The following is a 70527-nucleotide window of genomic DNA, read 5'->3' as shown; positions in this document are numbered from 1 at the left end:
GATCTGTAGCCCTTCACATGTAGGTCATTAAACTCAGGCTGGCATGGTGATGTGCCAAGTCTTTTAATAGCTGTTCACTTGTCTCTCAGGGATCTGTTTTATGAATAATTATATAATTTTCAGAATAAACAATTTTTATAAATAGATAACTTTCAGAATTATATGATTTTTTTCAGAACTAACTTTGGCATTCTTGGGTTTTTTTTAAATTAAGTTACTTTTAAAAATCCCACATATTTAATAGTGGAGTCAGTAAGTTTTTTGACAAAGCCATTTAATTTCATAGTCAGGGTGCAAATTTTGAAAGATTCTAGTGTCAATCCAAAGCAAGTGCTAAAAAGTACCAGAAAAAGAAAAAAATGAGCAATTCAAACAGATCGAAGCATATAAAAAGTATAGGAAGGTAAAATCATGATATGAAATAATCTTATTTTCAATGATTTGTGAAATTCATGTGTTAGACACTTATTTAGTTCCTTATTTTTTGTCTTGGTACTCTTAATAAAAAGATAATTAAATCATGATTGGTATCCTTAAGGAAATCCTAGTCTAGTGGGAGAACCAGCAGAAAACAAATACCATATGACATAATATACTTGAGATGCTTGTACACGGAAAGGAGCAACTAAATGCTCCTGGGGGCAGGAGACATAGTTTCTGAAGTTGAATAACTTTGCTTCATCTTGGAAAGTAAGTAGGAGCGTTCCAGATATGAAGAAGAGAAAGGCATTTAAAATATTGGCAACAGTGAAAGCAAAGTCATGTCATAGTTTGTTGGTTCATGACTGAAAGTTTTGAGTAGAATGAGGGAGGAAGAGACAATAGCCCTAAGGATTTTTATAATTTGGACAACTGTAGGAAAGTAATTGTGTTGACTGGCTCTTTTAGAGCAGGGGTCCCCAAATTTTTTACAGAGGGGGCCAGTTCACTGTCCCTCAGACTGTTGGAGGGCCAGACTATAATAAAAACCATGAACAAATCCCTATGCACACTGCACATATCTTATTTTAAAGTAAAGAAACAAAACGGGAACAAATAAAATATTTAAAATAAAGAACAAGTACATTTAAATCAACAAACTGACCAGTATTTCAATGGGAACTATAGGCCTGCTTTTGACTAATGAGATGGTCAATGTCTGATTCCATATTTGTTCCTGCTAGCTGTAACAAGTGATGCATCAGTTAGTCTAGGTCTAGTTGGAGATTTCAGATGTTTCATTCTGGAAAAAGTCTGTTCACAGACATAAGTGCTGCCAAAGATGGTTGCCATTTTGAGTGCATGGTTCCTGAGATTAGGATATGTCTCAGAGGGGAGAGATGCATAGAAATTAGGCAAGCTGCTTGACTTGAATGCGTCTTTCAGAGAGTCACACTTCTGCAGTTCAGCCAGTTCCATTTGGTAAATTGTATCCACATTTTCAATGTCAATGTAAAATGGGTTATGGAAAAGCTGTATGTCCTGTTCATGGAGATGAAGCTCTTTAAATCTGAATTGGAACTCCTTTTGCTACTTTTCCAGTGAATCCACACGTGTTTCTTTTGGGAATGCAATCAAGGGTTTTTCCGCTAACAGATTTTGAGTTAAGGGGAGATGGCAGAAATTTTCCTCAACTTGTTTAACACGGAGGCCTAATTCTACTTCAAATGCTTTCACATGTGATTGCATATCACAGATGAGCTTCCCTTTTCTTTGAAGTTGCACGTTGAAACTGTTGAGTAGCTCTGTTACATTTGTCAGAAAGACGAGGTACCATTTCCATTCTGCATCATTGAGCTCTGGTACTTCTTTGTTTTTTGAAAGCATAAAAGCTGTAATCTGTGGAAGTAAGTCATAGAATTGTCTCAAAACACTCCCTCGACTCAGCCAATGGATTTCTGTGTGGTACAGAACATCTTCATAGGCAACATTTAGCTCAGACAGAAATTCCTGAAATTGTCTGTGGTTTAGTTCATTAACTCTAATAAAGTTAACACAAGATACCACAATTTTCATAACAGAGTCCCACTTCAGTGGTTTATTACATAGCGCTTGTTGGTGGATGAGGCAGTGTCTGGCTATTGGATGAGAATGGTTACATTTGTCCATCTCTTGGTTAATGTGAGCAATTACTCCTTTTTTAGACCCCACCATGTCAGGAGCACCTTCAGTTGTCACACTGGCTAGCTTAGCCCAGTCCAGCTCCAAATCCTTCACAGTTTGGGAAACCTTTTCAGAGATATCCTCTCTTGTAGTTCCTTTGATGCTTTGCAGTGCAGCAAGCTCTTCTGTGACTTCGAAATTGTCATTTGTCCCACGAATAAAAATTATAAGTTGTGCAGAGTCACGAACATCTTTGCTCTCGTCGAGTGCCAAGGAAAAATAGGAAAGTTTTCTTGCAGAGTTTTGCAAATGCTGATGCAAATTGTGTCCCATTTCTTCAATCCTTGGTGTAATTGTAGATCCTGAAAGACTAACTGTACTAAATAACACATCTCTTTGGCAGCAGAAAGAAGGCACTCTTTAACAAATTCTCCCTCCACGAGTGGTCTGCCAGTGCACGCTATTAGCTTGGCAACTTGAAAACATGCCACCTTGCCCAGCACCGCCTCCAGTGCTGTATTCAGGGATGGTGGTGATCAGCCTGTGTATACAGCGTCCTGGACACCTGCAGCAGCAGTGGTGGGCCTCTTCTGTGGGAAGTCCACTGCTGCATGTCTCCTCTATCCTCTCACTGACCACCAATGAAAGAGGTGCCCCTTCTGGAAGTGTGGTGGGGGTGGATAAATGGCCTCAGGGGGTCGCATGCGGCCTGCAGGCCGTAGTTTGGGGACCCCTGCTTTAGAGAATAGTGGGAGAAAAATAAGTTTTGAAAAAAAAAAGTTTGTATTTGAATATGTGGATTCTGGTGAGTTTGCAGGCCATCTAAGTAGAAAACAGATTTAGAAATAATTACATACTTGGTAGTTTAAGCCAACATAAGAAATTGAAATCAAAGAGATGTTGTCCATTGTTACAAGTCTATAATGGTTATGAGGACCTGAAAGTAACAAAAGGAAAAGGCTGTCTGGGAGAACAGTGTCACACATGAGAGCACATATTCTATTTAATCAGGGTACAAGTTCCCAGTAGGAATGTGGGTTTATTGACATCAGATCTCAATTTTTTAAGAGCAGATAGAAATCTAAATTTTTATGTAAAACCTGGATTTTAAGTGTTGTCAACTATATATATATTTTTAATACTGAGGAGGCTAAACAAAACATGTCTGAAACAGATTCAGACAATTGGCAGCCAGTTAAATGGAACCGTAGATTGTAGAGTGAGAAGGGGACTACAGACAGAAGTCGAATTTTGGTACACAAAACCATAGTAATAAACAGTTATGAGATCCTCCAAATGTTTGGCCTGAAAACATTGGGCAATCATCACATATATCATTATTTTAAGCCTAATTCTGATATTTCATTAAGTTTGAGAGTATAGCAAGTTGGAGTGGGGGGAGGTATGGGAATATAGAGCAACATTTGTGAATACAGTCCGCCCTCTGGATCTGAATTACACATTCTCAGATTCAACCAAGGATATAGAAAATAATTCTTCTAAAAGTCACATTGTTGCTGACCTGTACTACAGGGTGGGGCAAAAGTAGGTTTACAGCTGTGAGTATGTGACATAGCTTATTTTGTGTTTTTTTTTTATTATTGTTTTTTTCATATAAACATTTGTAAACCTACTTTTGGGCCACCCTGTATGTATATAGGCCTATGATGGTTATGCTGTGTTGAACATATACACAGTTTTTTTCTTGTGGTCATTCCCTAACAATACAGTATAATAACTATTTACACAGTGTTTACATTATGTTAGGTATAAGTATTCTGGGTGAGACTTAAAGTATATGGGAGGATGTGCATAGGTTAATATGCAAATAATACATTTTATATAAGGAAGTTGAGTACCCTTGGATTTTGGTATCTATGGCATTCTGGAACCAAGCCCCTGTGGATACCAAGGGACAACTATAAATTTCCAACTAGGAAAACCAAATGTAAACTAATTTTTAAAGTTGACTGGAAAAGTATCTGAAAACACAATCAACCTATCATTTATAATCATTTCAAATTGCATTTTGATTGACTTCACAAATATAGTAAAAGTTTAAACTGTCTCTTAATTCTTTATTCACTGACCCCCTCCACATCCGGCTCTCAAGTAATTTATGAATATTGAAGACTCTGAAAGGTGACTATGGAGGCAGTGTAGTCTGAATCTTCTCATAAAAACAGGTGTAGCATCTAAGATAGAAAAATTACACTAATGACAACATGCTCAGATCATAACTACTATATAACTAAGTGAAAATTCTTATAAAGCTCAAGATATGAGTGGGTGGGAACAATCCACCAACTTAATATTAACATCCATATAGAAGAAAATAGTGGGAAAACAACATAGGGTATGAAACCTTTGAGAATGGAAGGACCCCAAAATTACCAATAGGTATTCACTTAAAAAGTGAAGGAGATCATGTGAAATCAGCAAAACTGGCACACTGTCATTTCAAGGAGAATACAAAGGGATGAGCAGAAAGATCTGAATGTGGAGTGGGAAAGTTGAACTCTGAAAACTTAAACCTGAGTTTTCTTCTTGCACAAAGCCCAACACTAAGGAAAAACTTTTGGGAGAAGAATTCTGATTGATTTGGATAGGGACAATAGAGGAAAAAATAAAACAGGTCCTGATAAACGTGGGAGAGAAGAGGAGGAGATAGCTCATAAATAACAAGAAAACACCAGGAAAGGAAGCTTTAGAACCATGAGGTCAGAAAAGCTACTCACTCACCCACTTAAAAGTACAGAATAATTTGTTTAGCCTTAAAATATTCCACAAAAAAGGATCAGAGTTGAGTCCTATTAAAAGTTATAATAAAAGTGAATATGAAGCAAGGACAAAAGAAAAATACAGCCCAATATATCAAAACAAGTTGAGAGAAATGTTTTAAATGAACAACCTAAAACTGAAAATACAAAGTGATTGGAGAAAATATTTGAAGAGGAGTGACAGAACTCAGAAAAGAATATGTAATATAAAAAGTGCACAGATATTTTCAACATCATACTAGAAGTCCTAACTAATGCAATAAGACAAGAAATGAAATAAAAATAAGTAAAACTGTTCTTGAATGACATTGTCTTTAAAAAAAAACAACCATCCAAATCAACCACAAAAACCCTGTGGAACTAATAAGTGATTATAGGAAGGTCACAGGATACAAAGTTAACATACAAAAGTCAGTTGATTTCCTAGCTCAATGAACAATTGGAACTTGCAATTAAAAAAATTAGAATCCAAAATAGATATGCTTAGGTATAAATCTAACGAAACATATACAGGATATATATGAGGGAAATGACAAAACTGATAACAGAAATATCTAAATAAATGTGGAGATATTCTGTGTTCACAGATTGGAAAACTTGTAGAAATAGCATACTTTGTGCCCAGTTCTTGATTTATAATACCAAGGAACCAGAACTCCTTGGAGAAATGACACAAAAATACACAAGATGAAACGAGTATCTTGTAGTGGTAGAAATTAAGGAAATGCTTTAATACACACACACACACACACACACACACACACACACACGATGGGATATGTCAAAGGAACACAGGAGCCAACTGAAAGAACTCCCAATGGCCAAAATTGTAACAATTGTAGAAACATTAAATAAAATAGTGTTGAATTATAACCCAAAATATAAAATATTCATAAATTCATACTGATACAAATGATAATTAAGTAGGGAGAAGAGACAAATATCTTACACAGGGGAATTTCAAATGATTTATATAGATAATTCACTCTCTAGGAAGAAGATAACTCCCTAATCCTTAATATTAGCTATACATAGTACTTCTTTCCAAAGAGAATAGTATTTTTTTTTAAGTGAAAATAAGTAACTTTACAGTGTAGAAGCCTAACAGCACTGCTCAGGAAGGTGATCAAGGTCAACATCAATAGTAATAAATCATGTTGATAGCATTTTACCTTTGACAGGATGTGATGAAAATGGCATCTCTGTGGTCTTCCTCCCCCAAATCTATAAGCCTTGTCAAACCATGAGAAAAACATACCACAGACTCCAATAGAAGAGCATCCTACAAATAACTCTCACAAACAAGTGGCACTTAAGGATACATGACGACTAAATGTAGTATTGTATTCTAGATGGGGTCTTCCAGGGAAAAAAGCATTTGATAAGAACTAAGGAAATCTAAAGTATGGATTTTAGTTAATATATCGATATTGGTTTCTTAATATTAATGAATCTATTACACTAATGTAAGATTTTAATAGGTGTAACTGGATACAGGCTACATGGGAAATGTCTTTATAAATAAAATTCTGATCAAAATTTAAATTTTGTTTTCTTTACAAAGCAAAAGAAAAAGGGAGCCTCTTACGTCTACTGTAAGAGCCATCAGTTCTCTCCTTTAAATGCTAGAAATTCAGTTTTGTGTGGCTAAAGATAATATAAAGTTAGATTCCTCTTAGGATGACTGTATTTGACCCATAACATATTTTTGACCACTGTCTGTTTTGGAGAATCTTAAATTCCAAATGTTTCAAACCTAGGTCTCAAATTTACTTTTGTTAAGGAAAGACATTTAGTGAGTATTTAGTTGCTAAAATAGAATTCTTAAACCGTACCTTTCAAATAGTATATATACAGTAAAGATTATGTATTATAGGATTGTACACCTGAAACCTATATAATTTTATTAATATCAGCCCAATAAAATTCAATTAGAAAAGAAAATAGTATATTTTATAACTTTGCCATAGTAAAAAAGATTTCATCATATAAGAATATTCTTAAATATTTTTTGTGGGATTTCTTAAAAAGGCTAATTCCTTCATTGAACTGAAACTAAGAGTTTATTGAGACTACTTAAGGATACCTTGAAGTACCCCTCTACAATTTTATTGATTCCTTCTAGGAATAGTAAAGTGTTCTGATGCTATAAAGGCTTTTTTATTTCTGTATTGCTATTGTACATCCTGACTTACTATATCTATATCTAGTTGAGTAATGCATTTTCTTCCACCTTTAGTGGGGTGAAATTTATTTATCTTCTAATCAAGGAAAATGAGTTAACTCCTAGCAACCTCTGATACTTAACCAGAAACATAGCTGTACTTTGGAATTAGTCATCCATCTTTATTTCTTAGTCTCTTATTTATCACTCAAAATAGTAATATAGCAGTATTCCACAGTGTCATGTACTACCAGTGGAATTATATTGTAATAGCATTGTTTTAAATTTTGTTATTTGATATTGATGTGGCTAGCACAAGTCAGTACTTTCTCCTGTTATTTTAGCTGGCCACATCTAGCCACAATAATCAAGTGCTCTGTACACCCCTATACAAAATTGTGATGGAATTATTAAAGTACAGTTCCAATGAATAATTCTATTTAATCCATAAGAAATCAATTTTTCCATTTTCTATCTCTGATATTTTTTAAGTAAAGGAGAATATTGTGTCTGGATTTCAAGGTTTGTTTTTCTATATTTCTTAAATCATTTTACTAAATTAATCTGAGCCTCATTTTTCTAATATGTAAAGTGGTTGTTATAATATAAAGAAAATAAAGTGCTTATTATAGTGTATACTATAGAGTAATCCCTAGATGGCAGCGCTTGTTATTTTTATTCTGTGCTGTGCTTCTGTATTGCTTAACATGCCATGTAAAATAGCTTAGGTGTTTTGGAAGGTATCTCTCACATATTATACAATGTTTGCTCTGCTTGATCAACAAAGTAACAAAGGAGAATGCCTCTTCTCTGGTATACAATATTCATGGAATATGGAAAGTGGCATTTTTATTTCACCTCTAGTGTAATAATCTTAAGTCTTTCAAATGTCTTTGTAAATAGAAAAAGTTACAAGAAAAATATAAAAGAATGATGTTATTTATCACCAACAGAAGCAGCCTTATTTGAACAATGTATGTTGAAATGACTAATACAGTGACTTATAGGAGCTTTCTAGTGGAAAGCAAATTCTCAAGTGAAACAGTATTTATTAGGCAATAGTGATATGCTTTTTATTGGTTGGACTCTGGTACCCGACAACAAATGGTACTTTACCCGAAGAGACACGTATTATGCACCACTTTGTCTAACTACAGACAGTAAAGGTCTATGGAATTGCGAGCCCCAATGGAAGTACAAAAGACAGTTCTCATAAAATCACACGAGAGTCAAACTGGTCCTTAATTTAAATAAATAAGGATGCAAAGTTTAAGTGATTATAAAGACTTCATATCCCTATGAATGAAATTCAGAAATTGTTGAAACATATAGCAATCTATTCAAATATAACACAATAAAGAAATTTTTTATTACCTTGTATTTATCATATAATACCTACTGTTCATAAAAAAACCTTACTTTTCTTCAACAAAGGTATTTTTCCAAGAATGGCCTTGTCTCTTTACCCAGGAAAATATTTATAACTTTAATAATCACAACCAAACAGTTTATTTTTGATAGGTAATTTAGCCATAATTTCCATTCAAAATGTAAGGCAACAAATGAAATTCTAATCTCAATAGATGATAAAGATGAACAATTTTCAACTTTCAGTTTTTTTATATAAACTTTGTAGATTTAAAATTTTATATTTCATTGTGTTACCCTATCAAGTTGGCTTTTACCTGGGTTGTCTAAATTAAATTTAAGAGTAGGATGCTAAGAAAGTGTTTTGATAAAGACAAAGATACATTTAAGAACCTATTTTATAATTAAACATGGCCTTAAGTATTTTCAAGCTCATTCAAAGAGCTTTCCACCAGTACTTTATTCCTCCTCCTTTGTCAAAACCACTGCACATGCCACCCAAACTACCTCATGTTAGCAGGTTTTGTTCACATCAAGTCTCTCTTGTGGGAGTTTCCAAGGATAAAAGGTGGTTCAGTTAATATGGCCTTAGCCATACTAGGGTATTTGCTTTGATTCTGGAAATGTTTTCTAATTTTCTGTAGCAAAAGTGAGAAGGACTGGAATTCCCCTCTGAATCTCTTCCTAGAAATGGGATTTAGAAAGCACGAGCAACTCCATCCAGCTAGTTTGGGGACTCAGAAAATTAAATGTTTCTTGTCATAGATATAGCTGGAGTCCTACTATGATATATATACTCAATTGGCCTGCTAGCATGTTAATAATAGACAATGCTGATTTACTACAGCCCTGTATAGTTTCACACATAAGGAGAATTATCTAGGTTTCAGAAATGAAAGCTTTATTTACTCTAACATTATTTTGAAGTGTTTGATGGTGATACAATTTTAAATTTTTAACTTTAAGCCCTAAAATTCAGAGTGATTTCTTCTAATAGCATGTGCATACATGGTATAAAAATTCAAAGATGAGCATACAAATCATAATAAAATTCAATTAAGTTTATCTGAGTTTCAGAATCTTCACTACCTTCCCACATAAGGTGGTAAAACATGAAGACAGACATTTAATATTATAAGCATGATGATTATTATTGAGCAGAAAAATATCATCACCAGTTTTTCTCAAGTATCCCTAAGTACTTCTAATTTACAAGAAGGTAGACTCGTTCAGTTCTGCTCTCAAAAGTGAAAATTTTCTTGATTTTTCTTACTAAGTAAAAAAAAATTAAAGAGTGAAAGACTGAAAACTACAGCCCACCTATGTTTAATCATTAACAGTGAGCTCTTTGGTGAACTTAGGTCCTGATTTTGGAGTTTGGAATCTGACCTTTCCCCAAAGATAAACATTATCATTGCAGGGTCTAAGGAGGGACATTGCCTTACTGCCATCAGAAGAGTCCACTTCTTAGTGACTCGGCTGGGTACTGCATGCATCAGGGGGTGACTAGTCAATATGATTCTTCTTGCAGTGCTTTTTCTCTGCTTTATTTCCTCATATTCAGCTTCTGTTAAAGGTAAGTTTGTGTTGCCTTTTGCTAAACTTCAATTTTAGTCATTGAAGGGAAAAGGTGTGTGTGTGTATTTAAGTGCAAATAGTGAAAGAGTTTCTAACTAAACCCTCTTCAAAACCATTAAATATAGAATGTTTGTGAAGGCATGACAGGATTAGAATGAAAACCAAGTTCAAGTTCCTCCATACATTAAGAAAATAGGTTCGTTCTCATTTCAGTTCCTCAGATTAGTGTGCTTCTTGCTTTAATTTCTCATTCATGGTTGATTATTAAAAGGGAGAAAAAAGACGCCAGCTGTTGTTACCTGCTGCTGTTGGCTACTCACTGAATGGAGCTTCTTCATTTGAATTGTAAAACAGATTTAAAAAATATTCTTAAATTTCTTTCTAGTTGCTTAGCAATGTGACATCAAGAAGAATCAGAACCAATGAAAAAGCATTTGATTTGCCAAAGAATTATGAATGAAATGGTAAAACATGTATTTAATTTAATTACTTTTTAGAAGTGATAGAATTATCATAATTGATAAATTACAGAAAATCTACATGATATAGGTTTTAAAAAGGAGGACTATTATCTTTGGAAAAATAGTGTTGCTAGTTATCATTTGTGTTTTAATTTAAATTGACTCTTAAAAACACCTATGAATTGAGACCTTTGAGAGAAAAAAACATTTTGTGAGTAGTGGTTTCAAAAAGATGTAAAAAAAATGTATTAATATGGAGTCTTGTTTTAAACCATCTAGTTCATACACTCTTCAGACTGTACCTGTAAAATCACAGTTTGAGTCTCTAGAGAGGGTGTGGCACACTCTCAAAGCTAATCCAACACATGACTTAGCATAATATGGTCCAGTTTTATAAAACAGTTCATTTGTAAACTTCTAAATCATTTTTAGGATATCTGTGGCTCTTGATGATAAAATGAAGTTTTTCTTAAGATTTCTTGGATAAAAATTTTCACATGAGGAAAAGACAATCTTTCTTATTGGAATAATAAATGTTTGGCTAAATTTAAGCTATTTCACATACGCAAATGACACTTTATGTTTTTGAGCTAAAGACATGTTTTTCACCAGTTTCTAAAATGCTTGGTATTTAAAGACACAGTCCTGAAAGAAAAAGAAATTTGAGAAAAATAAAAAAAATTGTAAATTATATCTAACTGAGAATTATTATATAGAGAGCTTACTCTAGTATCTGTCAAATACACTATGGTATATTTGAAATATGAGGGATTTTTATAACATAATATCAAACCTAATACCATGATTATTTAAAAAAAATAATTGAGATATAGAAGTTATTGAATGTTTTTCTCTTTCCCCACCGTATAAATAACTTTAACTTTATAAAAAATTGGCTAACTTGATATTTTCAAATACATACAAGCAACAATAACACAATTTTAGAAGATTACAGATAGCTAGAGTTTCTTGTGTACAAATTTAGTGATAAATCCAGATTTGTAGAAGCTGAAGATTATGAAACTTAAGGGCCATCTTTAAGAAAAAATTACAAAAATATTCTTTGTGGGTGTTACTGAAAAACAGATATGGCATGTGTACACATTGCTAGGGTTCCCTTGAAATGGGCCTGGGCAAGTGATAGTTCCAAAGCTTAAGTGTCATTAGCTTCATGCTACAAGCTGCTTATGCCAAATATCATAAATAAATAATTCAGGACTTAACAGCTCTCTCTCTGTCTAGATGTGATAACCTTTTGTATTATAGTACCATGATTTAATAAATAAATTTCTTGATTTCTGGAATTATTGGCATTTAGCAAACAAACTACTTGTGAAGAGTATTCTTTGAAATTAGGCCATTATAAATTTTGGGGATCCTATGCATCACTCAAGACTCATCTCTATTTTAATTGTCAATGCAGCCTGACCTGTGGTGGGGCAGTAGGTAAAGTGTCGACTTGGAACACTGACGTCGCCGGTTCAAAACACCAGGCTTACCTGGTCAAGGCACATATGGCAGTTGATGCTTGCTGCTCCTCCCCTCTTCTTTCTGTCTCTCCTCTCTAAAATCAATAAATAAAATTTTAAAATGTTTAAAAATTTGTTAATGCAATTGTTTAGCAAATCTTCAGATGTCGGTGGATTTTAGTGCAGGTTCACTATGAAGATAGTGGAGAAGGGGATTCAGATCAGCCTGGAAGAGGGTCTATTTAGAAATGATACGTTGAGTGTGAACATTCTGAAAACAGGTTTTCCCTGTGTTTTTTTAAATCATATTCTAATTGTGGATCTAATTGTGCTTTTTTGTTCTTTTGAAATGTAGTTTTCTTTTAATTTTAGAGAGAGAGGAAAGGAGAGAGAGAAACCTCAATTTGCTGTTCCACTTTTTTATGCATTCATTGGTTGATTCTTGTATACTCCCTAACAAACCTGCACCTTGGCCTATTCGTACAACACTCTAACCAACTGAGTCACCTGACCAGGGCTTCAGGTTTCCTTTACAGTAATTTTACTTTCAATAACACACACATAAACTTTCTATTTACTCTCATCACCTCTAAACCTGAACTGTTTCTTCACTTACAGTCTTTCTCTCACGTTGTTGTCTTATCCATTATTTTTAATTCATTCACATTAACCATCTTTCATGTTCTCCTCTTATCCTTTATCCTGCTCTCACTTCTAGGCTTACAGTTGTCTGTTGGAGACCTAAATCTCATGATTCATCATCCTTATTACTAATGCATGTCTCTTCAAACCTCACCTTTAGTTCATTTCTACTTTGTCTTCTTGCTTAAGTCAATTAACTGTGCTGTTGTATCCATCTAAGTTTTATAAGTATTTTAAGATATTTCCTAAAAAGTTTGAAACTAAGTTTTTTTGCTTTTAAGTCACTTAAACATTTTAGATGCACTAGAAGGGGCACATTGAGGAGGTGCTGATTCTTCTTTTTCTGGTTTTATCTAACATCGGCTTCAAAAAATGCCATTCTTCATACTGTAAAAAGCAACACCCTTTAAGAAAGAAATTAAGGTAACAATATAAATAGAATATGCCCCCATCACTCAGTGTTGCCAGATCTTTGAACAAATAAACAGAAACATTTATCAAAAGGGAAAGGATAACAGGCAGAACAGTACAGCACAATTCACTTATTTGAGCCATTTTAGGCTTTGACTCCTGTTGAAAGATGCAGGGAAAAGTCCTAGGAGAACAAGGCTTATCCTTTCCTGTGCTTTATCACTTCTAAGTCATAGTCAAAAAGTCATCTATTATATGTTGTCTCTTTTCACATTCTATTAACCAGTCAAGTAACAGTAAGAAAAATAAAAGGTCAATGTGATAGTTTGGAAAGTTTCAGAATTTAAAGAAAGCTTACCTTTCTACTACTTTTCATAGGTCCTTTAATCAGAAGACCTTCATGTAGTCCACAAAACTTGGATTTCAGTAAATTTCAATGTCAAGTTCTGCATTATATCCGCTATGATGAGTTGAACAGAGTCAGCTTGTTTCAGTTGTCATGTAATGCTTATCTTTCAGAATTACTGTGAGGATTAGATAAGAAAACATGTATTTCTTTAATCCTTATGTGGAACTCCATAGATGTCATTAAAATAAGGCCTCTGACCAAAATATCTTTCCTGGTCATAAAGCCAATATTTGAACCTGCAGCAGTATCCCTGGTTAAAATGTAAAAGAGATGGAGGTAGGGGATGGTAGAAGGAGTCACAGACTTCATCTCCTTTCAGGCTTGTCCTGGCCTTTTCTGCCTTCTGGTATCATAGTTGAGGTTCTTCCCGACTTGCTGCTTGGGCACAGTCTGTTTTGGGGTCTATAGATGTGGATAGCCACTTCCACACTACCTTCTCCTGGCTTTTCCAGATTCCTAATTCTTGTTTCCTTACCCCTTGTCTTTGACGGTTTCTCAGATCATATAACTTTACCATGCATCTATTCAGAATCAAATTCTAAGCCCATGCAAAGGCTCTCCGGGTCTCCTTGCTGCCTTTGGATACCTATTGACCTCACCTCCTCCTGATGTCTTTCAGTTACTCAATTCCCGCCTCTTGGCCTCCCTGCTATTCCTCATTACACCCACATCAACTCTCCTCAGGGCCTTTGAACTTGCTATTCAAAGGAGAGGATGGGGAGGTAGGAGTGTAGGGATGCCCTTCCCACAGATATCCATGTAGCTAGCCTAAAGCCTTTGCCTTGAATAATACCTTCTCACAAAAGTCTTTCTCTTAGCATCTCCATTCCCTTTTCTGTTTCATTTTTCTTTATATACTTACATTATTTATAAACATATAAGCTTATTGCCTCTGTCCTCCTCATAAATTTCATGAAGGTTAACATTTTGTTTTCTTGTTAATTGGCATAGCCCCAGAGGCTAGAAAGATGCCCACCACCCAGTGGGTGCTCGAACATCCTTGTTGAATGAATGAATGACTAAATTCCTAGCTCATTCCCTAGAAATAGAAAAGAGTTCAACCTGAAAGTTTAGATGTGCATAGTATAGGTAAGAACACGCTTTCTAAAGCCAGATGGCCTAGGTTCACAGCCTGACACCGTCACTATCTGTGTAATCTTGTATAAAATGTGTACTCTCTGTGCCCCTGGGTTTTCTTATCTATGAAATGAGATTAATAATAGCTACCCCATTAGGTTTTTTTTTTTTTTACTTTTTTTAATTTTTTTTTATTTTTATTTATTCATTTTTATTTATTTTTTTTTTCTTTTTTTTTTTTTTCATTTTTCTGAAGCTGGAAACAGGGAGAGACAGTCAGACAGACTCCCGCATGCGCCCGACCGGGATCCTCCCGGCACGCCCACCAGGGGCGACGCTCTGCCCACCAGGGGGCGATGCTCTGCCCATCCTGGGCGTCGCCATGTTGCGACCAGAGCCACTCTAGCGCCTGGGGCAGAGGCCACAGAGCCATCCCCAGCGCCCGGGCCATCTTTGCTCCAATGGAGCCCTGGCTGCGGGAGGGGAAGAGAGAGACAGAGAGGGAAAGCGCGGCGGAGGGGTGGAGAAGCAAATGGGCGCTTCTCCTGTGTGCCCTGGCCGGGAATCGAACCCCGGTCCTCCGCACGCTAGGCCGACGCTCTACCGCTGAGCCAACCGGCCAGGGCCTTTATTCATTTTTAGAGAGGAGAGAGAGACAGAGAGGGAGAGAGAGGAGAGAGAGATAGAGAGAGAGAAGGGGGGAGGAGCTGGAAGCATCAACTCCCATATGTGCCTTGACCAGGCAAGCCCAGGGTTTTGAACCGGCAACCTCAGCATTTCCAGATCGACGCTTTATCCACTGCGCCACCACAGGTCAGGCCCCATTAGGTTTTTGAGGATTAAATATATAAATGTATATAATGCACTTAGTTTATTGGAGACCATGTATTTTGACCATTTTCCCCTCTGCACAGTGGGCACTGTAGTAGGTGATAGTGTCAGTGGATGATAAAGACTTCAGAGATTTTCTCAAGTTTTTGACTTTGCAGAGTAATTTTACTTTTTCTCTCAGCTGCCTCACTTCCAGCCTAGTCATCTCAACCTCCTTTCCTGTTTCTTCCATCATATGCATATTTCCTGAGCAGGGAAAAGTTATAGCTGCCTGTTATAGTTAACTAGGCTATGCAACCTCATTAGCATGGAGGAAAAATATATACGGAAATCTTTCTGACTACCTCCTAAAAGCTATAGATAGAAAACACACACACACACACACACACACACACACACACACGTACGTTTGTAAGACTACTATAAACTTTAAGTTCTCTCTAGGAAAGACTTGATCCTACTCTTTACATTTGTGGAGGCTCAAAATAAACTGAATTTATGAGTGTGTGATCTCCATACATCAATTTGGGGGGGCTCACAGTATTAACTTATATATATACTATTTGACATTAAATTGTCCCTGTCAAAGCCTTTGAGAAGATTTTATGAAGTGAAACATTATTTTATTCAAAAACAGCTACTTTAAACTTGCATATGTATAACCTTAAGTGTACCTTTATACTAAAAGTTTACTAATTAAATTAACAGAGTAAATTGCATTGGAGGGATATTCTTTAAATATTCAAAATATCCAATTTAAGGAACTGTCTTCTGACCCTTAAAATTACTTTGGTAAGGATCCATTGCATTTAATCACAAATGATTTTTATTAATTTTATAAAGCATTCCCAGGGCTGAACCTCTACTTGAAATCATATTTATTATAGGTTAGTAAAGCTGAGATGGGAGGGATAAATTACATGTATATAATTTAAAGCAATGTGGTGATGTTTCTTTAACAATATTCTTTTGTTCAACTAGAGCAATATTTAGATAATCTGATTATTTATTAGAGATATAAAGTAAGGTTTATGAAATGAAAGTTTATTTGTTCTTTTTGTTGTTGTTCAAGCCAATAATTTTCACAAATGGAGAAGCAGAACAATCTTTCATTTAGCAAATATTCACTAAGCTCCCACTGGGTACCCGTCATTAATGCTAAATGAAACTGCATTAATGTCAAGATAGCACAGTCTGGCCTGATGGGTGCCTTACAGCTAAGACTTGACTTGTGTTGCTCTCTTTGTGCAGGTCACACAACCGGTCTCTCTTTAAATAATGACCGACTATATAAACTCACATACTCCACTGAAGTTTTTATTAACCAGGCAAAAGGAAAAGTCCAAGACAGTGTGGGTTACCGAATTTCATCCAATGTGGATGTCGTCTTACTGTGGAGAAATCCTGATGGTGATGATGACCAACTGATCCAAATCACGGTGAGCATTTTCTGTCAGAGAGATACAAACATTAGAAATCAGCGAAGTCCTTGAGCAGTATACCATTTGGTAGCACTTGTTTTGTGTTCTTGGTTGTATATCCATTTAGTTTGTTTTCTATCACTATAACATGTCTATCTACAGTTTTGAAGTTTTTCCTAATCAAAAGTGATCTGAATCTTTCTGAATTGTTGAAGTAAGAAAAAAAAATACTGGTGAGTAACTGGAGTTCGATGTCTAGTTCAATATGTCATGATAATAGACATATTAAGCTAGAATCCATTTGAAATGTTCTGGAAGACAGGGATCTAGCTAGACTCCATGTCATGTGTAAAAATATTGAGACTGCTGTATCTGAGAGGAGATAAATTGGACCTCCCAATTTTCCTGAGTTCATTGATATGGCAGGTGGAATCACCAGTGAAGGAGTAAACTTATTCTGTATTATTTCTAAGAAAAAAAAACAGTACTGCTCTGCAAGGCAGTGTTTGCTCAGTTATAATGCTTTAGATTTATGGGTGAGGAAGGAGATCAAGTTACTTGGTCTCTAGGGTTTCTCCAAGTATTAAATGTGGTGATTTCATGTTTGCTTTTCAGGGATCTAAAAGCAATAGGTCTCTGTAGTAAAGTCAGTTACTCTTTCCTATATGAATGTGAAACAGGTACAGAAAACAAAACTTGCTTCATTGTAACTGATAAGTAGTTGTTGTTATGCTTTATAATGACGTGTCATTGTAATGTATTTATCAAGTGATATTTGCTTCTTTGGATGTCTCTAAATAGCTATTGTGCCTTCCAAGTTGGATCAAAACTTCATCATCCACCTCCCTGAGCCATTTCTCAATACAACAGAATTCTGCAGAAAATATTATATATCTCTTTTACATACATTATACTTTTCATCTTTAATTTTGTGTATACAGATGATGTACAAAGGGGCAGAACCCCTTCCAAACAAATGGTACAGAAAGTGAAGAAATTGAGCAGTTAGCAATAGCTCAAAATAAACAAGTGACAGTGACATAAAAGAGCCATCAACTAGGCATAATTATAAGCCTGAAGTCCCAGGTTTCTTTAAATATCAGTATTTTTACCTAATTCAAAAACCAAATTACTAAATACATTCTCCATACTTTTAAAGTTAATGTCTAGGTCCTCTGAATCATGAATTAAAAAAACAACAGAAGAAATCATGGGCAACCCTGTATACTGTTTTACCACTTTAATTTCTAAAAGAATCTGATGAAAACAAATATAGACAATGTTCTCATAGGTTTCTTTCCATGATTCCAGATAAAAGATGTAAATGTTGAAAATGTGAATCCGAAGAGGGGAGACAAGAGCATTTTCAAAGGAAAAAATCCATCCAAAATCATAAGAAAAGAAAATTTGGAAGCATTACAAAGACCTGTGCTCCTTCATCTAGTTCATGGAAAGGTAACGGTGATGTTGGGAGAGGGGCAGCTTGCTCATCTTTTTTTCTCCAAGTTCATATTTCCTTCCCTTCAGTAGATATTATTCGTAGGTGATCACGGTGTCACTACTTTTATAGTGAATGAATTTTTTCGAAAACAAATAAACAGATTGCAAATTAAATGTTTCAGGAGTAAATCAAGGCATTGAACTCATTTATATTTTCTAGTCATTTGTGTTCCCTATTTTATGAAAATTTTAATAGTAGAATCAAGTATTTGTTTATTGATGAGACTATTAACAGGTACATTCTTTTTTTTTCTTTTTTTTTGTATTTTCCCAAAGTTAGAAGCAGGGAGGCAGTCAGACTCCCGCATGTGCCCAACTGGGATCCACCCAGCATGCCCACCAGGGGGTGATGCTCTGCCCATCTAGGGTGTTGCTCCATTGCAGCTGGAGCTATTCTAGCACCTGAAGCAGAGGCCATGGAGCAGTCCTCAGTGTCCGGGCCAGCCTTGCTCCAGTGGAGCCTTGGCTGTGGGAGGGGAAGAGAGAGACAGAGAGAAAGGGTAGAGGGAAGGGTGGAGAAACAGATGGGCACCTCTCCTGTGTGCCCTGACTGGGAATGGAACCCAGGACTTCCACATGCCAGGCTGACGCTCTACTGCTGAGCCAACCAGCCAGGGCAAAGGATGCATTCTTTATTAAAGTAAGAAGGATTAGGAAGATACTGTAACACAAAAGTTCATTACAGATGATTTAATAAATTCAGGAAAGTAGACAAATTATGAGAAGAAATTATGTAACTTAGGTAAAGTGATATTAACTTAAAAGAATATCAGTATCTGACTAAAGTACAAATTTGAAGCTTTTGAAAGAATATGGCATTTTAAGGTAAAGTTGACTTTTTAAGAAAGCATTTAAAGATTATTTTAAAAATATAACCTTGAAAAGAATTTTATACATAAAATAGTGAATGAGCACTATAATACCTATTTGAAAATTTGCTTAGAAAATTCTATAAGTGTGCATTACTTGTGGTCGGATTCTAATGTATTAAAAGTCTTTTCTTTTTTTATTAATTTTAATTTATTATGTTAACATGGATTCAAGTGTCCCACTCAATATAACACCTTCACCCCCCGTGTCCCCCATTACATTATATATATATAGTGTATATATATAGTATGTATATATCGTATGTATATATAGCATGTGTATATATAGTATGTATATATAGAATATACATATTATGTATATATAGTATGTATATATAATATATATATACATTATGTATATATTGTTTCACTAATCCCTTCACCTTCTCTGATCCCCTTTCCTCATCCCTTTCCCTCTGACAGCTGTCCCTGTGCTCCCTGTGACCCTGCCTTTGCCTCTATTCTATTCCTCAGTTTACTTTGTTCATTAGATTCCACATATAAGTGAGATCATATGATATTTGTCTTTCTCTGCCTGGGTTATTTCACTTAGCATAATGATCTCCAGGTCCATCCATGCTATCACAAAGGGTAAGATTTCCTTCTTTTTCATGGCCATGTAGTATTCCATTGTGTAAACGTACCACAGCTTTTTAATGCACTTGTTCACTGATGGACACTTGGGCTATTTCCAGATCTTGGCTATTGTAAACAATGTTGCAATAAACATGGGGTTTTGGGGCTTGGGAGCAATTGTGATCAATGAATTATTACATATGTGGGTTTATAAAAAGTATAGATAGTATATTGATATGCTTAAAATGCATTAATAAAGATGAAAGCTCAATTTTAGGAACTGAAATAGAAAAATAGAAAAGGACTTTTATGGTTAAAACTACACATCTCTAAAATTTCTCTAGATTCAAAATAAAGATGAAAACCAATACTTTCAAATATAAATTTTAGACATGCAGTATATTTCTAATCATGGTGCATGTTTTTATATAAACTACTAAAAAGGGACTCCAAGAAGGATTATTCATTTCCTACAACCAAATATGAATCAGCATCTCAAGAATGCTTCTCTTCCTTCTCCACTTGTTAAAACACTTATCAGGATTCAGGTTTTGCTCAGGGACCATTTAATTTTTTTTTTATTTAGAAAATTAAATTTAATGGGGTGACATTAATCAATAAGTATATATAAGTTTCAGGTGAACATTTCTATAGACTTTGAACTGTTGATTGTGTTGTGTGCCCATCACCCAAAGTCAAATGATTGTCCATCACTGTATAGGTGTCCCTTTTTACTCCCTCTCCTCCACCTTTTCCCCTCTGATAACCACTTCACTTTTATCTATGTCCATGAGTCTCATTCTTTTATGAAGTTCACCTGCTTCTAGCCAGCTGGAAATAATGAATCCTCTTAGAACACAATGCTCTTAGCTCTTTGTAGCTCACTCATGGCCTTTATCACTTTTGGTCATTTGTGTTTCTTGTTAGATTATGGGTTTCAGTAGAGAAAATTTCTGTTCTTTATATTCCAGTCCTTCCCTTACCTTCATGCCCCTGCACTCCCTTCTTCCCCAAAGCACTCAGAACCATGCCTTGCACTGACTGACTTGGTGTACTCGTAACCCTTTCCCCACAACCTCTCAAACCCCTTTCTCCCTGGGCTTATTCCTATAAAGGCATTTATCACAACGTATTGTAATCCTTTGTTTCCTTGTCTGCCATCCACATTCAAAGTAGGCTTCTAGTGGGCAGCAATTATGACTGTCACTATGTATTCAGCACTTTGCTCTTAGTGGGAATGCAATACATGCTTGTAAACTGAAGGAATGAACAAGTAAGGTTATATGGGGCTAAAAGGAGTTGAACTTTAAAAACAGCTTTGTTTCTTGTTTGCTAAATAATAGCTAAAAGTACTGAGCACTCAAAGCCTTCACTGTCTGAGGCAGTGCATGAATTACAATACAGGTGCTAGGAAATAGGTACTGTTTTTTTGTGTTCTTGTAACAGATGAGGAAACCAAAATTAAGAGAAGAAATTTGCCTACGGTCACATAACTAGCAAGGGGTGAAAATGATATTTAAAACAGAGGGTCTATTTTAGAATCTATACTGGAAATCACTATGTTATACTATCTCTAGCTGGAAAGCATTTGGGAAAACATTGCCTCTTTTGTTGACTTGTAGCATTCTTATTTCATTCTTTACCATATCTATCAACTCACTTGATTTTCACATACCACAACTTTGTTAACAACATGGAATATTGTCATTTCCTTCTCTGGCCTTCCAGTGTGGCACAGCACTTGAGCCCATAAAATATTAATTGCGTTTATAGTCTTAATGACAACCAATCATTTTATAGTCCCTTGGATAGCAGTTGAGTACAAAGTCTTTTGTTACACATACAAAAGGACTCGGTGTCCTCACTGTTCAAAGGCTGGACTGGAGCTGCCACATCATTATTTCAATGACTCCACTGTGTCAATTCTATAGTAGCTATGACTTGTGATGATTTACTGTAGCCACAGGTTAAAGTGCATTGTGCTATCTTTCAATGATATGATAAAGTACTTACAGAAAAAAAAATGACCCTGGAGACTAAGAAACTATGTGAAATTTTCAGCCACATCACTGTCAGAAAGATCATTATTTAAACTCTCACTTCAACTTTCTATAAGAGAAATGGTAAAAGGGGAAGACTGAACTATTGATTGAGAGTTTTCTTTAAGAGTATTTTTTACCCCAGCCTCAAATTAAATTTTACTTCCTGAAATATCTGTGATTTCAAGGATGCGTATTAGCATGCATTTTTTGTCTTTCCTGAGCCCCTTGTTTTAAGCTTTCATATATATATTGTAAAAGAGACCCTATTAAAATACTTGGATACATAGTTAATGCACATCTTTTCTTCATGCCCAGTCATCTCTCCTACCTAAGTGCTTAAGCATGACTCTAGTTTTGTCTACAAATCATAAGTGAAGTTAGAAACATGATAGTTTTCTGGTTAAGTTGATTAACACTGACAAGCAGAAGATGCCTCAAGTTACAGCATGGATTCTTTCTTGGCCTGAAATGCTAATCCAGTGAACTGAATAATTACTGAATTTTCATTTCTGGTGTTGGCTGTCAGTATTTATTAAATTAATCACATAGCTGTTGAGTTGGCCCCTTATTTTGTGTTGTTTCTAGTCATTGATTTGCTCTCTGAATCTGGCAGTGTGGCCTCTGTACACACACTGAGCCTGCAAGAGAAAGGTGACACCTTGATAATCTAATTCATGTATTTCTTCATTTGTTCTGTCCTATTAAGCTTCATCTTAGACACATATCAAAGATTTGTTTAGAGACATAACTCTAGCTAAGTAAAATAAATAAATAAGTAAAATGACTAATCTCTGTTTGGTATCCTTTTTAAAAAAATTTTTTGGCCTGACCTGTGGTGGTGCAGTGGATAAAGCGTTGACCTGGAAATGCTGAGGTTGCCGGTTCGAAACCCTGGGCTTGCCTGGTCAAGGCACATATGGGAGTTGATGCTTCCTGCTCCTCCCCCTTCTCTCTCTCTGTCTCCTCTCTCTCTCTCTCTCCTTTCTAAAATGAATAAATAAAATAAAAATTAATTAAAAAATTTTTTTTGGCTAAATAGCTACTTAATGAAATTTTGCTTTCTCTTATTCTTAAAGAATATGTAAATTAAGAGCATGTACAGAAGCACTTTCTCCCTAAGGAAAGAATATGAATAATCCCTACTGAGTCCAAAGGAAAACTGACCCTTGAAACTTGTCAGGAAGAGACACCTCTCCTTCCCCTTAATGCAACTCCCTCTTTCTATGTTCGGTTTTCTCAGGTTAAGGGTTAAAGGCTTAGTTTGTCACTAGGTTGTGCCACTGCCACTCTCAGAAGCTCAGGGACTGAATTTAGATAAGAGCCCTGTGCTCTCAAATGTTAAAAGCTCAGTTCAGAACTGAATGAAGAAATAAGTTTTATGACCTGAATGTAATAAAACTTACTGAGTTCCTCTTGTGAAATAATAAATTTAAGATTACTGCTGTGATAGCCACGTGGCTCAAACTGCAAAGTTCTGACTCCATTACTATTTTTTAATTATCAAAAACCTGCTTAAGTCTTACGTTTGACATTTAGGGAATATGAATACCAGTGCTGTCTGTTTGGACCACAGTGAACTGCACTAAAAGTACAGAATTTGGGGCCAAAATGTAGCAGTTATACAAGCAAACAGAGAGACTTGACCACTGTTCTGGTTCTAGGAAAATAATAAAAACTAATAGAAAGAATGAAATAAATTCTCTTTATGTCTCACAGTTTATATCATTTAGCCTTCTAGGAAAATTAAAAAGTCTCCAACACCATTCTATTAGGGACCTAGTAGTCAAGATCAAATCTTGATCCATAAACGTGGGCCAGTAACAGAAGAGCACTTAACTTAATGCATAGTCCGGAAATTAAATCTGAAAACTGAGTTTCCTGAAATTGTAGGTCAAACTTTATAAATAATTCAGGCACATTTTGTAGCCGAGGAGGAAAGTGAGGTTACTGATGATAAGTAAAAGTATCTTTTCCACTTAATGGCTACTTCTGCTTTCTAAAGTATTGAAGAACGAGGCCTAAAATGGCATGGACCATAGGCATGTGAACAGTGCCACCCAGTGAGCCCTTCTGACTGCGTCTGGGCTCAAGTGGCTCAGTTATGAAAGAACCTATAATAATCATGATATCTGGAGATAACATACTCCAAAATATTTGGGGGGAAAATTACATTGTAATTCCCCAAAAGAAAAAAGACCCAGTTTACAATATAGAACATCAGGAACTCAGCCTTGGATCTGAGAAATTGTCAGTGATTTGTTGAGAATATGATACCGTAGATTTTCAGACATGGAGGTCCCTATTCCACTTCCTTTTTAACTTGGACAACCACAATTTCAACATTTATAAGTTTGTCCAGTGTAATAATTAAAATTGATTAAGAGTTAGATAAACAGCTTAGTAAGTCAGACACTAGGCAAGTATATGTAGACAATAAAAATAAATATTTGAGGCACTTTTTTGGGTAATTTAAGCAAAATATACTCTTCTTCTAAGTTATGAGTTTTCATGTAGGTTGAATTGTTCAAATTGGTATTAATCGAATTCATTGTATAATTAATGAACTTTCTGTTTTACTTGAGAAGTCATGATTGGCTTTAAAAAAATAGGAAGACATTCAGGATATTTCTGGTGGAAGTTCTCAGCTATAATTACCATAGACCTTGGGAATTTTTATAGAGAAGCTATATTCATCCTTCAGTTTTAAACTAGGTTAAGTATTTAGAGTTAATACAGGGTGAAAAGTGATAGACTGGTTTCCAGAAAATTATCTTCTTATTTTTATTCTTGTTTCTTAAACCTGAGCTAAATATTCAAAATGGTATGAGATATTGTTATCACCCCTGTGCCTGCAATATCGGGATGAAACAAGGCTAAGTAAGATAAGGCATTCACTTTTGCAGCCAAATCACAGTCACTCCTCTCATTCCAACCTCTTTTTTCCTGCCTTTTAAAGGGAAACCCAAAGCAATGCCTGAGCAGGCCTTCCAATAATAGCAATCTCAGCCTGAAATCTTCCAACCATTCTGTTTTTGCTCATACCAAAGGCCAACATGCATGCTGTGGAGGGCCAGAGTCACCCCGGTGGCATTTTGTTAATGGGCATTAAGACTATGGGCCCTTATCTTAACCCTGGTGGCTGTGCTATCTCAGTAGTCTGAAAAGTGCTGCTTGCCGTTCTACTTCTTTGCTGTTATTTTTAAACCTTGGTCAGTTTTTGTTTCAAGCAGTTACAGATGGAGAACGTGTTGACATGTTCAAAGAGATTGTTCCTGATTTCTCTGTGGGCAGTCCTGTTTTCACAGAATCCCAGCCTATATCACACTCTCTGTCCTTGCCTATGCTGCCCATCATGTTCAGAGCCTTAATTTTCAGTCTTCTGCAATTTCATATTCTGATGGTCTGGTCTCTTAGAAATTTACATAGCTTCTTTTCAGGACCAAAGAAACCCCAGCAACAGATCTCTTTCTCTCAGAATTGGGAAGCATAAATATCTGAACTTTTCCTGCCACTTATTTGACCACATTTGATAAATAATGCGTTTATGCTTCATTAATATTTGTCTTTTCCCCCCTAGGTTAAAAACTACTACTCATATGAAAATGACCCAGTGGCCATAGAAAATCTCAAGAGAGGCCTGGCTAGCCTATTTCAGATGCAGTTAAGTTCTGGAACCATCAATGAGGTACTTACTAATATTATTAAAAATCTGCAATCTTATTTGTCAATAGAGTTACCTAAATTGTTCATATGGATTTCTGTTTGTAGAAACTCAGTGAAAAAAAAAGTTACTATTATGGTAATACTCAGAAAAAGTGAGGTAGGTGGTCAAGTCTTATTTACATATGAAACAAATTATCATTTACATCAATATGTACTCAAATGCAGGGTAAAGGGAATTCCACTCAGTTACCCTGAAAAGACTTGCAGAATGACCAGAAAACAGAACCAGAAAACCTTGGGGAGCATTCCAGTGGTATCACTTTGTATCACTATCCCATGAGGAGCTTATTAAAAATACAGATTCCCAGGATTCACTACAGAGATTCTGATTCAATAGATTAAGGAGGACCCAAGCATCCTATTTTAACAATTTTCTCAGATAATTTAAATGCATTGTCAGTTTGGGGACCCACTGATCTATATCAATCCCCTTCGTTTTACAGACAAAGTGACTGAGGTGAAACTAAAGAAATTAAGTGGCCTGGAGTCAAAGGCAGAGCTGAGTCCAAGTTTGCTAGTCTGAATTCAAACCACCTATGAGTGAGTGAGAAAACCTGATGGCTAAGCTGGGCTGAGGGCATGTCAGTTTGCTAGAATGGAGGCTGGGTGTGGTGTTGGCAGAGGCCCACTGAGAGGCCGAGAGAAGCTAAACAGTCTGTATTGGGATACCTTTGCCTGCATTCAATTTGTAGATGTGACTTATAATGAGTTGAATTAAGCCAACAGAATTTTAAAGATTTTCAATTATATTCAGCTAGTCAAAGGGCACACACACACACTCAAAAACACACAGCGTACATAAAGCGTTAAAAGTCAACTCCTAATAATGCATTTAGCAGAAGTTTTGATTTTGACCAGGCCACTTATCCAATTCTTATTAGACATTAGGGAGAAGTAGGGAATCTATTATTATTCCATGGAAATTAAGAAGGTACTTCTAGTAAGACTCAACCAAAGAGGATGGAAAAGAATATGCATGCTATAGGAAACATTGAGTTCCTTCTGTTTTCCTATTTTGACAGCCTGGACAAAAAGACATCCACCTCAGGACACCCGTTTTTAAGCCAGTTACCACTGGAATTCAAATGGTCCATGTGAGAACCCTAAACACTATAGTTTTATTTTTATTTTTAGGTAGATATCTCTGGGGATTGTAAAGTGACCTACCAGGCTCAACAAGACAAAGTAATCAAAATTAAGGCTTTGGATTCATGCAAAATAGAAAGATCTGGATTTACAACCCCAAATCAGGTATGATTGACATCACTTTGTTTGAAGCATTTGAATCATTACATTTTGTAAAGTTGAGTTTAAAATAATAGAAGGATATGGTAATGGTATCATTTGGGAACACTTATAATTTTTAGCTTAGGGTATGATTTCACAAATTATGAAATATATAATTTTATTTTAATGTTATAGGTTTGAGTGATGGGGGAGGATATGAAGGGTAAGCTCCTTTGAAGATTAAAAGAAATTTTGGTATTTGACTTAATTCAAAGATGAAAAGCTGATTACATGTTACAACTACAAATATTTACCTATTTAGGTCTTGGGTGTCTCTTCAAAAGCCACATCTGTCACTACCTATAAGATAGAAGACAGCTTTGTTATAGCTGTGCTTGCAGAAGAGGTACATGCTTTTGGGCTGAATTTTCTACACTCCATTGCAGGCAAAATAATATCAAAGTAAGACAATGCTGAAATTTTAAATTTCTTTATTCCTCTTCTATATAATATTATACTTGGTTTTTAAATATATAGAGTGCTTCTTAATTTACACTGTGAGCTCCGTGAAAACAGTAATTATATCTTGCACATCTTTTATTTTTTACATTATCTACAATAATTATTGTATGTATTAATATTTTAAAATAGATTTTCATTTAAAAAATAAATTGTTTATTTAATAGAATTTAAATTTTAAAAAGGCAATCTGACTTATTCTAGTTTATTTTCTAATTTCTCTGTCAAATGTTCTTAATGCTAGGATTAAAAAGGGGATGGCATTTGCATTTCTCTCCTTGAGATTTTTTTTTTGTTACTGTTGTTAAGAAGCACATAAAAAATTTCAAAATAATGTGATGTGACAAAATTTTTTTATGTGATTACTTACATATTTGAGTTTGTTATTTTAATTTGAGAAAAGTTCTCTGGTTAGAATAGATCTCACATTTTTAAGAAATAGAATTTCAAATCTAAGAGTATATGTCATTTTCAGATTTTAATTTAGAAGAAAATTACGTATTTTAGCATTAAATGTATTTATCTTATGCTGTTGTTTTGCAAATGTTTCTTCTAAAGTAGCTGTCATGTCAGAGATGAATGGATGCAAAAAATTAGGAGAAGTGCCTCAAATTCTTGAAATTTTATTGAAGTCTCATCTGGAGTAGCATTTTATATTCTAATATTGTTTTCATATATTTTCATGTAAATTAATATTTTAAATTACTTCTCAGGTCTATCAGGTTTCCACTGATCTATAACAAATGACTCCAAATTTAGTGGTATAAAAAGCAACATTCATGTTATTATTCTCTATCATATGTCTGGCTGTTGTCTTGGCCCACTAGGCATGCCTTGCTCGATGTCTGTTAGGCAGTTGCAGACAGTCACTGACCAGAGCTGGTTCAAAGCAGCTCCCTCACCTCTCTGTTATCTGGGTTATAAAGACACAAATTACTGAGGCTCCTCATGCATTTCTCTTTACCATCATGTGGCTTCTCAACATGCCAGTTTCAGGTAGCCTGACTTCTCACATGGCAAGTAAGTCTACAAAGGTGCATGTGCTGCTACACGCCAGATGAAAGCTGAATTCCTTTGTGACTTAGCCTTAGCAGTCACGTAGTGCCACCATCGTCTATTAGTTGGAACAGTCACAGACCCTGCCTAGGCTCAAAGAGAGGAATGTACACTCTACTTCTTGATAAGAGAGAGAGACAAGTTTCTAAAAGAGAATATTAGACAAAAATATTGATGCCGTTTTTGGAAAATAAAGATTTTCTAGTTGTCTTTGTTAATGAGTGACATATGGTTATATTGAAGATATTATTTTGAGAAAGCTGGGCTAAATACAAAAGAGGTAATATTACATATCTTGTTCAGCATCCGTGTGAATTTTCTTCCCTGTGTTCTCTTGTCATTATATTTTGAAATTCTAGCCTTAGATTTTCAATCTTGAAATAAAATTGTTGCTCCAGAAATATTTTATTATAATAATCTTGAGTTTCTGTGAATGCTGAAGACATTGCAATTTGAAAGGCATGGCCTTACACAACTTGAATGAATTAGTATCCTGTTTGATTAAAAATAAAAATGGCAACCAGTAGCTTGTACACTCAAAAGAATGCTGCTAATGTGGTATTTACCTCCCCTGGTGATACAGGCAGAAGTTAGAGCTGAAGACGACTGACGCCGGCCCGAGACTGATGTCTGGGAAGCAAGTAGCAGCCGTGATTAAAGCAGTTGACTCTAAGTACAAGGCCCTTCCCATCGTGGGGCAGGTCTTCCAGAGTGAGTGTAAAGGATGCCCTTCTGTAAGTGTGAATAAGTGTGTGTGCAGCCACATATGGGAATAATCATGGCTTAAAATTCTATTTTCTTTCATCTCTAGTGGAACTTTCAACTAATTTTGTGAAGAGAGGTTGTAAAGAAGTACCAGCCACCATTGAGTTATAATGACAGTAACCTAATAATATGCATCTGAGATGATGCATAATACAATAATAATTAATAAGTACTTACATTTACTCATCTCAAATAAAAAATGTTAGGACTTAAGGACAGATTCTTAAAAGTAACACCTAGAATTCCAGGGTTATAATGGCCTAATGAAGTTAGGGGAAAGCATACCATATCAAGAGTGTGGACAGGGGTCTGACTTCTGAAAATTCTTCCACTTGGTAGCAATATATCCACAGATGAAATGGATTACTGAGCTAGCTCAGTGTTGTGAGTATTGCTGTGAGGACACAAAAGGTTATTTAGCCCTCTGCCTAAATTAAGGAATACTTCTTTACCACACTCCAGCCTCCCCTACAATTACAGCCAGAAATGAGATGGCATATATCTAAGGCAAAGGGTAGAGCTCATCTTATAACATTCTCACCCAACTTTATGACATGAATTAGTTGTGATGGACAGCCACAGAAATGACTTTAGGGTCCAGCATTTCCTAATACTTAACCTGTTGTCGAGAAAGTAAACCCTTGGCTTCCTGCTCTGTTCATAGATACCAGACAATACTTTGTCCTTGGATATAATTACTATTCAGTAAAGTAGAATCTTCAAGATCTAGTACGATAATTTACTTGAAGTACAAGGCACTAATTCCTTACTAGTTTCTCAAATATACCAAAGTTGAATTAAGAGAAAGCAAAATGAAACAGAAAATCATCAAACTTATTTCCCTCTAATTTGTTTTTCTTCCATATATTATTTTATATTTCAGTGTGATTTTCTAATGTCATATGAGATGAAAATTATTTAGAAAAGTGACTAATGAAACTAATTAGATTTTCTTATGTTGTGAACTATTAGTTTCTCCCCCATAGTTATCAAATATTATGAACCATTTAAGATTTTTTATAACTATTTCTTCATCACTGTATGAAGAATTTATGTCTTTGAGGAATTTACTTTTCCAACTTCAGTATAATGTTACCAATGCAACCCTATAAAGAAAAAAAATTCTGACTTTACAATGATGTGCTCTCTGCCCTCAGAAATGACCCAGTAAATATTTAGCTAAGTACAAATAGAATTTTTCTTTGCAATATTCTCTTATGATTAGATAACCGAAAGGAATCTGAAACATCAAATTATGTCTACTGTTTATTAGAAGGAATGTATAATTCAGAAACTGGTAGCATGCTGTTTATCTTAGAGTTAGAGTTGGAAGTCACTAATGGGATTTAACAAATTCTTTACAACTAGTGGGAAAGTAATAAACTATGAAAAATAAGTTTTTTAGCTTATTTCAAAGCCAAATGATGTCATTAATTAGAATTATTTGTTTTTTTCAAACCATGATAGCATAACAATAGTGTATGTGAGATTTATCTTTATCTAAATACTATTCTATTTACCATAAATAAAAGTAGTGAAGAGTTCAGACCTTAGCAATTGTAAAACATGGTATTTGATCCACACAACAAAATAAAGAGAGAATAAAGAGTTCATATGATTACAAAACTGATTTTCAGTGAGGACTCAGTACATAAGAAACTACTCAGTTCTTCAGCTGGTCTAATTTTTTTGCCTTCCAAAGTATTTAATTGTTAATGAAAATTCTGCATAATTTTTTTTTTAAATAAATTTTTATTAATGGTAATGGGATGACATTAATAAATCAGGGTACATATATTCAAAGAAAACATGTCTAGGTTATTTTGTCATCAAATTATGTTGCAAACCCCTCGCCCAAAGTCAGATTGTCCTCCGTCACCCTCTATCTAGTTCTCTGTGCCCCTCCCCCTCCCCCTAACTCTCTCCCTCCCTCCCTCCCATGTCCTCCCTCCCCCCCCCCACCCTTGGTAACCACCACACTCTTGTCCATGTCTCTTAGTCTCATTTTTATGTTCCACCAATGTATGGAATCATGTAGTTCTTGTTTTTTTCTGATTTACTTATTTCACTCCTTATAATGTTATCAAGATCCCACCATTTTGCTATAAATGATCTGATGTCATCATTTCTTATGGCTGAGTAGTATTCCATAGTGTATATGTGCCACATCTTCTTTATCCAGTCTTCTATTGAAGGGCTTTTTGGTTGTTTCCATGTCTTGGCCACTGTGAACAGTGCTGCAATGAACATGGGGCTACATGTGTCTTCACGTATCAATGTTTCTGAGGTTTTGGGGTATATACCCAGTAGAGGGATTGCTGGGTCATAAGGTAGTTCTATTTGCAGTTTTTTGAGGAACCACCATACTTTCCTCCATAGTGGTTATACTACTTTACAGTCCCACCAACAGTGAATGAGGGTTCCTTTTTCTCCACAGCCTCTCCAACATTTGCTATTACCCGTCTTGTTGATAATAGCTAATCTAACAGGAGTGAGGTGGTATCTCATTGTAGTTTTGATTTGCATTTCTCTAATAACTAATGAAGCTGAGCATCTTTTCATATATCTGTTGGCCATTTGTATCTCTTCCTGGGAGAAGTGTCTGTTCATGTCCTCTTCCCATTTTTTTATTGGATTGTTTGTTTGTTTGTTGTTGAGTTTTATGAGTTCTTTGTAAATTTTGGATATTAGGCCCTTATCTGAGCTGTCGTTTGAAAATATCAGTTCCCATATAGTTGGCTGTCTGTTTATTTTGATATCAGTTTCTCTTGCTGAGCAAAAACTTTTAATTCTGATGTAGTCCCATTCATTTATCTTTGCCTTCACTTCTCTTGCCATTGGAGTCAAGTTCATAAAATGTTCTTTAAAACCCAGGTCCATGATTTTAGTACCTATGTCTTCTTCTATGTACTTTATTGTTTCAGGTCTTATATTTAGGTCTTTGATCCATTTTGAATTAATTTTAGTACACGGGGACAGGCTGTAGTCGAGTTTCATTCTTTTGCATGTGGCTTTCCAGTTTTCCCAACACCATTTGTTGAAGAGGCTTTCTTTTCTCCATTGTGTGTTGTTGGCCCCTTTATCAAAGATTATTTGACCATATATATGTGGTTTTATTTCTGGGCTTTCTATTCTGTTCCATTGGTCTGAGTGTCTATTTTTCTGCCAATACCATGCTGTTTTGATTATCGTGGCCCTATAATATAGTTTAAAGTCAGGTATTGTAATGCCCCCAGCTTCATTCTTTTTCCTTAGGATTGTTTTGGCTATTCGGGGTTTTTTATAGTTCCATATAAATCTGATGATTTTTTGTTCCATTTCTTTAAAAAATCTCATAGGGATTTTGATGGGAATTGCATTAAATTTGTATATTGCTTTGGGTAATATGGCCATTTTGATTATATTTATTCTTCCTATCCAAGAACAAGGAATATTTTTCCATCTCATTGTATCTTTTTCGATTTCCCTTAACAATGCTTTGTAATTTTCATTATATAGGTCCTTTACGTTCTTTGTTATGTTTATTCCTAGGTATTTTATTTTTTTTGTTGCAATCGTGAAGGGGATTATTTTTTTGAGTTCGTTTTCTAATATTTCATTATTGGCATATAGAAAGGCTATGGACTTTTGTATGTTAATTTTGTATCCTGCGACCTTACTCTATTGGTTTATTGTTTCTAATAATCTTTTTGTGGAGTCCTTCGGGTTTTCGATGTATAGGATCATATCATCAGCAAAAAGTGATAGCTTTACTTCTTCTTTTCCGATATGGATGCCTTTTATTTCTTTGTCTTGTCTGATTGCTCTGGCCAGAACTTCTAGCACCACGTTGAATAAGAGTGGAGAGAGTGGACAACCCTGTCTTGTTCCTGATTTAAGGTAGAAAGTCCTCAGTTTTATGCCGTTTAATAGGATGTTGGCTGATGGTTTATCATATATGGCCTTTATCATGTTGAGATATTTTCCTTCTATACCCATTTTGTTGAGAGTCTTAAACATAAAATTGTGTTGTATTTTATCAAAAGCCTTTTCTGCATCTATTGATAAGATCATGTGGTTTTTGTTCTTTGTTTTGTTGATATGGTGTATTACGTTAACCGTTTTGCGTATGTTGAACCATCCTTGAGATTCTGGGATGAATCCCACTTGATCATGATGTATTATTTTTTTAATATGTTGTTGTATTCGGTTTGCCAGTATTTTGTTTAGTATTTTAGCATCTGTATTCATTAGAGATATTGGTCTGTAGTTTTCTTTCTTTGTGCCATCCTTGCCAGGTTTTGGTATGAGGGTTATGTTGGCCTCATAAAATGTGTTTGGAAGTATTGCTTCTTCTTCAATTTTTTGGAAGACTTTGAGTAGAATAGGAACCAAGTCTTCTTTGAATGTTTGATAGAATTCACTAGTATAACCGTCTGGGCCTGGAATTCTGCATAATTTTATTATGGTATTCAAAGCCTGGCCTCACATATAATTCCTCATTGTAACAATGAAATGACCTATATGCCTGGAAGCCCAGAATCCTTTGAGCCAAATACTAATAGACCAATACTGTCCTCTTATTGAAGCATCATACACAAGGTCAGCAGACCTCTATATTTGCCTCTGAGTGTCACATGAGTGGGCAGAGGGCAATCAGATATATGGAGGTAAGTTAACAAACACTTCTTTTGCTTGTCAAATACAAGGAAAAAAATCATTTCTGGGGAGAAAATGTCTTTTAAAAGTGGATGTTCAGTATTATGAATGGAGTATGAGCGTGCAGCCATGTTTTGCAGCTCGTGGAGCACTGGCAGTCCATCAGAAATCACCTGCAGCCTGACAATCTGTCCAAAGCGGAGGCCATCAGGAACTTCCTCGTCTTCATTCAGCACCTCAGGACTGCAAAGAAAGAAGAGATTCTCCAAATCCTGAAGGCTGAAAAAAAGGAAGTTCTGTAAGTTCCCTGAACACTATATGACGTGGGAAAGCATTTCTGGGTTATTGATTTTTATTAAGCAAGAAAGACTTCTTTTTAACCAACTGCCCCACCTCCAAATCAATTATTTTGTTGTTCTGCATTTTCCTCAAACAGTTATTTCACAATGCAGTAATTTAATGGTGACTCAACCAGATATGCAATAACAAGATTTCAGCAATGACTCAGAATGAACATTTCTTTTTTGAGTGTTTACAGTTTGAATCAGGTCTAGATTGAAACAGAGATGAGGAAGGGCAGGGCTTCCTCATAACACCCCGTTACCCATTTGCCTCACTGCTTTGAATTTTTTCCTGGGAGCTATTAATTTACACTCGAAAAGATTTCAGAATTGATTATAAAAACAAAAAGGCATAACTTTTTCAACTGAAAAATGTGTTTTTATTAAAGATGCAGTGCTCATTCCAATCAAAGCCATGTTTCATATGAAGTAGTGAGAACTGAGGTGAACAAACAAAAGAATCTAGAGAAAAGAAATGCTTGTATAATTTGAATATTTGATGAAAGGATAATTCATTTTACACACCCAATTAAGAGTTGACTTATCAAATTTACTTGGTCGGTAAATACAAGTGTTTTTGATAGGTATAACAGAACTTTTCTGCAAATACAAATTCAGCTATATGATACCAATTATCCTAATTCATGATCTCAATTAATTTGCCAAATATTGAAAACTAGCCATTAACATAATGAAAAGTAGAAATTGTCCAAGTTACACAAACACACACACAGAGTAGCTGCTGAGTTTAAAGGACTTAATTACCCAAGAAGAGAATAAGAAAATTTAGCCTTTTTGCTGAGAAGTCTGTTTATTCTTTGTTGTTGTTTTTTTGTTTGTTTTTGTGTGTTTTTTTTACAGGGACAGAGAGAGAGTCAGAGAGAGGGATAGATAGGGACAGACAGACAGGAATGGAGAGAGATGAGAAGCATCAATCATCTGCTTTTCATTGGGACTCTTTAGTTGTTCATTTATTGCTTTCTCTTATGTGCCTTGACCGCAGCCTTCAGAGACCAAGTGACCCCTTGCTTGAGCCAGCGACCTTGGGTCCAAGCTGGTGAGCTTTTTTTTTTGCTCAAGCCAGATGAGCCCACACTCAAGCTGGTGACCTGGGGGTCTCGAACCTGGGTCCTTCCGCATCCCAGTCTGACGCTCTATCCACTGCACCACCAACTTGTCAGGCATGTTTATTCTTGATTGTATAAGTTATTTACTTGCCCTGAGGACATTAAAAAAATTGATAAGAATTCCATAGAACTAACAACAAGTTGGCTGCTCTCTTAAAAAATAAATATTTTAACCAGAAGTTAAAAGATACACAAAATCATAAATTTTCAGGCTCTGTTTTAGTTATAGAACCTTAAAATATATCAGCAGAGTGATTTGTCTTGATATCAAAGACGAAAGTACTAATAAGAAAAGTGCAAAAGTTAGCTATAATTTAGAATAGCGATTACACTTATCCTTAACCTTATTTATATCCTAAAAATCTTAAGGTAGCAATAATTTAGATGACTTCATAATGCATTTTCTAAATCAGATTGTTTGCACAACATTATACCATATCATATGTAACATCCATGAAATATAGAGCAGTAGAGGGTATAAGGATGAACTGAAATCGTGGTTTTAAACTATGACTTCCAATAGACTATCACCTTGAAGCAAGTCATTTACTTTTAGCCCCTCTGAGCCTCACTTTCAATATCTATAAAATACGGAGAATAACTCCTTTTATTTATTGTAAGATAGTGAAGGACAGCATCGTGTAATGTACCATTTCCCAAAGTGTCTACTATATGTGTCTTGTAATTTGAAGAATATCAACATATTTGCCAAAAGGAAAGGATTCTATGCGCAAATTGAGTTTGAAAAATACTGGGTGAAACCAAGTCAAAATAGTTCTCTTTGCCGCAGACATTTGTAACATCTTTAATCTGATAATTTTATGTATGCTTCCTTAAACATTTTCTAAATTTACATAACTTTGAAAATACCTTTTTTTAAAAGCATTTTGTAGGACTAGTGTTGCATGGAAATTACTTTGGAAAACATTGATGTAACTTAAAAGCTCGTGAACTCCAAAGTCAGAAAAATCTGAGTTCCAATCCTAGCTCTTCTCTTTACTGCTCACAAAAATTAGGGGATATTTCAACGCTTCATATTTATTTTGAAATATTCCCTAATTTTTGTGAGCAGTATATTATCAGCTAGGGGACCTTAAACAAACCTCTTGATATCCCTGAGTCTGTTTCCTTATATACGAGGGGGAATATTAGTATTAAGCTGACAGAGATGTTCAGTGAGGTGATCATATTAATAAGACCATATATTTATATAGCATTTATAATGTGCCAAACACTATTCTAGGTGGTTTACATAGATTATGTAATTTAATCCTCCCCATAATTTTATGGTAACTACTATTTTTAGCCCTGTGTTACAGATGAAGAAATAAAAACAGAGCTTTTATACCTAAAATTTCTAGTGCAGTGCTTGTATAATACACACTTAATAAGTATGTTTCTTTCAGTCTCTGGTTCATTCACTGAGTTTTTATTAATTTCAAAATTATATAATGCAAGTACATTGTTTCTTTTTAAAGTATAAAGCAGTAAACACATGTATGGTGTGTTTATATGGTTGTGGAGTCAAATATTTACATACTACGTTTATTAGTACGACAACAAGTTTCTGAAATTTTACCATCCCAGACTCAACCACCCAAAGATTCTTAATGTCTAGAACATGTAACTAAAACTTTCCTGTGGGACTTTTTCTCTGTTCACACATAGTCATATGGCTGAGCACTGAATTATAACATAGTGTGTGTGTTTTTTAATGAGGACAACTTTCTTCCTTGGATATAAATTAAAGTTAAAAGAATTTCCTAGCCTTCTATTAAATAATACTTCCCTACTTAAATTAGGCATTTGGAAAATGAGTATCTTTGCAAAGCTAATCAGACAAAGAGAATCAATTTTGGGGAATTATATGTATTGCTCATAGAAGAGAATATGAACCTGATTTATAATTTTATTAATACAATTTTTATTTTACAAATAAAAATTTGTATAAATCTCCACATTATTATTGCCTTAGATTAATAGTTAATATAGTAAAATTGGTTTTCATTTTCTGAGTATACATTGAATGAGAGAGGAGAGATAAAAGAGAGGTTTAAAATAAAATGAGGGTGATCTTTTTGAGACAGTTATTCATTGTTCAGATAAATTTTTTTTCACTTTTTTAGGAAATTCAAACTAATGGAGAGTCTGTAAATGGTAGAGATTTTAAATAGTTCCTTAAGCACCCTAAGCATTGATATTTATAACTATACCTTTTTTAATAGACCTCAGCTGGTGGATGCTGTCACTTCTGCTCAGACCCCAGACTCCTTAGATGCTATTTTGGACTTTTTGGATTTCAAAAGTGACAGTAGCATTATCCTCCAGGAGAGGTTTCTCTATGCCTGTGGCTTTGCCTCCCATCCCGATGAAGAACTCCTGAGAGCCCTCATGGTAAGTCAGATGGCCCCTGGGAAAATAAAGGCCCTCACCACTAAAACTATTTCCTATCTGTTAACTATTAACTCTATAGTAAATTATTTCACATAATATCTTCTTTGCAATTCCTCTAAATAATAAATTATACTTTATGGAAATTTAAAGATTGTGTTTACTTATCATAATATGACATAGGAAAGAGAAGATTCTATGAACTCTTCATTTCAGATTTAGATGGTAAATTTGTATCTCCAAAGCAAAATTCTGAGGTTGCAATCTAGGCACACAATTTCGCCAGGCACTGGTTACTTTGTTTCTTAACTAAAAATATCCCTTGGAAATGTTTAAACAGCTTGTTAATTTGTTTTATCTCTTTTTGGCTAATAGAGTAAGTTCAGAGGTTCTTTTGCAAGCAATGACATCAGAGAGACTGTTATGATCATCATTGGGGCCCTGGTCAGGAAGCTGTGTCAGAACGAAGGCTGCAAACTCAAAGTAAGTGTGAATTCAATCTTACATTTTATACATGTAGCTCCAGATTGTCCTAATTAACACTCACTATACTTCCCACCACTGGGAAGCATAATCCCCCTTACCCTACTCTACTTTTTCTATTTGCATAGCAATTATTGCCCATCTAACATACTTTATAATTCAGTTATTTATTATGTTTATTGTTTACTTCTGTCTCCCACTGAAATGTAAGCTCCATGTAGATCTTCCTTTTTTCAACACCAATTACCTAAAAGTAGTGTCTCTTACATAGATTATGTTTAATAAATACTTGCTAAAAAATGAGTTGTTCATTAAACCCCCATCAACATCTATTTATCAACTGCCAGTCCATACTCAGTTTTTAATGGTGTGTATGGTTTAGTTCTAGTTATTAGAAAAATATTAGACTCTTGGGCTACCTCTTAGAACAGAACTTCATCTCCAGTAATTGTGGTTTGTAGTTTTGAGTTTTGATGCTGGGGACTATTATTTCTATTTACTTGAGGCTTTACATTTTATTTTAAATTTCATTTTCTCAAAGTTTCTCCAATTTCCTAAGAGGACTATCAATTTTAACAACTTTCTCATTAAAATAAAACACTCACTTTGTAAGCATAACAAAGTATGGAAAATCCAAATGGATTAACAGTTAATATAGCCCATCTTTCTATAGTGAAAATAAATTAAAGATGCTGAATACATATAAACATAGTTTATTTTCTGTCCACATTTGTTAGATAGCCAGCTTCCAATTAACACTTTTCTTCTATTTCTAGATGACATCACTATATAATTTTGTTTACTGAGTACTTGCTATTAAGAACAATAGAAAGAGGACATTTTAAAAACTAAACAGTTCCCAAAGAGGCAATTCATAGTAATTCATAGTATAAAAATGATCACTAAAAAGTGGAATTGAAAGGGGAAAAAATCAAATTTGTATGATTTGTATGATATCAAAGAACTATGACATTATATTTCCACAATTATTTGAGTAGCTGGTTTATTTCAGCAATATATATCAAATATCTTTACTAAAGACAAAATTCACATATAAAAACATCCATTCAGCAGTATTTGATAAGCATTTACTCTCTGCTAGGTATGATGCTAGTTTTTTAATATAAAGATACATAAAATATTCTATCATCCTCAACTAATTTGTTTATCAAACACAAAAAGATAAATTCAGTGTTATTGAAATATAAAGAGTGCTTTGAGAATACAGATGATGTAACAAACTCTTCTACCTGGGGTGCTGGGGAAGTTTTCACCGAAAAGGTAATATTTGAGCTTAGTTTAAAAGAGCTGTATAGGTGCAGAGATGGGAGTATAAAAAAAAATGAGAGAGAGAGAGAGATGGTAATATAGAATAAAGGGCATTCTAAGAGAAATACAACAATGTATGAAAAGACCCAAAGTCAAAATATGCCTGGTATGCTTGGGAACAGTGAGAATGTCTGTGGAGCTGAAGCACAAAATATGTGTTTGTGGGGCAGGTAGGTGGGAGTGGAGATGCAGAAAAGGGGAAGAGAGAAGAGAGGCAGGCTGGATCTTTACTGAAGACAGGCCAAGAAGTCTAGACTGGTCTTTATTCTACATAGAGAAAGAAGAACAGTGTGGTTTTTAGGCAGGTAAATGATGAGCTCAGATGTTTTATTTAGAAAGGCATGAAATGGTGTATTGCGTGGGTGTTGGCTAGATTAGGGATGATGAGGTCTGATTATAAACGTTTGCAACAACCTGGCCAAGAATTAGTAAAGGTCTGATTGATGTGGGAGCAGTAAGGTGAGAAGAGACAGAGTCAAGAGCCATTTAGGAAGTAGTCAGTAGTATTTAGTTACTGAGGGGATGCAGGAGAGAATAAGGAAGAGGTAAGAGTCTATGACTATTAATTTTCCATGTTAGGACACTAGATGTATAATGATGTCAACCAGTTAAAGTTTATAGAATCTGGTTTGGGGGTAAGAAGGAGGTAGAACTATTAATTTGTGTTGGGTATATTAAGCTTGAAATCCTTTGGGCCATAAGGTTGAGTTGTCAAATAGGCAGATGGCCATACCCATCTGTAGCCCACAGAGGAGTTAGTACCAGGAATAGAGAGTGGCTGAAACTCTGGGAAAAAATAGGATTTCCCAGAAGAGGCATATAGCATGTGGAGTGAACTGAACAAAGGATTAAATTTAGTTCTGATAATGAGACATCCTAGTTCTCACCACATCTTTACAGTTATCTGGTAGGTAGCTGCAAACTATTCACTATCACTGCCATTCAGTTTTGTTAATGTTTTTGAGCAACCTTCTTTTTTTCTTCTTCTTTTTTAATGCATCTTTTAAAGATAATGAGACTTGGCCACCAAATGGACTGTAATAAATATTCATATTTTCTTTTTAACGTTCTGCCATAGAATATTCTTCTACCATTTGCCCAAATCAAAGATATAGATAGAAAAAAATGATGTATTCTAAGTACAAATTTAAAATATCTCCTGAGCACACAATACTTAACACTGCCAAAGTGCCTGCTATTCCATCACGTGCTATAGTTTTTCAGCATTTACAAATATAAAAGCCATTGCCCTATGCCAGTCAGAATGGCAGCCAGATAAGTTTACAATGAATACTAAGACCCTATTTCTTGTCTCTATTTGTTTTGTTTTTTTGCTTTACATTTTGATTTTCCTACAGTCTAGTATCTTTCCCCCAAAATTTTTATTTGAAAATTTTAAACCTACAGAAAAGTTACAAGAATAGTATAATTCCACAAACATTTATAGACCTGTCCTCTAGATTTGCCTGCTGTTAACATATTGCCATATTTGCATCAGCTCATTTTATTTTGTTTGAACCACTTGAGAGTGAGTTATAGACAGCTGACATTTTATTTCTTTTTTTTTTCTGAAGTTAGAAGCAGGGAGCAGTCAGACAGACTCCCACATGCTCCCAACCAGAACCCACCCAGTATGCCCACCAGGGGGTGATGCTCTGCCCATCTGCGGCCTGAGCTGTTCTAGCGCCTGAGGCAGAAGCCATGTAGCTGTCCCCAGCCCCCAGGCCAACTTTGCCCCAATAGAGCCTTGGCTGCAGGAGGGGAAGAGAGAGACAGAGAGGAAGGAGAGGGGGAAGAGTGGAGAAGCAGATGGGCGCTTCTCCTGTGTGCCCTGACTGGGAATGGAACCCAAGACTTCCATATGCTGGGCTGACGCTCTACTGCTGAGCCAACCGGACAAGGCCGACATTTTATTTTAAAATAATTTTACTTCTTACTACTTGAATGTTAAAATACATGGGCAAAATAGATGTACTCTATTTATATTTATTAAATAGTGAGTTAATACTGCTACTTCTAATTCCAATCCAGATACTATAGGATTCTTTCTCCTTCTCCCATTCCCATTCTTACTTTGTTCTCCCACAGTAAGAACCCAGGTTCAAGAATTTCAAGAACACCACTCTTACTCATTCACTCACTCAATTCTAAAACACACTCAAAATAGTTTTGGAATTGCTACACCAATATCATTACAAACAAACAAACAAACTGACTAAATTAATTTCAAGACTTTATTTCTTTTCTTTTTGTCCTTAGAGTATATTCCAGTAAAGGTATATAGTCAGAATTCTCTGCTCCGAAGTTGGTTGGGTTAATTCTGGTAGATCTTTTTTTTTCTTTTTAGATTTTGGGTATTCATTGTTTTAGAGAGAGGAGACAGAGAGAGAAGTGAGGGAGGAGCAGAAAGCATCAATTCCCATATGTGCCTTGACCAGGCGAGCCTGGGGTTGAACCAGCGACCTCAGCGTTCCAGGTCGACACTGTTACCCATTGTGCCACCGCAGGTCAGGCACTTGGGTTAATTCTTTAATTCCTTTTCATTCTCTCCTGTTTAGTTATGTTACCAATTTGATGTACATTTATGTTCATTTGTTTCTGTTTTAATCGTTTTAGCAATTTTACTTTTTAAATATATGAAATGCTAACATGATTCAAAAGTCAAAACTATTTTAAAAGTATTCTCAGAGATGTTTCAGTCCCCTCCACCCATTCTCACCTACCTCTCTACATAAGTAGTATTGTTAATTTTTGGTTTCTCCTTCCTATGTTTCATTGTGCAACAGTAAGCAGATGTGCACACACATTTTTATTTCCTTTTTCTTGCACAAAAATACAGTGCTCTGTATACACCTTCTTGTATCTTATTTTTTTCACTTAACAATATTCCCTGAAAATCACCCCATGCTGGTTTACAGGGAACTTGTTCATTCTTTTTTACAGCCATCTAGCACTCCACCATGCTGATGCAGCACAGTTTATTCAGCATCTCCTAACTATGGTCATTAGGTAGTTTATGCTCTTTTGCTACTACAAATAATGCTAAAAAGAATACTTGTAGATACATCGTTTTTAATTGTTGGAACTGTACTTCCAGGGTTAGAGTCGCTGGATCAAAATGCAGATTTTGTTAGCTTTTGCCAAATCATCTTCCATAAAATCATATCATTTTATGCTTCCACCAGTAAATGTATGAGAATACCTTTTTCCCTATAACCTCTGTAACAAAGTATGTTATCAAACTTTTGAATGTTTTTATCTATCTGATTGTTGGCATAGATAGTTGGCATGATTAGAGAAAACAAAGTATAGTATCTTTCCTTCTATTCAGAGACCTTTTACATCTTCCCCCAACCCCTCACCTCCTACCCCTACTCTGGTGTGTGCATGTGTGTTGCTTTTGGTGTGTGCCTGCACCCTAATTTCAGAGTTTACAAATCCTATAGATGAACTGGATCTTAGGAATCTTTATTTTAATGATAAAACTGAAGCCGCTAAAACAACGTAGTGACAAAGATAAAAGCAGAACTTAGATGTCCCTATTTCTCATATGCTTTTCAATTAAAATATAATTTGTACTCAATTCCTAATTTTTTAGGCCAAGAAAAAAGACTTTCCTGATTAAAGAATATACTTGAAAAGTACCTATCAATGTACATGCCATAAAGAAGGCATTCGAGAACTATTTTTCAGCTGTATGGCAGCTTTAATAAAGTTTAAAGTCAAATGGAATACAACACGTTTTAAACATTTAGAAGAAGACCTAACAGCCAAGTTGTAAATACTTTCAGCAAAGTTGTTACTTAAAAAAACAGTTACCACTTTGGCACCATCTAACTGTTGCTTTAGAAATTCAATAAATGGTCAGTTTTATGAATGATCAATCACAAGGGAGTTTTTCAAATAAGTTTATACATTCAGAATGTGTTCGAAAGTAAATATGTCCATAATTATACTCATTACTTCCTAAGAATGTGTTAATGTATGTATTTAAAAAAAAAACCCCACAGCACCTTTACCAGCTTTACTTGTTCATTTTCATTGTGTGCCCCAGTCAGGCAACCGATGCAAAAATTTCTAAAGCTTTAGTTGTTTTCTTGAGTCCAAGAGTGAAATCAGTCATGCCCAAACCTTGTTTAATGTATGGTTATGCATTATGCATCTGTATGAGGTAGTATGTGATTTATTTTAGGCAGTGGTAGAAGCCAAGAAGTTAATCCTGGGAGGACTTGAAAAGGCGGAGAAAAAAGAGGACATCATGATGTACCTGCTGGCTATGAAGAACGCCCTGCTTCCCGAAGGCATCCCTCTGCTCCTGAAGTACGCAGAGACGGGAGAAGGGCCCGTCAGCCACCTCGCCACCACCAGTCTCCAGAGATACGATGTCTCTTTCATAACAGATGAGGTAAATTCCCCAAGAATATTGGCAAAATTTACAGAAAGAAAAAAGCATGCCTAAACATGAGTCAAATTCAGGCACCTTTGAAGATGTCCTGTTTTTTTCCTGAATTACCAAATTTCTCTTTCCTTTTAGAAATATCTCTTAAATTGGATTTAAGGTTATTCTGAAGCATCCTCACCTTTTGAATAGAAAAAGTCCTATATCCTGAAGCATAAATATTAAAGCACATTATTTTATTTTAAGAAACAAAGTATTTTCAGAATTATCTTTATTTCCATAAAATTTAAGGTTCTGTTACATTTTTTGACACTGTTATATCTAGGCTTGAGTATTACCATATGGTTCCTATAGCTACATTTTCAGGAAACTATCTAGATTAAACTTTTATTAAGGCAGAGAATGTTTGAAAACTCAAGTGAAGTTACTTGCTGAGGATGATGTTTCCAGCTTGCAGATAACACCTTCCTATTGGTTTTGTGTCACAGGCTGCAAAAAAGATGATGATTAGGGTCAGGGGCTTTTGAGACATACAGCCCTACATGTAAATTCTGGCTTAGTCCATTCCTCATTGTTTGTGCTTAAGTGAGTCACTTAACTGCTTTTTACCCGAGGACCCTGGCCGGTTGGCTCAGTGGTAGAGTGTCGGCCTGGCGTGCAGAAGTCCCAGGTTCGATTCCTGGCCAGGGCACACAGGAGAAGCGCCCATCTGCTTCTCCATCCCTCCCCCTCTCCTTCCTCTCTGTCTCTCTCTTCCCCTCCCGCAGCCAAGGCTCCACTGGAGCAAAGATGGCCCGGGCGCTGGGGATGGCTCCTCAGCCTCTGCCCCAGGCGCTAGAGTGGCTCTGGTCGCAACAGAGCGATGCCCTGGAGGGGCAGAGTATCGCCCCCTGGTGGGCAGAGTGTCGCCCCCTGGTGGGTGTGCCGGGTGGATCCCGGTCGGGCGCATGCGGGAGTCTGTCTGACTGTCTCTCCCTGTTTCCGGCTTCAGAAAAATATAGAAAAAAAAAAACCAAAAAACTGCTTTTTACCTGAGAACAAGGCCAGTATTTGGAGGAGATAGTTAAAAGCAGAGGTAAGTAGAACTGAAAGAAATATTTGTGAATGCCTAATACAGAACACCACACATAGCACAGTGTTAGGCAGTGCTTGTAACCAGCAGAATTATTTGTTGGTATAAGTGAAATTATATTGTAGATATACACTTTTTGGTGTTAATTTTTCTTTTGAAGTCCTCTAGTGTAATTTACAGACTTCTGGTGATAATGATGTGTCAGTACAGATTCATCAGATACAAACGACCACCGTGGTATAGAATACAAAGAGAGACTGTGTGTGGGGTGGGAAGGAGTGAGGAACAAGGATATATAGAAACTCTATACTTTCAGCTCAAGTATGCTATGAATCTACTGCTCTAAAACAAAGATTGTTCATTTTAAAAAGGAGAAAGGGAGATTCTGAGGGACTTCACTACAAGGAAATACTGGTTCATACAGCCATCCCTACCCAGAGCCCCATCACCACATGGCAGTAGTATCTTAAAAAAGAAATCTATATTAGTTAGATGACAATACAACTTATCAAAAATGTACGTAGTGAAGGTAAGGGAGAGTGTGGCCCAACTTCACTGTAGTAGTGAAGGAAAAACACAGAGAAAGAATATCAGCTCCTAACTGCTGCTGCCCAGGAACTGACCCAAAGTGATTCTGTTTGTGATCCATTAGCTAGAACTATGGCTCCAACCTAATTTCAAAGGAACCTGGGAAATATGTATTTTTTTTTTTAAGTGAGAGGAAGGGATATAGTGAGAAAGACTCCAGCATGTGCCCTGACTGGGATCCACTTGGCAACCCCTGTCTGGGGCTGATACTCGAATCAACTGAGCTATCCTCAGTACTTGAGACTGATGTGCTCGGACCAGCCAAGCCATCCTCAGTACCCAGGGTGAGGTTCAAACCAACTGAGCCACTGGCTGTGAGAGGGAAAGAGGGAGAGAAGGAGGAGAGGGAGGGGAAGAGAAGCAGATGGTCGCTTCTCCTGTGTGCCCTGACTGGGAATCAAACCCCAGACCTCCACATGCCAGGCCGACACTCCATCCACTGAGCGAACCATCCAGGGCCAGGAATGTGTATTTTAAGAGCACTAACTATGCCATTCACAATCTCGATTTTAAAATTCTAGATGCGCACTAACAGGTTTGAACATCTTATGCACAGGTGAAGAAGACTTTGAACAGGATATATCATCAGAATCATAAAGTCCATGAAAAGACGGTGCGCACCACTGCAGCTGCTATCATCTTAAATAACAATCCATCATACATGGAAGTAAAAAACATCCTGCTATCTATTGGGGAGCTCCCCAAAGAAATGAATAAATACATGCTTTCCATTGTTCAAGACATCCTACGTTTTGAAATGCCTGGAAGGTAGGATCCAGTGCACGGTCTCTCTTTGTTCAGGCCAGATATGTTTGTGTGGCACACGTGCAGATAACAAGAATGGTGAGGTCACCATGCTGGGTTGTGTCACATAGTCAAAGTTTGCCAAATGTTCTGCAAAAGATCTATTTAGTGGACCAGATGAAACAACTTCACTTTGGCATTATGATTTCTACTCTAGGTTTTTGTTTTTGTTTTTTTTAATTTTCCCATTGATTTGGGAGAGCGGGGAGGGAGGGGGAAAGAGTGGGTAGGAAAGAGAAAAAGCGATAAGCATCAACTTGTTGTTTCACTTAGTCATTCCATTTAGTTGTGTGCTCACTGATTGTTTTCCATTCGTGCTTTGACTGGGCATGAACCTGTGACCTCTGCTGTTCCCAGGAGACGCTTACTCACTGAGCCACCTGGCCGGGGCCTTGACTCTAGGTCTCTTGCTCAGTTGGGTAAATGTATATTTCCAAATGTTAGTCATATTTTAAGATACAACTCTATTTTTAATGGGAACATTTTTATTTATATAAACAGTACAACAAAAAGATGTTACATTCTTACAAAATGGTCTATCATCTTAACTTTCCAAATGTGAGAAATCTTTGAAGCCTCATATCACAGATCAAAAGATCACATTCAAATGTAAAACCCTAGGCATGGCCCACATTTAAGGACTACTCAACGAGTGATGAGTGGGACCAGCAGCTTCACTGCTCTCAGTTCCTCTTAATGGATTCATCTTCCTGCTGCTTCCCAGGTCTCTTCTGGTTTCATTGATACCTCTCTTCAAAGTGGCTTCCCAAAACTCTCTACACCTCCTCCTTGAAACAGAAGTTACATGCAGAGCACCCCCACACCCCCAGAAATGATCAAATCTGAGCGTTTCCAGTTTGAAAAGGAAAACAGACACGGAGAGGGAGGAAAACAAAGAGAATGAAAACAATTTAAACGTCAGTGAAAGATTGAAGGAAAGAAAAACAAGTAATAAGAAGGATAAAGGAAAAGGAAACAGGGAGTGAGTAGAAGAGAGAAGAGGGCAGGGCACTGACTAAGGGTGAAGCAGGAGGGTGAGGGGCGGGGAGCAGCGGTGCCCCCTGGCGGCCACACATCCCGTCCAGGATCTGGCCTCTTCCATTGCTGGGTTCCCTCTAATGAGATGAGTGCAGGAGACCGTGGGTGGATTTGCTGCCCTGGTCTTGTGAACCTAGTGATTCAGGGACAGTAAGAGGAAACTGCAGGGTAGAAAATAGCCTAGAAAAGGCCAGGAAGCCATCGCAAGCAATGTAACCCAGATCCTTTGAACCAAAAACATTCGAGTCGGGAGGGACATTAAAGGCTACCTTGCCTGGTATCTCTCTCCAGGGTGGGGGTCTAGTCTCCTGGCAGATGTCCAGATTTTGCTTGCACCTCTCTAGTGGCAGGAGGATCAGCTCCTCGGGGGGAACTTGTGTCATTGTTCAGAGACTCGCCATTCCTTTTTCGTGTAACTGAAATCTTCCCAGTGGCCCTGGTTTTATCCCTGGAGCAAAGCAGAACGGGTCTAATAATTTATCCACGTGCAGGCCCTTTGAATATTTGAGGAATGCTGTCATGATCCTCCTCATTTTTTCTTCTCCAGGCAAAAATCTTATAACTTTGGGATATTGGTGGTGGGGTAGGGGGGAGGCTACAAGGTAACCATTCTTCCCTCTCAATAATTTTGTACCACAGATCTGGGTCCACATCACTTTAGTCGATATGATACGATATGATATAACATGATATGATACGATATGATATATATATATATACTTTTGCTATGTTGTTACAATTTTATTATTACTGATATGATTAGTCAAGAATGGAAAGATCTCAACACTAATTAGGTAAGGATAAGTTAGAGGCATAGGGTAAAGTTCAAGACATAACTTTAGAAGAGACAATGGTTTATGTATGGTAGCTGAGATTATTTTACCCTGAAAACTGCCAAACATAGATGAAATTTCTGGAAATTTACTATAATATTTAATGAGCCAATGATAATATTAGAGGGTGTAGGAAAATGTTTAAGGAAGTACAGTGTGTCCGTAAAGTCATGGTGCACTTCTGACCAGTCACAGGAAAGCAACAAAAGACGATAGAAATGTGAAATCTGCACCAAATAAAAGGATAACTCTCCCAGTTTCATACCTATTCAGTGCAATTCAAAGTGGGCTTATGCACAGATTTTTTTAGGGCTCCTTAGGTAGCTATCCCATATAGCCTCTACAGACTCGTCACTGACTGATGGCCTACCAGAACGGGGTTTCTTCACCAAACTGCCGGTTTCCTTCAACTGCTTATCCCACCGAGTAATGTTATTCCTATGTGGTGGCGCTTCGTTATAAACGCGCCGATATTCACGTTGCACTTTGGTCACAGATTCGAATGTAGCGAGCTACAGAACACACTGAACTTTCCTCTGTACCGTGCACATCTCGACTGGCATGGCTGTGGGCTGCTCCGCTGTATACACAGTGTTACATCATCATCTGTGCATGCGCACATGCTGCCACATCATCCTACAGAAACTGGGAGGGTTTTCCTTTTATTTGGTGCAGATTTCACATTTCTGTCGTCTTTTGTTGCTTTCCTGTGACCGGTCAAAAGTGCACCATGACTTTACGGACACACTGTATTGGTAACCTCTCCAGTTTGGAACAGCTTTTTTTGAAAATATATGCTGCTTAACAGTGGAACCAAGATGATTCAAAGAGCATATGGTTCCCGCTAGTGAGGTGTGCCGGTCAGCCAGCTGAAGCCAACACATAGCTGGGTGTCCTCGCCTTGCTGTCATTTCAATACCGCACTGAACTTTGCGCATCTGAGGAATGATGGGGAAAGCCCTGCCCTGGGCTGGCACTCCAGCTGGCACCTCCGGCCTCTGAGCAACAGGAGGAAAAGTTGGCCCCTTGTCCTTTCTACTGAGAATTTGGTTTTTTTCCAAATCTGACTTGGGAAACAGCCATGACAATGAATGTTCCTTTTACATGTTGCAGCAAAATGGTCCGTAGAGTTCTGAAGGAAATGGTTGCTCATAATTATGACCGTTTCTCCAAGAGTGGATCCTCATCTGCCTATACTGGCTACATAGAACGTATGTAACCCAAAGGGCTCTCCCGCCGCACCCCACCCCAGCTGCGCATTGCTGGAACGTGACAGGGTCTGTTTCCTTCTCCTTCTGCCATTAGGTAGTCCCCATTCTGCCTCCACCTACGGCCTTGACATTCTTTACTCTGGTTCCGGCATTCTAAGGAGAAGTAACCTGAACATTGTGCAGTACATTGGGAAGGCTCATCTTCATGGTAGCCAGGTAACTCATTTTCTGTTCATTTTCCTGAATAAAGTATGTAAAAAAAATTAGTCTGAGGTATAATAATATATATACTGATGGTAACACTATAGAATGCATAAGTTAACAGTGGCTTCTGCCATATGTCACCCATGATTCCATCATCTGCAAGAGGCTGTAAGGTTTATAGTCCCAGAGAGAGTTTCAAATATGAACTTGAAATCTAAGTGATTTGACTTACTGGGCTTGCCAAAAACCCATTTGTCTTTTCAAAGGCACACATACTCACAGAATTGAAATTGTGCCAGTATTTCTCACATGTTTTTAAAATATTTTATTTTTATTCACAGATATATTTTTATTCACAGATATATTTTCTTCACAGACATATTTAATTCTAGAATATATTTTCCTTCTCTGAGTGTTTCTGTGAAGACATTAATTTCCCAGAGTAAAAACTTTCATAACAGCATATGGCTCTCTAAAGAGTTGATCTATGTTTTCCCAATACTGCTGGAGAGAAAAGAATGACTGGCTGACAGTTATTATAATACTAGAAGACAACTGGCTGACTTCCATTCCTTTCATTTTTTCTAAAATTTGGTGATACTCTATAAAGGCTTTCTAATTTTGAAATTTGCTTTTTTTTTTTTTAGTTGTCATGCATAGCAAATTATAACCTTCTAAATATGCTCATTTAGGCTTAAAAATGCAATGTAAACTTGAATTGCTATCAATATTATATATATAGTACACCCTTTGATAGAACTCTAGTAAGAATACTATGCCTTTCTCTCCCAAGGAATCACCATCTGTTTTCTGATATGCACTCTGAAATGCCAAACAGCCAGTGGTTAAGGGGCTCAGTATGGAGGACAGAGCATATGCAGGATTCCTGTGCATGATAGAGACCAAGACATGAGCCCCTCATGGTGTTCATCATGTTTTCTTTGAGCTAGAAAGAAAAGGTTAAAACAGAAAGGAGTGAATCATGGCTTAGAGCAAGGGTCCCCAAACTATGGCCCGCGGGCCACATGCGGCCCCCTGAGGCCATTTATCCGGCCCCCGCTGCACTTCCGGAAGGGGTATCTCTTTCATTGGTGGTCAATAAAAGGAGCACATTGACCATCTCATTAGCCAAAAGCAGGTCCATAGTTCCCATTGAAATACTGGTCAGTTTGTTGATTTAAATTTACTTGTTTTTTATTTTAAATATTGTATTTGTTCCCATTTTGTTTTTTTTATTTTAAAATAAGATATGTGCAGTGTGCATAGGGATTTGTTCATAGTTTTTTTTATAGTTCGGCCCTCCAACGGTCTGAGGGACAGTGAACTGGCCCCCTGTGTAAAAAGTTTGGGGACCCTGGCTTAGAGAATTCCACCCCTTTCATAGAAGCAGCTTTCGGGTGACTATCCTAATACCGCTCTGCTCCACTTCCTTTTATGGACTCGACACTGTAGTGATCCATTATATACGACAGTTATGGAGAGCCTAAGAGTCTCTGCGTTGACACCATAAAATGGAAATCTCATGGCCAATGTAGTTCGGCAGAAGGGTTTGAGTCCTGCCATGGCCATTTGAGCTTGCTTTGTTTGTTTGTTTGTTTATCTTTATTTAGTCTCATTTACAAAATGGATAAAATCATATGTACCTCAAAGGGTGGTTGTGAGGACTAAATGGAGAAAACTAACTCACCTTTTACTCAGTCATACAGTTACTTTCTGTTTTCTTTTTGCTTAGCTGCTGCAGATTTTTGAATTATAACATTCATCGTAATGTGATGTTATGAATGTTCTGTCTTTTTTTCCCCGAGGTGGTCATTGAAGCCCAAGGACTGGAGGCCTTAATTGCTGCCACTCCTGATGAGGGGGAGGAAAACCTTGATTCCTATGCTGGCCTGTCAGCCATTCTTTTTGATGTTCAGCTTAGACCTGTCACTTTTTTCAATGGATATAGTGATTTGATGTCCAAAATGCTTTCAGCATCTAGTGACCCAGTCAGTGTGGTAAAAGGACTTATTCTGCTGATAGATCATTCCCAGGTAAGTTATTCATTCCACAAACATTTATGGAATTCTTAAAATGTGCTGGGCCCATTTTAAATGTGCTCTATGCTTGGAGGATACAAGACAGAGCCACCCATCTTGGAGCTCACATTCTAAGCATTCATCTCTTGGAATTGTTGCCCTTTCTCTTCTTCTCTTTTGCTATAGGTAAGCAGGGTTTTCCTTTGCCTTTATTAATCAATGAACACATTTTCTCACTTTGAGGCAAAAGAGGAAATACTCAGATTATGTGAGGATTGCATAATATCAATTATATCTCAGTACAACTGAAAAAAAAGGTGCTGATGCTAACATAAACAAGAAATTATGGAGAATAAGATGAAACAGAGCAGAGAAGACATCTGTCCACTTGGCTTCTGGGCATGAGGGCTTAGATATTTATTATAAAGGCAGGAGCTAAACCACATGGCTTTATAAGTTATTGATGACATTTATTATGACAATGAAGATCCATATGGTGCATCATTTTGACCCTACCAAATTAGTAGAGGCACAACCAATCATTCACACCAACCACATATTTCATGGATACTTTTTGCCTTAAATTCTCATATTCACAGAATCTTACAAAGACCTAAATATTTATTTTTGGAGACTAGCAGAACTTTCATTCACTTGAACTGCATTCTTCAGAATGGTTTTCAATTTTCCTCACCCCCAAATCTACATGACTGATAAGATTTGACAATACTATATTCTGTGCAGTAATATTTAGGTGACCAAGATACTATAAATGGGAGTGATCTGTTTTAGTGGATTTTCTGAGAAAGAGAATAGGGTTAATCTGAATAACTTTTGAGTTCAAATGTTTGATACTTAAAATGATTTTTTTAATGGCTTGACTTATTTCTTGCCTTACTAATCATAGCAATATAAAAATAAAATATTTATTTAAGGATCCTTAAGTAAATCTTTTAAGTGATCACACTGTACTCTAATTCATACTTATGATATTAGAAATATATAATGAGGTTGGATTAAAATTTACAGACTGTAAGACTTGCTTGAGAAGTTTGCCTTTGTGGTTTAGTAAATACATGAGTGATAACCTAGGTTTGAATTTTGCCCCCACTAGATACCTTCTGTGGGCTTGTGGGCAGTTACTTAAAATCTTTAAACCAAGATTTCCTACTATTGAAGTAAGGTATTTGGAACAGATGATCTAAAGTTTTTACCAGCTTTGTTCTTTACCAAGTAATTGAAGATTTGATTTTGGGGCCTGGCTATGAAATCATAGATTGTAAGACTTAGGAGATACCTTAAATATCAGATTTTACTAAAATTCTTCTAGAACACCATAGGTTGAAGCTAAATGTTAATATACTATCTTTGTTTTTCCTTATAACAATTCAGGATAGCTGTATATAACAACAAAAACAAAAAAGTAATTTAGGGTAGCTTAACTAAATAATTAGATTTTTATTATATAACAAATATTTATAAGCAATAATCCAGTATGTAATGTGGTGATATAGAAATCTTATGAGTCCCTGGCCAAATAGCTCAATTGATTAGAGCATCATCCCGAAATGCAGAGGTTTCCGGTTCAATTCCTGGTCAGGGCACATACAGGAGCGGCTACATGTTCCTGTCTCTCTCTCACTGAAATCAATACATAAAAATTTTAAAGTACATATTAAAAGAAAAGAAATCATAAGATATTATCAGGATCCAGGCTCTTTTTCCCTTATTCAGCCATCTTCACCTGTGGCTTTGAACTTCATGCTTGTTGTCTCATAACTGTCAGATGGCTGCTGCACTTCCAGCACTATTACCTCAATCCAAGAGGAGGAAGGAAAGGGTAAGAGGCAGTGCAGTCTGACTCTTTTCCAGAAACTTTCCTGGAAACTCTATTTTTACAAAAGCTAAGCATCTACAAAAGGAAGCCTTTTTTTATTAACTAAAAGTATGTCATGTGGATAGCTCTAGCTGCAAGAGAAGCTGGTAAATATAGATTTTCAGTGGTTAAATAGGCACTCTGAACAAAACTGTGTTTCTGTTTACGAGTGAAAAGGAAGACAACCAGCAGTGCCTCACATATCCCTTATTCCTCAATGTTACACTAAAAAAACAATTCTCCCATTATATCAGAATCTTATACTGCACATTTATTTGGCAGTATTACTCTGGGGAGATCCATTCTTAATGAAAGAATCTCTGAAGAAGGCATAGAGTGCTGAGGATGTAGTTTATATTTTAAGACACTGGAATAATAGTAGCTTGACACTATCTGTATGTGCTTAGCTACCCATTAGCAATGCCCAGTGGTCCAAATCCAGGTATAAAACTTGATGCAAACAAAAGTAGTAATCTAGATCAAAGTTGGCAAACTTTTTTGTAAAGGGAAGAAAGTAAATATTTTAGGCTCTGTGTACCTATGGTCTATGTTGCAACAACTCAGCTCTGCCATTGTACCATGAAAATGGCCATTAGTGATATGATACATTAACAAATGAGCATGGCAGTGTTCTAAAAAAATTTATTTACAAAAACAGTCAGTGGTCCAGATTTGCCTTCTGGCCATAGTTTGCCAACCCTGATCTAGATTACTTTACATGGTTTTTCTATTCATTAAACTAAGGCACTTAAGGCATATTCTAAGAGAATGATCATCGCCCAGCTCTTAAACATAACCCAATGTCTGTATATGTCAGATTGGAGTATTTGGCAGATCCAGGGTTATTATTACAAAGAAGCTGTTTGAGACTCCCTGCTCCAAAGGGCATCCAGTAATGTCATCCCAGCTTCAGAGCCACATACCACTCTAGATCAACTGCTGACATTGAAGGAAATTTTGGCAGTGGGTGGCCTGTCACAGCCACCAGGGCAGATGGAATTTCTCTGTGCTCACTCTCTGTTTTCAGCTCATTGGATTACTTTTCAGAGAAGGATGTCTGATAAAGTCAGCTTAATAGGGGGGTCCTCTTTAGTCAGCAAAGAGCATGCTTTCCTGAATGGAAGCAGTGGGATGAGTTGTGAAAATATCAATGTTTGAGTTGTAAGAAACACTTTTGGGACCAAAATTAAAAGGTTAAAGGAGTCACATTAGCTACAAACACAAAGCTCCAGTATCTTGTTCCTCTAGTTCATAGGCAAGAATTTAAGTAAATATGCACTCTAAGTCATACAAAGATGTAAGTCTATGCTCTAACTTCTTTGCAGTATTTTTCAGAACAGGTTTCCTTGCACACCAGGAGACAAAAGACAGTTACGATTTTGAGATAGCCAGGGATGGGATAGTCTCCCAAGCTAGGGACAGACTGGGAGCTCATTCTGGCTCCATGTGTAGCCTCCGAACTGTGGACAAGTCCTGCCGGGGGGTGAGGATGACGGAGACACAAAGACCCGACTCCGAGGACCAGGTTCAGTGACACAGATTCGCTTTATTCAGGAAGTAAGCTAGTTTATATACATGGGTTCAGCCTATAGGGTGTTACAGTGTGTCCTTCATAGCCAATGGCTGAAAAGATCAAGGAGCTGCATGGTTGGTGCTGAGTCACTTCCTTATAGCGGCGAGCTCCCTGCTGAGTGTGCCCAGGAGGGTTTCAGGTGCTGGAGTGTTCTCACAGCATTGCATCAGCCACAGCTGCTAGGAATGCGCTCTGCGCTCCACCCACACCAAACTTGATTTTTCTTTTCAATCTTTAGATATAATGCCTACTCATGGAAGACTAATATGGGAATTACATGAGATGTCAAACGTAGACCTTTTAGGACACAACTGGTGGTTAAAAACTGTTAATGCCACTTATTTCATACTCCTCACAAACCACTGCACTATGTGGTTTAGTCTTTTTATGAAGTCAACAACAGTTTGTCCTTCTGTAGGGGTCTGTGCTTTATCCTTCTGTGTGGGTCCAAGAAAACTCTTCTGTGCCTACACACTAGTTCTTTCATGCTCCCTTTATATGAGAGAAATTGAACCTACCCAAATAGCCAAGACACTCTTCAAAACCTACATCGCAATGGAAGTGCTTTCTGCCCACAAAAGGCCCACTGTCTGATCATGGTGAAATGTTCTTTGCCATGACGCTTGATGTGTTTTGACATCCACCTCTACTGCATTGGGTGGACTAACAGGATTGTAATTTTTCAAATTGGGAACAAAGAAGAAAACACAAAGAAAGAAATACTTCTGAGGCAGGGCCCACAATAGGGCTCACTTAAGAACAATCACAATTACAGTGCAAATGCAGAGCTCTGATTCTGGGCTGATACATAAAGTTGGTCATGCTACCAGTTACCAGGAACCTAAGATCTTTGAGAGATTGTCAATATTAAAGATACTGAGCCCTTCACCCCCAACCCATTACCATTTCCAACAATCAGATTCCCAAGCAATCTGATTCCAATCCAGCTGAATACATTTTCAGTACACATCACTAGAGCTTATATACATAGAAATTGCAAGACTTAAAGGCTAATTGCTGGCTAACAACACAAAACAATGAATTTCAGACAACTAAAAAATTGCTTAGGAGGGTCTATGTTTGTAAATGAGTACTGTCCCTCTGCAATACACTATTGAGTTCATGTTGGATTTAACATGTTAATTTGATTTTATTCCAACTGTCAAACAACAGAATATTATGGCTCAATTTAATTGCCTTGTCTTCCTTTCCTAGCTTGATCTAGGCAATTTTTGGAACTTTTATATTGCATTGGCAGTTTTTGCCATGCTTTTAATATGCCAGCAGGATGCTATTGTCTATATTGACACAGCATATACCTAAAAAAGTGCTAAAGGACTTAAAGAGGTCACACAGCCCAACCCCCCACCCCACCCCAAAACCACAGCTGGATTCCTGATGGAGATCTCCATTTTCCCTTATCTACTAGTCTAAAATCTGAGTGCATCATAATTACATGATGACTTATTACAACATAATAAGTGATCCCCGTCCCCAGAGATTCAAATTCAGTAGGTATGGGACTTGCATTTCTAACAAGTTTCCAGGATGCTGATGTTATTTGTCAAGAGACCACACGTTAAAAACCATTTCTCCTCCTAAAGTGTGGCAGTGATTGAAAGAAAACACACTTGTTAATTGCAACCTCACTTTTTAGTGTTTTAATTGTTTACATAATTTAACAAAGCAATAATCTACTTCTGGTGATCAGAGTTAGGACGTAGTTCTAAGCCTAGAGAAAGACTCCAACATTAAAACTACTCAAATGATATTATCTACATATCTGACTATGCCTTTGGTTAAATTGTGATTACTGCCCTGGTCAGTTGGCTCAGTGGATAGAGCATCAGCCTGGCATATGAATATCCAAGGTCCAGTTTCCAGTCAGGGGACACATGAAAATAAACCATCTGCTTCTCCCTGCTCTCTTTCTTCTCTTCCCATACCTTGTGACTCATTTGGTTTGAGTGGTGGCCCCAGGCATTGAGGATAGTTTGGTTGGTCTGAGCACATCAGCCTAAGGCGTTAAAAATAGCTTGGCTGGTTCAAACATCAGCCTGAGGCAGGGTTGTCGGGTCAATCCTTGTCGGGGTTCATGCAAGAGTCTGTCTCACTATCTCTCTTCCCCTCACTTAAAAAAAGATTATGATTTTTATTACTAGTATTATATATTTTTGTTTCTAGGAGCTTCAATTGCAATCTGGACTGAAAGCCAATATAGGAGTCCAGGGTGCTCTGGCCATTGATATTTCAGGTGCAATGGAGTTTAGTCTGTGGTATCGTGAATCAAAAACTCGAGTGAAAAATCTGTAAGTATATATATAATGCTTTATGCAAAGAACTGCAGAAATTATTTTTTTTGGAATTGTTTAGCCTTCTGAATTTTCAAAATCTATACTTTCATTTTTTACCCCCTTTTTATTTCCTTTCTTTTTTATTAAATTTATTGGGGTGACATTGGTTAATCAAATTATCTAGGTTTCAGGTGTACAATTCCATAATACATCATCTGTATATTGTACTGTGTGTTCACCACCCCAACTCCCTCTGTCACCATTTAACCCCCTCCATGCCATTTTCTACCTCCCCCAGCCCCCTTTCCCTCTGGTAATCACCACACAGCTGTCTGTGTCTGTGTGTGATGTACTTATATGTATGTTTTTGGCTAATCCCTTTACCTGCTTTCATCCAGTCCCCTCGCCGTCCTCCCTCTGGCAGCTCTCAGTCTGTTCCAAGAATCCATGCCTCTGTTTCTATTTTGTGCATGTTTATTATATTCATTAGATTCCACATATAAATGAGACTAGATAGTATTTGTCTTTTTCATTAAATCTTAGAGTAGGAAATAACCACAGGAACTCGTCCTTTTCATAGCTTCTTACAAGCAGGCTAGTATCTCATACAACTAAGAGAAGAATTTTCTTGCTTTTAAAGCAAGCAAGACAGCATGCCCAGTGGATGAAAGGTTCATCTTGGTTTGGTATTCCACTTCAATAATTGACAATGTTCATAGGAAATTTTATTCTGGAACAAACTTTTTTATCTTATCCCTCTATTTATGATTTCAAATCTTTCCTTTTTTGCTGTTTTTAGTGGATAAAAACAATTTTCAATGTTCATTTTTATGCAGAATCTAAGTATTAAACATTTAGCCCTTAAGTTTTTTGTTAACATTTATTTTTCTAAACAAAACGCCTTCAGTTCATTTAGTTTTACTAATCTACCTGTCAGATCAAGTGAAAATGTTTTATTTTGAACTTAAAACAATGTCTCTGAGCCAATATAATAATCAAAAGAACTGTTCTTCTGTTCATTATAACGTTTAAGAAAACAATTAAAATGCAATTAATTTCTACCTTTTTGGATATTTAAAATATGATGAGGCATAAATAATATAGGAATGACAAAATTAAAATTCTTGGTTAATATTGAACTATGGGTGAAGAAATTGAGAATGATCCAAACGAGGCACATTTGTGGCCCGTGTTGTTACTAAAAGGAACCAAAGGATGAGGAATGGAGCAGGCTGTCAGAGGGATCAGCAACGTGATTTAGGGCTTCTGATCGAATCAGTCATCTGTCTTCTTTTTCTGAACTATTTCCAGACAGAAATTTCCCCAAATTACACTGAGTTGAATTTTTTTTTTGCAGAAATAAATCAATAATAGCAACAACAACAAAGCTGGATTTTTCAAAAGGATACCAAATCCCTAGGAATCTATCAGGATCCACATTATAGCCAATCTATCTTCAATTTTCCATTTGTTCATTTAAAATATACCTCTTAATCCTTTGTTGAGTGTAAGATATCAGAAGGTACAGTGAGGTATTCTGGGATTTACACGCAACACCTCTGACCTACTTTTACACTGACAGCAGCAGCAGCTGGTGTGCTTTAAGTTGCACAGCAGAAGTGGGCCCCTCCATCACAAAAGCATGGACATATAGCTCTGATTTATTGTGCGAGTAACTTCCCAAATATCTTTAAAAGTCCACGATTAAATTAGAGGATTCTAGAGGTAAGCCTCATACTGAGATTGTTTATCCTCCTCTTTTCATCCAAGCCACTCTTCCTACTATCTAATCTGTCTCTCCAGTTCTCTGGGTGAGTGTTGGAAAGCCCACCATATCTATCATACCTGGGCACCCATTGTACATGCCTCACTATAGGCACGGTTCTTCATGACACATATTTTTTCAAATAGACTTATATCTCTAGAAACCCTTTGGAGAAAGTAATAAAATGAAATTGAAATAGCTACAAAAAAGCAAGAAAATTGTCATTAACATTAGCTGTCTTCTTGCTGAGCTTAGGCCTCCTTCTAAGATAGCTCGGGGTCTCTGAGTTCCCGAGAAGACCAGGCTCCAGGCATGTTTTCACCGTGGCCCTTGGGATGCCCATACCAAGCAGTTGTACCTGATGGACGTTTCATTCCCACATATAGAACTGAAGGCTGGGGGAGGGTTCAGAGGAAGGCCAACCCTGACTGCCCAGTACCTGGGACTAACCCAGCCCTGATTACCAACAGAATTCTAAGCAGATGTAAGTCACATATTCGTCCCTTAAATCATCAGTATCATGAGTCCGGAACCTGTGAAATTATAACTGTTAGTCTAGCTCCGTTAAGTGTGATATTAATAGGTTTTTTTCTTCCTCAAATCTTCAGGCTGGCTGTGGTGATAACCGGGGACATCACTGTGGACTCCTCTTTTGTGAAAGCCGGCCTGGAGATCCGCGCAGAAACCGAGGCCGGCATGGAGTTCATCTCCACCGTGCAGTTCTCACAGTACCCGTTCCTAGTCTGCCTGCAGATGGACAAGGCCCAAGCACCGTTCAGGTGAGAGCGGTGCCCGGGGCCTGCTCCCCGGCCAGCCCCCGGCCACTCCCCGGGAACTGGCACCCAGTTCTGACCATTTGGCTCAGAAATGAAAAGAAAACGGTAAAAATCCAGTGAAATGAATTATGTTTAAATTAGTAACAGAATTATTTCTAGGATACCAAGAAACTGTAATAACTAGTTCCTTTGATTCAAGAGATGTAATATTCTACCCAGAAATGATTTTTCAAGGTTACAAAGGGATTTCATGTACTATAAGAGTTGCCATGTAGTTTCAGCAAAAATATTGGATACATATTTACTATCAGCTAGCTACACAGTTATCTTCTAGACAGAAAATTCAAAACAAAACATCTAATCATTTACCAAAGTTTAGGATCCCAAATGAATTCATAGTTTTTAGGTTATCCATACAACAGCAATCTTGTTTAAATTTCGGCTAAAGCTTGAGAGTTTGGGATTTTGAATTTTTTTTAATGTTTTCAATAGAATATTTAATGTCTCAAAATCAATATATAATTGTCCATGTAACTTTCCCAACACCTCTTTATTCTAGAGCTTCTCATTTACACTGTGTCCTTTGAATCTTGTAACCATGTTTATAAGAATACCCCCATGTGGAAGCAGGATGCTTTTGGTCTAGATAACACTGAGTTGTGGAGGTTTCCCTGACACACACTATTAACCATCAAAGCAATTTGTGTGCTTACAACAGCACGTCGTATCTTACTGCACCTCCTTTGATAAGCAGGCCAGACTTGAGCACTTTATGTAAGTGACATTTCATGATCCACATAAAAATGCATAAAGGATCTAAGTATAAATATGAGTTGCTTATATTGTTACAGAATAAAATATAGTGGATTATAGTTAGAATAGTAAACTGTTGCTAAATTGTAGCAATTTATGTGTAGAGTAAATCTCCATTAATGCATTAAAAGAAACATCAGTCTACCAATAGAGAAACTGCAGTAACCACCAATCCAGGCACATGGCTAACTGGATTCTACACTGGTTCCACACTTCACTTTGGCCACAACTTTGGGGATGTTTCCTTGTCAGCATTCTTATCTTAAATCCAGTTAAATTTACTACTTACTCATAAGGGGAGTAAGCTGAGGTGGGGCTCCTGGAATGAGGGATGGGAGACATAGCAAGGCTTGCAAAGCTTCACAGCATCTCCAGAGAGCTAAGCAGAACTTAGTCCTTCATTCCAGAAACGTGTGTGGCAGACTGTATATACTCCAAGCATCTAAAGTGTATCTGTTTGCATGAAAAGAAGGAAGAAGAAAAAGAAGTCACTACATTCATGGGAATGGAAGCTGGCAGTCTTTGGCACTCATACCCTTTCTCTAATTGCTTTGAAACAGAGGCTTCAAGTATACAGTAATACTTGGCTCTGACAGGCATGAGGTGACTTTAACATGTGTGTGATTTTGTTGTTGTTGTTGTTATGCAGGCAATTTGAGACAAAGTATGAAAGGCTGTCCACAGGCAGAGGATACGTCTTGCGGAAAAGAAAAGAAAAGCTAATACCGGGATCTGAATTCCCTCTCCACCAAGAGAACTCAGAGATGTGCAAGGTGGTGTTCCCGCCCCAACCTGAGAGTGCTTCCGGTGGCTGGTTTTGAAACCAGTGAAGTTTCGCTTGACTTCATCTCCTCAGGAGGGATACTGTGTGACATGCCCAAGTCCTTGCTCTCTGAGAGCACGGTGTTTACATATTTACCTGTATTTAAGATTTTTGTAAAAAGCTATGAAAAACCTCAAATGATCAAATTTGGACCTATTCAATATATTAACCACTGTGTCAATTTTGAGCCAAAATATGTGATATTTTTAGCAAGTGCTATTTTATATAGGGACAATAGTTCTTTCCTGAAATGGAACTAAACACACACACACAGACACATGCACACACTCAGAAGAACCCAGTTCTGTTTCAGTAATTTTCAGTGTGTATGTACCCTTGATAGAACCTTAAACATGGATTGTTTCTATCAAACATGTTCCCCAATTAGGAAATAACAGACCTTTTTTTAGGGTGAGGAAAGGGGGGGAGTGAGGAACAAGACTTTTTAAGTATTTTTCTTAGCCAACCTCGTGAATTAACTTTTATCTCTTCTGTTGTTAGTTTTATTGAGCATTGAGCTAGAAGGCACGCAACACTGAAACACCAGCTCATTTTTGACTGACCATGTAGTCAGCCCTCTGCCTTCTGCCCTAAAAAGAAAAATTGGACTTAGTACATAAGAATTAGAAATATTCATTGCGGAAACTCCATTCGATTTTTTGTGTGTGCTGTGTTTCTTTGGGACTGTAATGTGGTACATTGTCTTTTATGAGGAATATCTTCATATATTCATCATTTTATCTTTTATTTAGTTGTTTTGTGGTGAAAGTTCTAGTCTCTTTGACCATAATCTCTACAAACGCAAGAATGACTGAGAGAGTTTAATACTGCTTTGAGAAATTGATGGATTTGGACTTCTTAAATATGAAATCAAGAAAATATTTTTATTTGTACAAATTAAAAGAGGCACGTTAAACGTTTTAAATATTTATTTTAAAAACACGTATTAATGAAACATGTTTATAGTAATAAACCCAAAACAGATAACAGATGTTCATTTGTCCATTAAATACACACACACACACTCACACACACACACAGAGAGTTTTTTCTAGCCCATCATTGCCTATAAATTTAAAATGGTGTGTGATGAAATAAATATGTGGAAATCTTATTGAACTCCTTTTGTCTTCTGTTATTTCAAACACTATATTTCTCTGTTCTTGCCAATTTCTGAGCCCAGACACATACACAAGTAGCCTTTGCAGCCCTATAAAATAGACCAGCAGCTCTACTAGGAAGTCAGAGCCCTTTGGAAAAGGGGTCACCAAAAATAATAGCAGTCAGAACCTCTTAAGAACCTGGAAAGCTCTAAGCCCAGTTTTCATAAAGCTGTGGACCAGCACCCTTACTGTTACATTACTGAGAAGAAAGAAAGGAATCAAAAACTGAAGGGAGTGTGTCCTTGGTGGTGGCAGTGGCCTTGGAGGCAGCATCTGTAAAGATAATCATAGTGCAGTAAAAGCAAGCTGATTGGGGCCTGAGCCAAGGATGTCATGGGCTAAGCAACCTCAGCCATGTGATGTACTACAAACTACAGCTGCTTCTGTGAAATGTAAAATAATAATTCATTGAGAGTGATGACTGGTGTCCTGGACATTGGTGTTATGCTGCTTCCCAGCTGGTTATCTTCTGGCTGAGTCAAGCACCACCATTCACATGCAACTAACACTCCAAAGAAACGAGAAACCTGGGCCCTTGCTGGTTAGCTCAGTCGGTTAAGAGCACTGTCCTGAAACGACAAGGTCGTGGGTTCGATCCCCATCAGGGCACACAGAGGAAGCAACCAAAGAATGCACGACTGAGTGGAACAACAAATGAATGCTTCCCTTCTCCCACTCCTCTCTCCCTTTCTCTCTAAAAATCACTAAGTCCTGGCCAGATAGCTCAGTGGCAGTTGGTTTGAGTGTTGCCCTGGAGCACAAAAGTTACTGGTTCAATTCCCCATTCAGGACACACAAAGAAGGAGCTCAATGTTCCTGTCTTTCCCTGCCTCTCTCGAAAGAAGGAAGGAAGGAAGGAAGGAAGGAAGGAAGGAAGGAAGGAAGGAAGGAAGGAAGGAAGGAAGGAAGGACCTGAAGCTTAGAACAATCTTTAACTCCTTTCTAGACAAGTAGGATAGAAATCAGAGGAATGGAGTGATAGTCCACTTTTTGAAATGACATATTGGAGCCTGAGATATGACTGTAAACCCCACTTGCTGTCCACAAGTTCTGACCACTTTGTTGTTTCAAACAGCAGTGTCCACATGGCTTCGTCCTGTGTAAGTATACTATCTGATAACAGCAATGCCCTCTGACCTGAGTCCTCTGCCCAGCTGCTTCTTCCTGCCAGCCTTAGGGATTTTGCATGGTGGCTTTTTCTTCGGTGAAGTGCTACTGCCATTTTCTGTCCCTCGATGGAGTACTGCCCACATCAAGTTGCTCTCTGAACCTTTTATGAACCTGACCACCTTTAAAATAGAGGCATTTATATGATATATACACTCACTTGAATTCATCTCCCCAGGGTTAAATATATATATTTTAGCAAGAGAGACAGAGAAAGAGAGAGAGAGAGAGGGACAGATAGGGACAGACAGACAGACAGAAAGGGCAAGAGATGAGAAGCATCAATTCTTCATTGCCACACCTTAGTTGCTTATTGATTGTTTTCTCATATGTGACTTGACTGAGGGGCTACAGCAAGCCAGTGACCCCTTGCTCAAGCTGTCGAGCCCACACTAAAGCCAGTGACCTCAAGTTTCAAACCTGAGTCCTCTGCATCCCAGGACAACGCTCTGTCTACTGTGCCACTGCCTGGTCAGGCTTAAAAATATTTTGAAAACTATACTTATTTAGTGCTTATTATGGGCCAGTTGTTTTAAAGGATTTTACACATCTGAAATCATTTTATTCTCACAACAATGATATTTAACAGGTAACATCATTATTTTTGTGATGTAGATCAACATTATCCAATAAGAATATAATGTAAGTTATCTAAGTAATTTTAAATTTCTAGTAGCCACATTAAAATAAACGAAGGCCCTGGCCAGTTGGCTCAGTGGTAGAGTGTTGACCAGGCATGTGGAAGTCGCAGGTTCTATTATTGGTCAGGGCACACAGGATAAGTGCCCATCTGCTTCTCTCTCCCCCCCCCCCCATCTCTTCCTCTCCCACAGCCATGGCTTCATTGATTTCAGCGTGTTGGACCCAGGTGCAACCTGGGTGCTGAGGATGGCTCTGTGGAGCCTCTGCTTCAGGAGCTAAAAATAGCTTGGTTGTGGACATCGGCCCCAGATGGGCATAGCATAGGGATCACCAGGTGGATCCTGGTTGGGGCACATGCGAGAGTTTATCTCCCCCCCAAATTAATTTTTAAAAATAAATAAATAAATTGAAACAAATGAAATGAACTTTAACAATATATTTTTAACCCAGCTGCCTAAACTATTATCACATCAACATATAATTAATATAAATGTATTGAGATAGTTTATTTTGGTGGGGGGAAGATCAGGTCTTTAAAATATGATATATATTATATATATATATATGTATAACACACACCCGTTTGGATTAGCCACATTTCATGTATTCCGTAGCCATAGATGGCTAGTGGTTACCAAATTGGACAGTACAATCATAGATAGAGAAACAGGGGCACAAAAGACAGTTGAACATACCCCACAAAAGACATTTTCTCAACTAGAAAGTTGTAAAACTAGAATTCAGATATAAGTTGCCTCACCCTGTTACCAGAGCAAATAGGTTCTTCAGCAGTGTTATGGGAAAAGAATTTCAAGGACACTGATGTAAGAGGATTTTAAGTAATAATGACAAGCTTTATTAGAGTAAAAAATAATAATACGCGCTCGGAGAGGCAGAGTGGGCGGACCAGACAGCAGCAGTTGCCCTGGGGTCCTTGCTAGGTTTCCATATGTATATATATATGTATGTATGTATGTATCCATGCATTTGGGAAAGAGCGGTGTCCTTTCAAGCATCCAGTCTCTTTCCTGGCCTCCCTGGGTTTGTGCTGTGCTCTTCCTCATCTAAATGCTTTCTTGGGTTTTCCACGGCTTGTGCCCTTCCACTATCTGATCTTTCTCCCAGACTTTTCCAAGTTTTGCTCTCCCCCTTTTATCATTGCCATTTTGGTTTCTCTTGAACATGACTGATATTTAACGTGTGGTGTTTTGTGACTGTTTTTTTTTTTTCATTTAGCATTATGTTTTCAAGCTTCATCCATGTTGAAGCATCTATCAATATTTTATTGTGTGTGTGGGTGTGGGTGTGTGTGTAGTTGAATAATATATCATTAACTAGATAACCTATTCATTATTTGACAGACATTTGAGTGTTTTCACCTTTGGCTATTATATATAATTATGCTATATACTTTTGTGTATATATATTTCAATGAGCATATGTTTTCATTTCCTTGGATATACCTAAGAGTAAAATTGCTGGGTCAAATGGTGACTTTATGTTTAACTCTTTAAGAATTGCCAGAAAAAAAAACAAACAAAAACCAGTTGCCAGATTGTTTTCCAAAGTGACTACACCATTTTATATACCCACCAAGAGAGTATGAGGGTTCTAATATTTCCACATCCTCTACAATACTTGTTATTATCTTTCTTTATGATTATAGTCATCCTAGTAAATGTGATGTGGTATTTTCATTATGGTGTGTGGCAAAATGGCTAGGACTGTGGTCTTGAGGCAAGTCTCTTGTGCGGACTTTGGAACGCTGGTCCTGCAGGGGCAGAGCGCTGCCCTCGCAAGCACTGGAAAGATTGTTGAAAGGAAAACAGTTGATGCCTATGGCCTTTTCATTACATACCTGAAAGACATTAGTTAATTACCCTTCTATGCACCTGAACCCAGGCTCTGTTAATCTACCTAATGAGCAAAGAGACCAATAAATTTGATGAGGCTGCAGTGATCTGGGATCTCAGTCCTATAGGATGGGAGTCTCCTGTACCCATCTTTCTCTGAATGTTTTTCTGCATGTTTTTTCTTAAGTCCTGGAGCGCCTTCCTTTCGTGTACGCCCACGGCTGAGCTGGTCTAAGCATGGTATAACTTGCATTTCCCTAATGACTAATGATGTGAAATATCTTTCAATGTACCTATTAGCCATTGCATGTTATTAAATACATCTTCTTTGGAGAATTTTTTTATTCAAATTCTTTGCCCTTTTAAATTTTTCTTTTTATTATTGAGTTGTAAGGATTCTTTATATATTTTAGATATAAGTCCCTTACCAGAGACATGATTTGCAAATATTTTATCCCATTCTGTGATGTGGTCTTTTTACCTTCTTAATATTGTCCTTTGAAGCACAAGAGTTTTTAATTTTGGTGAAATTAATTTTATCCATTCTTTTCTTTTCTTGCTTGTACTTTTGGTCATATCTAATTATGACCAAATCCAAGGTCACAAAGATTTACCCCTATGTTTTATTCTAAAAGTTTTAGCTTTCAATTTATGTGTTTGATCCATTTTGAATTATTTTTTTTGTATGTTGTATGCAGTAAGGGATACAAATTTATTCCTTTGTACATGGATATCCAATTGTTCTAGCAGCATTTGTTGAAAGATTATTTTTTCTCTTTTGAATTGTGTTTGCATTCTAATGAAAGTCATTTGACTATAAATGAATTGCCAGTTTTACTCCATTAATCTATATGTCTCTCTTTATGCTGCTACCGCGCTGTCTTGATTACTGTTACTTTGTACTAAGTTTTAAAATTGGGAAGTGTGACCTACATAATTTTTTTTCAAGATTTTTTTGGCTATTCTGAATCCCTTGCATTTCTATATAAATTTCAGGATTAGTTTGTCATTTTCTACAAAGCTAGCTGGGATTCTGATAGGTATTGTATTGAACCTGATAGGTATGTGTATTGGTATTGGAAATACTGACATCTTAATATTAAGTCTCCTCATCCATAAACATGGGACATCTTTTCACTTACTTAAACCTTCTTTAATTTCCTTCAATGATATTTTGTAATTTTCAAGGTATTAGTTTTGCACTTCTTTTGTTTATTTATTCCAAGTGTTTCATTATGTTTGACATTAGTGTAAATAAAATTGTTTTCTTATTTTCATTTTTGGACTGTTCATTGCAAGTGTATAGAAATACAACTGATTTTTGTATATCGATCATGGATCTTGCAACCCTGCCCTGCTGAACTCTTTTCTTAGTGCTAATATCTTTTGGTATATTCCTTAAGACTTTCTGTATAAATAATCATGTCATCTAGAAACAGAGTTGCTTTACTTCTTCCTTCCCTGTCTAAATATATTTAATTTTATTTTATTGTTTAATTCCCCTGCATAGGCCTTCCAGAACAATGTTGAGTAGGAGTGGTGAAAGTGGACATAGCAAAGGTAATGGTGCTGTGACGATGGTGGTGGGGGTGATAGCAGTAATGGACAGTAATGACCACAGAACGTGAAAAGAAGGCTTAAATCATTTGTCAAATTATTGGCAAATGATTTCAAGTAACATACTTGAAAATTCATAAAATCTTATTTGAAAGCTTAAAACATTTAAATAGTCTAAATGCTCGCCTGTACAGGGAGGGGAAGCCTCCTATACCTGTCCCAATGTTAAGGATTTGTTACAGATTCAGACTGATTGAAGCTTCACTGCTCCTCATCAATTTAGCTATCAAATAAGAGGCAGTGGGGAACAGGGGAGTGAGACAGAAAGACCTGGCTTGGAATTCCAGTTCCACTACCTACGTACTGGTTAAATGATCTGGGCACATGACTCAATTTTCATCTCTAGAATGGGTATAATAACCTCTATTTCCCTGTATTGTTTGTTGTTGTTGTTGTTTTGTGGCAGAGATAATCAGAGACAGGGACAGATAGGGACAGACAGACAGGAAGGGGGAGAGATGAGAAACATCGATTCTTTTTTGCAGCTCCTTAGTTGTTCATTGATTGATTTCTCATATGGGCCTTGATCGCAGGCCTTCAGCAGACCAAGTGACCCCTTGCTTGAGCCAGCAACCTTGGGTCCAAGCTGGTGAGCTTTTGCCCAAACCAGGTGAGCCTGCACTCAAGCTGGTGACCTTGGGGTCTCGAACCTGGGTCCTCCACATCCCAGTTCAATGCTCTATCCACTGCACCACTGCCTGTCAGGCTCCCTGGATTGTTTTAAAGATTAATTGCGATAATACATTTAAAGTACACACAGTAACATTTAATAAATGTTATTTCTGCTATCATAAATGTTATTTTAATTTTAGAGGCATAGTGAGCAAAGTTCTAATGTATCAATGATCAGATTTGATCTTATTTATCAGCAAAGAGGTTTGTTTGCTCTTTATTTCTACCTCTACTTTGCAACTAGTTGGAGAGCACAGTGGCATTTACTGTCTAACTCTCAGGCTTGGTGCAGTATGACTCATCTCCACCTCTCCCATGCAGTGAAAGCAGGAGTACCACAGTGAGGGCAGTTTGGAGTAATATACTCCTGCATATCTGAAATCTCATCTTTTCCACATGCTGCTGCTACATAACCCTCTAAGCCTCTCAGTTTCTGCAGCTATAAAATGAGCAGCCCTCATAGGTTGTTGTATAGATGAAGTTGGGTAATGGGCTAGACTAGAGCTTGGCACATAGAAACACTAAATAGTACTCACCAAGCGTAACTTTTTATGGGTGGTCTTATAGAATTCCAGAATAAACCAACATTTATGTTCTGACTTGATGGACTGAATCTATTTTCTGGACCCATGAGTACCATGGGTTTTAGGAAGATTACAAGGTTTGTTTAGTTGCTTACCATTAAAGTACTATTCTCACATTATAAAAACTATTTTCATATTCTGTAAAAACATGACTTTCATTCATTTCTTTACATCCCCAAGTTGACTTCAGATTCTACCAATCCTTTCTTTACCAGACTTCTTTGCATTTGTTCTCTGTCAATGTGATACCTACCAAGGGGATAGAATAAGTATTTATATTTTCATGAGGAAGCATGGAATAAATTTAAAATTCAGCTATAATAAAGCAAGTTCCAGTAGAAAGTCATTGGGGAAAAAAGTAATAAGAGGACGCCACACCATAAGTGCAATGGATAGCATTTTGGGAGCAGGGGGAAGAAAACACCAGAAAACTGCCTCCCTGCTCAGTCATTATCTTTCCTTAGCACTGGAGCAGAATTTCACGTCTGTGTCTAGATTTTTGCCTGTTTTTTCATCAGCATCTCTCTCACCGCCAGGTTCTCTTTCCTTGTCAGGATTCCCAGAGGAAGCAGGGTGTTTGTATGAACTGACAGCACATTGGAACTGGGTAATTTGAAAAAAGCTCAATAAACTTAATACAGATAAAGGCAGGATATAGAAAAACAGGGATGGTGCAGCACCCTGAGACTCACAACAACAAGGAACCTGGAAGGTCAAAGGAGAGAGTGACCACTGGAACCCAGAGAGCATAAGCTGTGTGGAGCTATGGGCATGGATCAAGGGACAGAGCAACCCTTACTCCCTTCCCCTGGAGGGAACCAGGGAAACCAACACTCTGACTTCACTTTCTTTTCTGCCTCTGATCTCCTGCCTATGATCCTCATTGGCTGAACCCAACCAGAAGCCAGAGGGCAGCAGTGCTAGGTTATCTACACAGGTGTAAAGGGCGGTGAGGAGTTTGGAGGGGAAAATGGGAGAAATCCAGCGGAAGCTTATACAGTAAGTCCTCCCTTATAATTTACTGGTTGGTTTAGTCAGTCATCTTACACAACATGGAAGGTCTATTAGGATCAAGAAATGCACTTGGTATAAAGAAAGTAAGATAGATTGCCTCATCTCAAGAAACTCAATGAAGTGAGGGTAGAAATAAAACTAATGATAATTTTAGTACAATGGAATAAATATTGTAAAAGAAAGATGTTCTAAATCCTAAGAGAACATTAAGGGGAGAAAGGAAAAGATAACTTATTTAAAGAGGTGAAATTTGAGTTAGGCTAAGTGATTTTTTTTTCACCTCTATCTGAGCAACTACTTACTCAAAACTGACCTCTTCCTTTAGCTGTGTGTCAGATTCCTTTACTATTCATTATCTTTTTAAAAAAATTTTATTCATTGATTTTAATGAGAAAAGAATGGAGAGAGAGAGAGAGAGAAAGAGAGAGAGAGGAACATGAAGCTGTCCC

At 36.9% G+C, this 70527-nt stretch overlaps 1 protein-coding gene across 1 annotated transcript; it reads left to right on the top strand.

The window, feature by feature from the left end:
- The first annotated feature begins 9812 nt into the window (after positions 1-9812).
- Positions 9813-62485, top strand: MTTP (microsomal triglyceride transfer protein). Its single transcript, XM_066280846.1, has 18 exons — positions 9813-9970; positions 16524-16711; positions 18005-18148; positions 25258-25365; positions 26538-26654; positions 26953-27092; positions 28789-28939; positions 33749-33906; positions 37302-37470; positions 37843-37950; positions 43472-43684; positions 45895-46106; positions 49127-49224; positions 49319-49440; positions 51234-51461; positions 57080-57204; positions 59563-59733; positions 61193-62485. Exons 1-18 carry the CDS (start codon positions 9910-9912, stop codon positions 61362-61364), a joined length of 2685 nt encoding a protein of 894 aa, XP_066136943.1. The 5' UTR covers positions 9813-9909; the 3' UTR covers positions 61365-62485.
- The last annotated feature ends 8042 nt before the right edge of the window (positions 62486-70527 follow it).

Source organism: Saccopteryx bilineata, chromosome 5 (genome assembly GCF_036850765.1).
Source record: "Saccopteryx bilineata isolate mSacBil1 chromosome 5, mSacBil1_pri_phased_curated, whole genome shotgun sequence".
Taxonomy (NCBI): Eukaryota; Metazoa; Chordata; class Mammalia; order Chiroptera; family Emballonuridae; genus Saccopteryx; species Saccopteryx bilineata.
The sequence above is the reverse complement of the archived record's forward strand: the minus strand, read 5'-3'. Positions and strand labels throughout refer to the sequence as shown.

Coding starts and splice junctions, on each gene's coding strand:
- MTTP (XM_066280846.1), top strand. CDS start 9,910: ATGATTCTTCTTGCAGTGCTTTTTCTCTGCTTTATTTCCTCATATTCA. Junction 27,093..28,788: donor GCAGGCAAAATAATATCAAA/GTAAGACAATGC, acceptor CTGGTGATACAG/GCAGAAGTTAGAGCTGAAGA. Junction 33,907..37,301: donor GCTGAAAAAAAGGAAGTTCT/GTAAGTTCCCTG, acceptor CTTTTTTAATAG/ACCTCAGCTGGTGGATGCTG.